At 30.2% G+C, this 72,089-nt stretch overlaps 7 protein-coding genes across 8 annotated transcripts; 2 read left to right on the top strand and 5 right to left on the bottom strand.

Moving 5' to 3' along the window:
• Positions 1-16,651: 16,651 nt before the first annotated feature.
• LOC123297749 lies at positions 16,652-19,867 on the bottom strand. Its single transcript, XM_044879511.1, has 4 exons — positions 19,708-19,867; positions 17,903-18,394; positions 17,086-17,213; positions 16,652-16,825 (listed from the first exon to the last, which is right to left on the bottom strand). The coding sequence occupies exons 1-4, from the start codon at positions 19,802-19,804 to the stop codon at positions 16,652-16,654; spliced, it is 891 nt and encodes a 296-aa protein (XP_044735446.1). The 5' UTR covers positions 19,805-19,867.
• Positions 19,868-34,159: 14,292 nt separating this feature from the next.
• On the bottom strand, positions 34,160-47,776 carry LOC123297692 (ankyrin repeat domain-containing protein 50). Of its 2 annotated transcripts, none has more exons than XM_044879445.1 (15): positions 47,749-47,776; positions 43,413-45,139; positions 41,839-42,900; positions 40,723-40,880; positions 40,566-40,660; positions 40,056-40,246; positions 39,292-39,390; positions 39,033-39,216; positions 38,139-38,322; positions 37,124-37,340; positions 36,725-37,051; positions 36,305-36,555; positions 35,477-35,633; positions 35,187-35,397; positions 34,160-34,410 (listed from the first exon to the last, which is right to left on the bottom strand). In XM_044879445.1, exons 2-15 carry the CDS (start codon positions 44,998-45,000, stop codon positions 34,224-34,226), a joined length of 4,911 nt encoding a protein of 1,636 aa, XP_044735380.1. In that variant the 5' UTR covers positions 45,001-45,139; positions 47,749-47,776; the 3' UTR covers positions 34,160-34,223. The 2 variants fall into 2 exon arrangements, with proteins under 2 accessions (XP_044735380.1, XP_044735383.1); XM_044879448.1 differs by having other exon boundaries at positions 35,573-35,633.
• Positions 47,777-48,827: 1,051 nt separating this feature from the next.
• On the top strand, positions 48,828-50,940 carry LOC123297359 (dipeptidase 1-like). The gene is made up of 2 exons (XM_044878990.1): positions 48,828-49,648; positions 50,352-50,940. Exons 1-2 carry the CDS (start codon positions 48,859-48,861, stop codon positions 50,810-50,812), a joined length of 1,251 nt encoding a protein of 416 aa, XP_044734925.1. The 5' UTR covers positions 48,828-48,858; the 3' UTR covers positions 50,813-50,940.
• Positions 50,941-51,874: 934 nt separating this feature from the next.
• On the bottom strand, positions 51,875-53,927 carry LOC123297358 (p21-activated protein kinase-interacting protein 1-like). The gene is made up of 3 exons (XM_044878989.1): positions 53,748-53,927; positions 53,405-53,674; positions 51,875-52,722 (listed from the first exon to the last, which is right to left on the bottom strand). The coding sequence occupies exons 1-3, from the start codon at positions 53,835-53,837 to the stop codon at positions 51,898-51,900; spliced, it is 1,185 nt and encodes a 394-aa protein (XP_044734924.1). The 5' UTR covers positions 53,838-53,927; the 3' UTR covers positions 51,875-51,897.
• A 631-nt stretch (positions 53,928-54,558) lies between these two features.
• Positions 54,559-61,037, top strand: LOC123298154 (vacuolar protein sorting-associated protein 8 homolog). Its single transcript, XM_044880071.1, has 6 exons — positions 54,559-54,717; positions 54,782-55,006; positions 55,757-56,093; positions 56,724-57,567; positions 58,126-59,579; positions 59,741-61,037. The coding sequence occupies exons 1-6, from the start codon at positions 54,667-54,669 to the stop codon at positions 59,896-59,898; spliced, it is 3,069 nt and encodes a 1,022-aa protein (XP_044736006.1). The 5' UTR covers positions 54,559-54,666; the 3' UTR covers positions 59,899-61,037.
• A 2,463-nt stretch (positions 61,038-63,500) lies between these two features.
• Positions 63,501-65,349, bottom strand: LOC123298351 (zinc finger protein OZF-like). Its single transcript, XM_044880333.1, has 2 exons — positions 64,762-65,349; positions 63,501-64,227 (listed from the first exon to the last, which is right to left on the bottom strand). Exons 1-2 carry the CDS (start codon positions 65,336-65,338, stop codon positions 63,509-63,511), a joined length of 1,296 nt encoding a protein of 431 aa, XP_044736268.1. The 5' UTR covers positions 65,339-65,349; the 3' UTR covers positions 63,501-63,508.
• Positions 65,350-65,860: 511 nt separating this feature from the next.
• Positions 65,861-69,769, bottom strand: LOC123297747 (regulator of MON1-CCZ1 complex). Its single transcript, XM_044879508.1, has 5 exons — positions 69,591-69,769; positions 69,037-69,514; positions 67,570-67,938; positions 66,016-66,766; positions 65,861-65,894 (listed from the first exon to the last, which is right to left on the bottom strand). The coding sequence occupies exons 1-5, from the start codon at positions 69,690-69,692 to the stop codon at positions 65,861-65,863; spliced, it is 1,734 nt and encodes a 577-aa protein (XP_044735443.1). The 5' UTR covers positions 69,693-69,769.
• Positions 69,770-72,089: the final 2,320 nt, after the last annotated feature.

Genomic DNA, 72,089 nt, shown 5'->3' with positions numbered 1-72,089 from the left:
ACTTGTTTTGAGTTAATTCCAAAATTACGCAATCGAATGGCCAAAATAATAATTTTTATCTTAAAGTCGACCTTAATTTTAATAAATTTAAAAAAATAATTTTTTGATTACGCGAAAATGTATTGGATCTTTGTTCTTTATTTTAGCTACAAGTTTTGGTCTCGAAAAAATTAACGACCATCTGGGTAGGAAACTTTTTTGTATTTTTTGCTTCGTAAACCATAAACAATTGATTACACTTGATTTCAACCTGGTGAATTAATCTGGTCAGTCAACTCGTTTTTTTAGAGATTTTTATGTCTTACAGCTATTATAGGAAAGACCAAAAAAAAGAAAGATACAAAGAAAAGCATAAGAAACAAGAGTGAGAAGAAGTTTAATCATCCATTTTTTCACACTAATTTTCAAACACCCTGTTTCTATATAATTGTATTAGTAAAGATGTGTTAAGAGTGTAATAATATTATATTGATAATTCTACGTAGAAAATGAAATTGAGGCAGAACAAGGCAAAGTGGTGCTGAAGTGCATGCAGAGTATATGGTATATTTATATAATTATAGATATTTATATGATGAAATTTTATATTACATCGACTAGGGTTGACTGGAATGGTTAATACAAATTTCAAAAATTAATAATACAAATATTTGAAAATACAAATAACTATATTAGTAATTAATTACAAATACTAGTTTTGTGGTACGCTACCTTGCAGGTTTAGTATTATTAGTTTCTTTTAATTGTTCTTTTTTCATATTTGCTCATTCGATATTTTTTGTATTTCAGTGCGCTGATAATTTTAAGTTTAATTTGTTCTTTTTTTTTTTGCACGATACTATTTGCATATCTGTCTTTTGATATTTCTGAAAATTTAATGTATTAATTTAAGAAGTCAAATACTTGTTTTATTGTTTACAGAATTATATATTATAGCTACTTTAAGTCTATTCTTTATGAATTAATTGTAGTATTAGCTTAAAAAGACATACTTCTGATTTAGTAGTCAACCCAATATGTGTGTACATTATCCACAATTTGTTTGACCAGGATATTTACTTACTTTTAATTATCTCTTTTATGTTTAACTCTTGATAACAACTCATTTTTTTTAATCAAAAAAGATACATTTTGGACAAAAAAATACAAATTGACAGATTGTAAAATATTTTTGCATATTCTCAAAATTCATGTCAAGCTGAATCGGTTAAAAAAGTTTTAGTTTTCTTGGTAACCTACATGTTGGATTTTGGAGTCGTTTTTATTTGTTGCCCTTTTTTTGGTTTAAAGAACATAGTTCCAAAGACTTGTATAGAATATAAAATCGCTCAAAAATATCCCTTTTCTTCTAGAAGAATATACATGCTAGAAGAGTGTAGATTTCTGTATTTAACTTTGTGGGTTGGGGTAGGGATAAAAAAACTCTATAATTCGACAAATCACCTTCAAAAACACTATATCCTTATCAAATGTATGCAAAAAATTAAAAATTGTTTAATTATATTTACAAAATTTAGTAAATGACCATTGAGACTTACTATCGAGAAATAACAATATCTATCATAGAAGAAAATTTTACCAAAAGCCATAAAACCATAAGGAGTTACAGACTTTTTAATACAAATCTATCTCTTACATAAATGAAGGGTATAAAAATGAACAGGCATCCCTCAAATATGGGTAGTTTTATATCTAGTTAAAGTATTATATGCATAGTAATATTATATGGTAAAATTGTGTTTGTGTGTGGGGGTGCCAAAGGGAGAATGTATGTTCTTGAACGATACTAATTGCTTTATATGAGAAAACGATTTCTATACGCTTTCTCTATTTATGTATAGAAATTCTCGTTAATATATTACATATATATCATATATCGGGTGTCACAAAAGTGAAGTATATTGTTTTAGTAAACCATAAAAGTTACGATAGAAAACTAAGAGAAAAAATAAATAGGGAAGTCAAGGATTGGCAGGGTAACTCTTAAAAAATTAACCAAAATCCGGTAATTTATTGTTCAAATTCTTCAATATACCTATAGTTTCTTCTCGAAAGATCGAATTTTGCCTGTGGGATTCTGTATAATTTTTTGCCCTTGTGATATAGTCTACATATTATATACAGTGTGTCGCATTTAAGATGAAGACACCCCCTACTTATGTTATTTATAGGTATATGGATTTGAATGTTTGCACATTCGTACAAGGTGATGGGCCACATTTTTTAAGATACTTGACCGAAATATGAACTTTAAACTCAGCCTACTACAAATTGACAACTAGGGCCGGTCGATTCTTAATATTTTGCTTCGCGTTAAAGATATTGAAAAAAAATTATTAGAAAAAGTAGCTAAGAATATTTTTTTATACCCATATAAGAAAACGGAATCGCTAAATGTATTCTTATCATTTAAGGGAGTTGCCGAACCTTTCCAACCGATTTGGCAATCGAACACTATCTATTTTAAATCAAAACTATGATAGGCCTGTTTAAATTAATAAAATTGTATTAAAAAAGTGTATGATCTGGTGATCAGATGGATAAAGATCCACCTTATACCATCTCTTAGATCAATATTAGGAATTTTTTGTGCAAAATTATTTTTAATCGCATGTCATTAGAAATGCCATAGTAACTGTGAATATATGGTATTGTTTTATTCAACAGGTTTCATTGAGTTCTATTTCATAAAACACACAAATTTTGCGTCAGTATATCTCTTAGATTTGTAGCACTCTGTAATTTATTTAAATATACCGATTGTTATTAAATATGTTTTGTTATATGTGAGTTATTGTTTTGTTCAAATAATAATAATTATTATTATATTAAAACATTAATTATTTAATTGAGTGTATATATATATAGGAGAAATTTATGTTTTGACAGACATATATGTACATATATACAAATACTATAATATTCATATAAATATAAACATAGAAACAAATACATTAATGGTATTATATTGTATAATATTTACCAAATAAAATATTTTGTAAATTTTATTGATAGTATAGGATATAATATAAAATAAGTCGAAAAAAAATTATACAATTCATGAGCAAAGGGATTTTTCTCGGACAAAACTTAAAAACTTTTTATAGTTTTCAATACCAACGTTATAATCACTATTTGACAAAATACGGCGCAAAACGAAAGTCAATTTAAAACTCACCATATTATTTCTCAAGCGTGTTTTCATTCCAGAAAATTTTTTAAATAAACAATTGTCTAACTTGTTGAAAACTTAACTTTATAAGAAAAACAAGTAAAAACAAACAATTGACTGAGTTAATTGTTGAAACACCATGCCTAGACAGTGTTGATGATTCTATCACATTACACACATATTCATAACTGATGTTCTCATAATTACACACTATATGCGCCCTCAAGGGTAAACAGTGATATTTAACAAAAATGTTTAAAACAAAAGTTGGTAATTTTTTTATAAGGAATATTTTTTACATTTAAACTTTTGTTCTATCTCTAACGGTTTCCAAGATGGGTCCTACGGACTCAAGATCCAATTGTCCTATGTTGCTCATTTACGAACTCGACCTCACTTTTTACGTCCTAAGCTCGCTATAAAAATTTCAGCTTGATACCTTTTTTCGTTTTTGAGTAATCGTGATGACAGACGGACAGTCAGACGACAGACGACAGACAGACAACCGGAAATGTACTAATTAGGTGATTTTATGAACACCTATACCAAAATTTTTTGCTTAGCATCAATATTTTTAAGCGTTACAAACTTGGGACTAAACTTAGTATACCTTGCATATTACATATATGCATGGTATAAAACTTAGTATACCTACTATACCTTGTAAAAAACTGGAAGTAAAAATAGTTAAGGTGTTGTCGAAGGCATGAGAATTCTATCTGATATGTATTATTCGTTATTCAATTTTTAGTCACGACATCTCGGACTACTATTACATTGTAAGGTATTTAAAATTTTAAAATGAATAAACACTGTCATAACAATAATATTACTCTCATAAATGATCGTTTTTACTTTATTGAATTTTCCTCTTTAGACATATTAATTAAACTCTCTATTTTCATTAATGAAATAAAAAATTAATTTGTTTCAGTCATTAATCAACAAAATTTTACTGCTTGAATGATTTATTTATTTTTTAATACCTATGTAATTGAGAGATTAATTAATTATTTAGTTATATATGTTTTTATAACAAAAACAATAGATATATTCATAAATAATAAATATTTAAATTATACTGTACGATACGCATCTTTATCATCATCCCGGAAACTTGTAGATTTAGTTGTCACTCCAGACACGACATAACGCTTCAATCAACTGACCAGTTTTTTTAAAATACTCAATGTCAAATTCTAAAAAAAATTTAACTTTTATATTTTTAAGTTTTTAATTTTTTTAAGTTTTACTGTTTTAGAACATGTTTTGGTATCATATTATTCGTCGTCATATGATTTTATGGATGAACATATAATACTATGGATTACATTGTTAATCTGTTTTAGGTAAAAAAAAATATTTATTTAAAAGTAACTAATCTTATTCAATCACTACCACGCAAATCGGTGATTTTATTATAATAAATATCAATTAATTTACATTACATAAGTACACTATACACACAGCGATAAGATCTTTCAGCATTAAGAATAATAAATAAATGACAACCTACAAACATAAAATGTTAAGGGGAGAATTTGATAAAATCTGTTTTGTTTGTAAGAGGAATCATTAGTATAAAAAAAACTTTATGATTTGTAAGCCTTTTCATCCTCACAGTTTTCAGATGAAAATACACGGTGATACTTAAAACGTCATATTTTCCTTTTGAATTGCTATTTTTTATGGTCTTCTGAGGTAGTTGAGATGTTTAGCGGCTTCGACCTTTAATATAAACCTGTAAGGCGATACCTGAATGGTAGATAGTTTAATATCTAAAAAATTATAAAGTAAGTTAACAAACAACAACAAAGAGAATGTAGCTCATGGACAAAGAACGGTAGCCAAGGCTATGTTACAGAAGTCTTCAGTACCGGTCCAACACTACCGAGACTATTCCAACCAAGCTCGGGATTTCAAAGCTACACATACATTATAGTTATATAGCCCATAGCTCGAAAATTACCCGTGAAAACTTTTGTTCAGCACGATTCTATGAACATTTTAGGGGCGGTTTAAAAAAGTTTCACAGAAAGCCGTTTTCCTAGTCATACAGGTACTATAAATGAAATATTTGTGTAGCTTTGATCGTCCGTAACTCGAAAACAACTGTATTCTAAGGAGCATTTCAATCACAATGTATTCATTATCAGTATAAATTAGCGTAATAATTTTCCTGAAAGATATCGGGATAATAATTATGATTAGGTAATTCGTAGTGGTAATGACTAACTTTTAGACAAAGTACGCAAAATAAATTTATAAAAAATTGACCTGGACATTGGAGCGAATATAAAAATTAATTCTAAATTTTGATAAAGCACTATCTGAAGAGGAGCCAGATTTAATATTAGGAAACAAATCACTAATACATTTCTTTTTATCGAGTTTTAAGAGAATTTCCAACCCCCAAATCTATCAAAACTCTAAAATAACCGTAGATTTGACAAAAGGTAAAAACAATAACCTTATCGTGTAATAGTTGATGTGACAATGCCAAAAAATACAAATGGCACTGCTCCTAAGTTAGAAGAATCCTGCCAAAAGCTAAGTGTTGCGATTAACAATGTAACTGTCAGCATTTTATTCGTGTTTTTCGACCTGCAACTCAATAGTTTACACAGTGTGATTATCTCAAAAGTTTCCCCCCTTAATAACTCTTGACCTAATGTGATTATTGTTTTGAGTGAAAAAACGTCGATTAAGGCATCGACGAGAAAGACTTATTGGGGTGGATACAATTGAAATGATCACACTATATGACTACCTAAACAGTTTCTACGATAACATTTACCCTACACTATTTATGCACATCCTGTAAATATGTACAGAAAATAATACAACAATATAATCAAACAAATGTGTCGCCAGCACTCATGTAAGTTCATACATATCGTTTATTGGTTTAAGACTATTGTTGCCTTCGTTTATTTTATTCTTTTATCCATATCTGGCTTACTACATATAAATGATCGAGCATCATTTAAGAGCACAGCAATTACACACATCATACGGTTTATATCTTGCTCTAATCGTATCGTTAAATTTCTCTATCAAATTCATTATTATTACTACTTACATACAAGAAAACAGATTGACAACGACCGATCTTTGTTTTGTAAATACATAGAAAAATATTTATTTATTCTACCAAGTTTACTCAAATGTGTACACAGGCGAATTTAATTTGTTATTCATTTCATTAAGATTCTTAACGTAGACGTGGCTAGAGACGACTGATCATACGATTGTTGTTCCAGCGACTGGAAATACATACAAGCAGTGTTTAACTATGCATTATCATTGCACGAGTATCCGAACTTTAAAATTAAATAAGACAAGTTATTTATCAGATATCTTTGAAATTACTATACTTCATGCGATATATATATAATACCAGCCTAAAAATAAGCGCAAACTTTTAATGGGGAATCCTTTATACACAAAGATATACAGTGCATTTGGTTAAGTGAGACCTGGATAAGTGAGAAACCTCCATAATTGGAACTCATGTAGAGGTCCCAACACTTTGGTACTGAAATACCTGTGTTAGTGGGACGAAATAAACCTCTATATCTGGAATTCGTTCTTTCAATTTTATCGAGATAGTTACCTCTATAACCGAGACAGCAAGTGAATTTTATATGTATTACTTTCTCTGTATCTGAGAACTGAGATAACATCGTTTTGTTTGTTTGGACTAACATGGGTCAAGCAACTTCATAACAAATGCATCCCGATAAGATGACCGATGATTAAAGACAAGGCACAAGATTTCACGTGAAAGCTCAGTATTCATAATTTTTGTAGCAGCAATAGTTGGTTAGAAGGGTTTAAAAAAAGAAGCGGTATAGTTTTCAAAACAATTTGTGGAGAAAGGAACGCTGTTAACAAATGTAGCCAATGGATTGAATACGATATTTTATTTAATAATCATAGTCCTATAACTGAAATAACTTGTATTCTGACCTCTATTAATGAAATCCTCTGTAAATGAGACAGATATTTATTTATACAGGGTAAGTGGAATACCTCTATAAGTGAGACCAATTTGCAGGTTCCTTGATGGCTCACTTATCCAGATTTCATTGTACAAGGTTTAGTTTGTCTGAGGGGTTCACGAGACCAGTGTTTTAAGACTGCACACTTAATGAATGCGGAATACTAACATTTGACAGTAATTTCGCTTTATTAAAAAATTTTTTATTTATGTCGTTTAGTGCTTAGAAAACAAAGTGCCTTACCGTGCCTTTTTGAAACACTGGTCTCGTGTATTTCTAACACGGTTAATTTTCTAGCTGTGTTTTTTACTTAATAATCAGCCTTTATACAATGTAAGTAGTGGAAAATTTTGTAGATAGATAAAGAAATCAAAATGAATAGCAAGCATATACAGACTAACAACGTCACGGTTCTACTACATTTACGTACATTATAGTTAGAAAAAGACACTCTCATATACAAATATATTATATGGTTGTTGTTAAATAAAAGGAACCAAGAATAAAAATATATAGTTATGGAGGAGGGAATCAGGAAGAGGAATTTTTGAAAAAAGGACACATACGTTTCTGCATTTGACACTTATATGTTTTATTGAATATTGTGTTCCATTGCTTCAAAGCGAAGTGTGTGGTGCTGTGAATGTCGCCTAATAATACCCTATATATACATATATATATATAAATGCATACTTCTGTTTGTATACCGTATTATAATTCAAATAGAGCTAAATTTTAGACGAAATTATTCACACAAAAACATTTAATTGCATTGATAATTATATGTTTTTAAAGAGAAAAAAAAATTAATTTAAAAAATCAAAAAACCCGACTGAGTAAAAAGTAAACCAAACATCATAAAAAATGAACTGAAAAGAAAAAAACAAGTCCAGCAGTTTACATAGCGACTTTAACAGTCGGGACCCGTTTAGGAAGATTTGAGCCGGTATAGACTTTAATGGGTCCCGACTGTTAAAGTCTCTATGCAAAAATACGTGAACTTAATCAACTACACCTGGATCTAAAGTAGTTCCTTGAAATTTATGTGCAGTAAAGAGAAATCGATTGACGTTAGAATATTCAAAATCGGATCACACGTGTGATCTTAATTGCACCATATAGAAACACATATACATTCTTTTTCACAATATGACGTCTGGTGGTCGCCATATGGAATTTTCATGACTGCCATATCTTCAGTAGCACTCACAAAGTTGAAACAAATCGATTGACGTCAAAATCATCAAAAGCGGACCACGCGTTTAGTCTCTAGTGGGCCACATAGGAACACACATTTTCACAATATGGTGTGTGGTGGTCGCCACATTGAATTTTCTAGACTGCAATATTTTCAGTAGCACTCCCAAGGTTAAGACAAATCGATTGACGTCTAAATCATCAAAATCGGCCCACGCGTTTGGTCTCTAGTGAGCCAGGAACACACATATACAGCTGATAAATACATTACCACTCCTTTGCGTTGCTCAATCGGGTAAAAATATATGAAAAACTGCGAAAAATTAGACCAAGTTAAACTAATATATTCACTTTATGCTCATGGAATATTTTTTGAAAAGGATTAATCAATAAACAATTGAGGTAAGTGGTCGACATACGATACTCTTATCGGATGGAGGTGAACTTAGACTCATTGTTTTATCTTTCATTTGCCGCTTGTTTAATCTTGATATAAGTTTAATTCTGAGTCAAGATATTCAATTTATTTATTTGTCGTTTATTTTCTAAGCGATGGAAGGGGGGTTCAAAATAAACATTTTTTAGCAAGACCTTATGCAGTTTTTAGTTCTTGCTAATATTTATGCTCATTCGGAGTGGGAAGTTCAAAAAATGGCACAGACAGTCGCAAATCACTTATAAACATATTAGTTAATTTGTTTAAACAATTGCAAAATACGTGAGATAACATATTCTATGACCAAAAACAATATTTTGACCTAAATAAAATATTTATATGACCTTTTGTTCAGCAGAAAAAAAATCAGAAAGAAATAGTTAATTTTTAACCCTTAATTTGTTTATAACAACTTAACGGTCAAAGATAAAAGGACGCAACTAGTCCCAAACAACTCGTAGTATCTATATATTAAATTAACACACTGTAAACAACATACATATTTTATGGTGTTTTTCAAAGCTTTCTTTTTCAACTTGACTGTGCTTTACTTTGGTTTATATTATTATATTTATTTGCTAAAAATATTCAGCAGTGACATCTATATGCTAAAGAGGGAATATTTAAATATATTATTTTTATTCTTTGTGAATATATATATATATATATTTTATGTAGTTTTATCGTTTTCAAATATTTATCTTTTAAATAAAATTGAATGAAATATTTCGAAAAATATTTTAAGAAAATGCATTTGAAATTTCACAAAGATTGTAAAATACTTATTTTTATTTACTTTATAATCTTTAAAACGAACTTTTAGATATGCAGAAAAATTTCTATAACGATCATTGCCATGGATTGAAAAAGATCTAAAAACAAGGTCATTTTTGAACATTTCTGTTCAGCTCCTGTGTTATATCTTTTATCTAATTTTATTTTACCGTAAAACGAATACACATTGTAGTAGTGACGGTCATATATTGTGTCTCATTTTTGTGTTTTCATCTTATTCTTAGTAAATAAATTTGGTGTACCAAATTCTTAGTTTTTTATTGGCTTTATATGTAAAACATCGGTGCGACAGACCTTTCTGCCACGATAAGAGCTGTCACACCAAATTTCCCTGAAAATAGATAATATTTGCAATAAAATGGTTTCTTACAAATTAATTTCCATGAAAGTGCAAAATACTTTATAAAAATTTATAAAAAATATTTCTGCCAGGATAAATCTTGGCACACCCAGTCCATATTGTGACATTGAGATATCTATCGTTAAATAGCATTGATTCATATGCGAAATTTTGAAATCCGTGTAAGTTCAGTTTTACTGTTACGGACTCCCCGCTTATTAGGGTTTGTAGTTGTTGTCCATAAAAAAATTAGGTGAATGTTGTAGGTAGCCCTCACCAAATGAACAAAACGTCGAAAAGCTCTTTTTGGAAATTTTAAATGCTTTCCAGCCCTTCGTTAGAGTTCGTCGTTTAGCTAATTCAATATATGTTTATGCCTGTTATCAAAATAGGGAAACGTAAAATTACAAATTTATGTAAACACTCAAAAAGTGGTTTCCTGAGCATTAAAATGATAATAGAATATTCTCTAATACTAATCTAATATAATAATTTTAAAATTCAAATCAAAATAATTTTGCTTTATAATTGTAAATAAATGAATTTTCTTTTATTATTTTCACAAAAATGAATTTATTAGAATAATTTTAAAAAAATATTTTGTGAAATTCTATTACAACGAAAAGTTAATTGAAGAATTAAAATTCATAAAAACCACATCAAAAAATATAAAATGATTATAAAGATGTCTTGATAACAAAAGCAACTAAGTAGGTACTATTTATTTATAGGGAGTTTGTTTATTCGGTGTACTTTTTAGTAGGGTTAATACTATAGTTTATTTGGAACAACTTTGACCACCTTTATTGAAGAAATTGACTTTTATCTAGCATCTAAGGAGTTAGTGACAGTGACCCTTTTAAAAGGTTCCACATCATAACATGGTTGAAAATGTATGGCATCAAATCTTGCATGCTTTTTCCAGGAACGTAGAACTTTTTGTAAGTCGATTCTTAATAATAAAATAATTCACTTACTTGGTATTGTTTATCCGACTGTTTATTTATTTATTTATAATAATCCATAGTTCATATGTTTAGCAATATTTACCTATGAAACTCATAAAACGAGGCTACAAAATTTGGACAATGGCACACCAAAGAGGATACGTTTTAGGCAAGGATGAAATAATTGAAGAAAAATTTGCAAATTATCATTTGGGGGAACGTGTTGTTCTTCATTTATCCGAAAGTGAATGGAATAAAAATAGAATATTCTATTTTGACAACTATTTTACCTCCGTGCACTTTTGGAAAAATTAAAAATAAAGCAAACTTTAACTTGTGGAACAATTCGACAAGGACGACTAAATCTTCCGATTCCTAAAATCGATGAAAAAAAAATGAAAAAAGGAGAGTACAAATATCGGGTTTCGAATAATGGTATATCATATTTTGAATGATAGGATAACAAAATAGTTCGCTTAGCTTCTAGCTTCCATGGAACTGAATCAACAACAGTTTTAAGAAAACAGAGATGGAACAAAAAAAGATGTTTCTTGCCCAAAAGTAGTGAAAGACTATTGCAAGTTTAGGGGGATGGGGGGTGGTCCGCTTAACTGTGTTGATCGTTGAAATCCAAAAATTGATGGCATCGTTTATTTTTTGATTATTGGAAATTTGTTTGGCAAATTCTTATATACTTTACTATACCAGTAATGATGAACAAACGACCCTTCTGGAAATAAGTAAATTTCAGCTTCCAAAGAGAAAATCAAGAAGCTTAGGCAGTCCAAATAATATCAACCAACTCCTAAGAAAGAAACGAAGATAATTGCAGCGTACCTGATGACATTCGTCGATGCATCTTGGTAATCATTGGCTCGTATATACGAAAAACAGAGGACGTTGTGAATTTTGCAGCGCTAAAGGTTTGCAATCACGACCCCATTCTATTTGCTGTAGTTGCAAAACTTATTTGTGTAGTAACGATACGAAAAATTGCTTCAACGAATATCATGGCATTCGCATGTAATATTTAATATATATTTAATATATATATAATTTTTTTGTGATTTGAATGTGATATCAGAAAAGAAAATAATAGAGTTTGATTTTGTTGTCGTTGCAGTTTTAGTTTTTGAACTTTAGATCGAATGAACTCCGGTTCAATCGATCAAAATTGTAGTAAATTAACTATAGTATAATCTTCAAAAAAGAATAAGGAATACGTACATGGATTTAAAAAACTGCCTGTATATATACATACAATCGTAAACAAATGAAAATGTCAGTAATATTAAAAACAGGGGGAAAGTATTAAAAATTTTTGTTTCTTAAAAACTCATTAAATTATAAAGTTAATTAAGACTGACAACAACCACTTGGGGTAAAGAATTATAACAAAATATGCTTATCAAGTTTAATTAAAGAAAAATAAATATTTAAAAAAAAGTACTAAACGAACTGGACGTTTAAACATCATATAATACTATTTCCTTCTGGCAACATTTTTCTTCATCCACTTTTCTTTAAGAATATTAATATTCATTTTTTATATGTATATAAGAAAATAATTTATACATTTTTTTTATTAAAATTATACTTTCTTGTCTAAACAGGGTAGGGCATAAAAACCAAATGGTTTTTAATCGGATACGCACTTGGCCATTAAGAAAGAGAGGGATATCCTAGTTGTTGAAAAAAATCGTCACCCTCAAACATCATAGCCGGTTATAGAGCTTCGGAAACACCAATGTTTAAACGCTCACTTGCTTTAGAAAAGTCATCAATTTCATCGGCTATCATCACTCCAATAACGCCTGAACAAATTAGGCCGTTTCCGAAGGCGCAAGCTAGGAAACCGTCTAATAGAGAAAAGAAACCTGACAAATGTCGTATCGCAATCGACAGCCCTGAAAAAGCTGAAATCCAACCTTCGAAAGGGATATTTTCTGAATAGAAAATTCCCATAATTGCCGCAGGTTCTGCGTTTTTCCCCAATTTTTTTCTTTTACATATCTATAATCACTATAGTGCTATAAATTCAACCAAAACAGTTCAATATGGCTTTCAAAAACAAAAATATACATGATTATTTTCACATAACAAACAGGCAGGCATTGTTAGCTCTTACATACAATTAATTATTTATAGACGACTAAAGATTTATGATATTGCACAAGGACGATTAAAAAAATATATATATATTTAAATAAAAACGCGTGTAATCTTATTTCATTTGTGTTAATAATATTTAATAATAATAAAAAACACAAACACACAGAATTTATTTAACAAGCCGCGTGGGTATGACCTTTGGGGACCATATCAATAATTTTCTTTAAAAAAATAAACTTCTTTTTAAAATTATTATTTACTAGCTGTGAACTACCCGCTTTGCTGGGCAACATCCCCACTTGCACCCCTCCCTCCACATTTCCTTGCGTGGGATAACATTTTTGTAATGTACACGTCATGCTCTTTTATTTGATACCCCACTTAGGTATATTTGTAAATATTCGATAATTCCTTCCCTCTTTCTCGCTTCACCTTTCTACCCTCCGAAGGATAAAAGTAGATAAAAACAATAGATCTTTGAAGCTGCTTTGAAGCTTGTATATCGTGTCAATATTTGAGCTTAATCGATGCACAACTTTTTTAGTTTTTGAAGCATATCCCTTTCAACCCCTGTTTCAACCCCTTACTCTACTATAATATGGATGTATTATACATAAAAACCTTCCTATTGAATCACTCTATCTATTAAAAAAAACCGCATCAAAATCCGTTGCGTAGTTTCAAAGATTTAAGCGTACATAGGGACAAAGGGACAGAAAAAGCGACTTTGTTTTATAATATGTAGTGATAAACCGCAATAATTAGACAGCTGTTTAGACAAATTGTGTATTTCCGTAGCCGCTCTTACAAATATTAAAAGGTCTGTCAAGTGGCAGGCAGTTTACGATTACGTTCCTGAAAGCCTCCATACTTTTTTTCTTTTACTAAAGAATTATATACATTTTACTAAAGTATAGTCCGGGAGCGGACTAAAAATCACTTGACTCATCGGTAACGGGTTCAAATTTTGTAATAAAGCGGCAATCAAATCATAAAAACAATGGGCTATGGCAATCCTATCAAACCGGTGGCAAAAATTAAAAGAGAGGCAATTTTTAACACAAAATTGGGATACCAACTTGACTCATAAGGTAACCGGGTAATTTTTACGTGAAGTTATAGCTTCCAATTTACCTTTTCAAGAAATAATAGGTTGCCAGGTTAACTTAACCAATTAAACCAATTTATTCTTAGTAGACAAAAGCAAAAGCCTATTCATTCTAAGCATTTTTTGACTCTTCACAATTTTCACCAAACCTCACCGATTTCGATATATAAGTCTTTGAAAAAAAAAAGTATGAGTTTCCGAAGAAAATTCGTTATTGACGAAAATAAAGATTATTTTGTGGTTCTGGTCAAAAAATTGATTCAAAAACTATATGGTCTTATAATTTGGACCATTCTTAACACTTTTTGACTCTTGACATTTTTTACTTACACCCTCGTCGAAAATACTAGATACCTTTTAATTATTCCCGGAGAAAAATTCTCTCGCGATCTCGCGATAAAATTTTGCCAAAGACACCCACACATACACATAAATTCAAGGTTATTTTTGCAAAATTTACGATTTTGTATTTCGAGATTAAAAAAATAACTTATTATTGGAAAGTGAACAAACTGAATCTGAAGAGATGACGTTGAAAGTGAATAATGTTTTATAGTAGGGTGGTTAGACACACATTTGCACCCATTCCCTACAATAATAAATACACCCTCTCATACTATCATTAAATATACCTTCTCTTTCTATTTATGTATATGTATATAGCATATTGCCTAGTACCATCTGTGGGTGACAGGTTAGCCAACGGCCGGGAATGTGGTGTCAAAATATCAAGTTTGAAAAATCACCCCAAAGGCATTTTGATACAACACAACATATATATTAATACGGGGGTAGTAGGGGGCAGTGAATATTATAGCTTAACGCGTGTGATGGTGGTTGTATAGCGAACGTTGTGATTGTATTATATAGTATATGCGCTACATTTAATAAAAAGGGAATTTCTATTTGTATATATTTCCATCCATACACTCACACACACTTAGCACTTGTCAATTGCATTATGTAACCATTATATGTAATTATAATTTCATACTTGCAAATTTAAAAAAAAAAAAATTGCTGTCAAACACTCATATCACCTCCATCTATATATTTTATAAAGCATATCAAAACAATTTTGTTAAAAAATAATTTTTAATTTACGAGATTTTATTATACCATAAATTACATACTATTTCTTCCCTTTGAGATTTAATTCGTTTTAAACGCTCATGTCACCGCCACGGGTTAAAAAATGTAAATCATACTTTCAACATTCAGCTGATTTTTTCATTGAATAAGAAGACTAAAGATGCCTACTTTATTATACATCTCAATGTGCTTTCGATAGTTTTCCTACTTTTTTATATTATAAACTTTGTAGTTTGTTTTGTTATATAAATTTTTTGCATATAATTTTTTCAAACAAATTTAGGGCCTTAAATTTTTTTATTTACAGTTTTTTAATTTTTAGGTTTAATGTTTTTATATACATTTGTGAAATTTTATTTCCTGACTACAATTTGGAAATTTATAAATGTTTGATATAATTCTTTAACAAAATTTGAGTTGGAAAAATTGTAACATTACTTCTTTTATATGTGTATGGTATAAGCGTATGGTTTAAAAGAATTTAAACAAGCATTTCTTAGTTATAGTTCTTTCTATGATCGCTAGACAGAGTATTTCTTAATATTAAAATTCAATGAGCAGCCCGTTATAGCGTTTTTTTAAAACCTACCAGTATGTCAAAATTACGTTCTTTAACATGTTTCATTAATCAATCAATTTTTTGATAGCGAAATGAACAAAACGCAAAATTGCTTACTACTATGTACATAGAGGTATAAATTAAATAATAACAAAAAAACTGTATCATGAATTACTTGAGTTTGATCTGCGTATCATTTTAATTGTTTCTTTTTTTAAATTTTATTTTATTTATTCTATTTTATGCATTCAATCCCTAGGTGCTAGTTCACAAGTGCCTTTTTTAGAAATTCAATTCGCTTTCTTAGAAAATACTGACCATGGTGTCATTCGATGCATAATTACATCCAAATACTTTTTAAAAAATTTGGTGCCACGCAAAAAACAAAATTGCAAATCATAAACAATTATGTTATAAGAGAAGTAAATGATTAACAAATAATGATGTGGGTGGCCTCAGTGATAAGGCGTATGTTAGAAAAACGGAGGTTAAACCCCATTATTATTATTATATATTATTATTATTATGGCTAAACGGCTTGATTTTAACAAAAATTTTTTTCAGGAATAGATGTAGGGTTATTGTTTGTACATTTTAAAATTATTTTTGTAATATATAGAATGGCCGGAAACGAAGAATGTATCCAAGTTGTATTTTTTTTTGAAGCAACAACCTGCGTTTTTCGTTTTGTGTCGTTTTTCAAAACAAAGAGCTTTGTATAGAATTGGCATCAAATACGCATATTTATAAACACACGTATATAATTATTACACTCTCTTTTTAATAATTCAATATAACTATTTGTTTTAGATTAAAGATAAATAAATAAATAAAAATGAATTTAATTTTATTAAGCACAAAGTCTAAATAATTTGATCCACTTTTCACTTCACATTTCCATCTCACCAAGAATAGGCAATGCTAAAATCACAAACTTGTTGCGTTGGCTATCTTTTGGTAAAGAATTGGTAGGAAATTTGGGTATCCATGTAGGGCAGGATTTCTCTTCAGGAAACCTACTGCTAGGCTCCTGACAACAAGAACTACTTAAATTCTGGGTTACCTAAAAATATAAGTATAATTAATTTTAAAGTGTTCTTTTCAATTCGGGTTGACTTTTATATAATCTTGAAGGTCAATGTCGAATAGAGATTAAAATGTCGAATTCAAGATCTCTTTGAGATGCTCCATTTTAATTGCAGAATCACGGTTTACCCCATATTAGGTATTACGGCAAATAAAAATACCTTCACCCAACCCTACCATATAACGTATCTCTTAACGTTATTAATAAAAGAAAATGTAAAATAGTCTGGAACTTACATTACATTTACTTCTTGGAGGACAATTTTCAGGTGGGCCTTTAAGAGTACTTGAAAATTCAGGACATGTTTTTTTACTTGTGTACAAATATTGAAATGGTTTTTGTTGGCATGGTGATGGTTTTTTGTCTGAAATTAGTAAAGAGAGAAATTGTAATTTATTTTCAAGTTGTTATAAATGGAAAAAGGTTGCAACCAATTCCTCGATCACGTCCTACCCAATATTTTTGTAATCAACAATATATTAATAATTTTTTGCTCTCTTCTACACTATTTTTCACAACAATGATATTTTGCGATAATTTATACAGCAAACCTATAACTGAGGCAATTGCCAAATATAGGAATGTGAAAAAACGTAATCCCCGACATTTAGTCCAGACTCCGGAGCCCGAATTACTCTTAGGTCTATCACTATCATAGAATAATATAACCTAAATCACAATTACATCAATGAATAACGTCATCTGTGCGTGCGTCTACGACGCGTTCGTGCTTTGCACCTTGATGACGGAGCAAGAACCATAAACTACATTAAACGATCTATTGAAGAAAACCGTGGACCTGAGCATTGTCTACCATCAAGATCTTCGGCCGCTGATGATGTGATAAATAATAATTACATTTGGAAAAGCCACAACCAACGTTTGATGGAGACCATGATAGACAAAGTCACAGCCGAACATCCGAATTAGATTCGTACATAGCTTCGCCTCTAATAGCGTTAAAAAAAAGACGCTTTAGAAGCCTGGAGAAGCTATGAGAGAAACTGATGTTTTCTTTCCTGTGTCTCAAAGGGCGGAACTTGTATTACTTACTCAATGGAAACGATTCATTTCTTGATATATGAGCACTTTTCAATGTACAACATCCTGTAGATGCTTTTTGATTTGTTTTAGATGAACAAGGGTCATTGTTGAGGAATTTGAATATGTTCGATGTGGTTGGCGATTGATTATTTGGAATTGAACAGGTAGATGTTGCTTTGTTCATAGTTGAATTGGCCGTAGGACAAAATGTAATCGTTGATACAGTTGATGTTTTTTTGTCACAAAAGTTCGATTTGGAACACTGATTCGATTTCGATTCATCATCTTCCATGAGCGTTTTGAAACGACTACAACGTTGACAAGTTCTACCATTTCTTGAGCATACAGACCTACAATTGCAAACTTCACATCGTTTTTGTAGTGGTTCTTTTGGTTTTATACAAGCTGGTGGAAATTCATGAAAGCTATAACAATCTCGACACAGTAATTGACCATTATGGAAAGCAACCGAACAATCACTTAACTGTTTATTACAACGATCTAAAAAATTATTATAAAAAATATGTACACAATCCAAAAGATAATCGTAGTGTACTCGTCTTAATAATACTAATTTAATTTGTATTTATTAGTGAAAAAAATCAAGCACTTGATGTCTTGCAATTTGGTTAAGGTCGTGTAATTTAATTTTGGCAAGAGCTAAGAACTTCTTACAATTTTTACAAACTTAAAACTGTGTTTGCATAGCAAAAAAAACTTTTTCACGTATCTTAAATGCACGTCATCCTCGCATATACCCCACCCTCCACATAGTTCATATATAATACAGGAGATTCCTCAAAAATAAAGCTTTAGAAAAGCAGACTGGCAGAGATTAAAATTCTAAACATAACATTCCTTTTTAGCTTTTGAATTCCATATACCATTATCAGATAGGCTTCGTTGACTATCGTTTATTTTTTCTACCACGTAAAAAACGGCTAGTAGCCGATTTTTTAAGGCGTCTTAAATTGCTTTGACTATTGGATGGAAGGTTGCGAGTTATAGTCCAGGCAGCGGCAGTGTGAACAAATAAGTTGATGGGGCAGTAAGTTGATCACACTGTCGTCGCCTAGATAAGAACGAAGTAACCGATACCACCCACATCATAAGCTTAATTGTATATTCGGATGTAGTTTAAGAAATGAATAAAGATTAGAAATAATAATGTGGGCGGCCTCTGTTATATACATTGCCTGAGAAACGGAGGTTTAACCCCATTATTATAATTAATATCACGTAAAATTTCTTCATATAACGCTAAATTCGTTGCTAGCTTTAAGAACCAGGAAAAAAACTTCAACAGAACTTCAATACACTAGCATATAAAAGATTTAATTTCAATTCAAAAATTTCTATATTACTTAATCGAAAAATTTTTAAAATAACAAAACATAATTAACTAGAGTAACGAGACCCTATTTCGTCAAGGGTACCAAAAAGTGCAAAGAACATATATACACATCCAAAAAATTTAATTGCCTATACCCATGCACATGCTGCTCCCTTAGTTATATTAAGGTGATCTTTTGTTATCTTTTGAAAAATCGATTTGTTTTATTGCATGTAACGATAAAGGTGAAAAGTTGCTATATGATCCGGGGATAGCCGACTAGCTGTTTTGGTGACAGAGAATCTCTTGTTCTATAGAACAGATTTTGAAAATATTTGAAGGGTTCGATGTCTCCTTCGTGTCAATTTACTACAATTATTAATTGACTTATTAAAATTCTTTTTTTTTCTCCCTTCAGAAAATGTAAAAATTAACGGGTTTTGAATTACATAATCTTTGCTAAAGAATGAAAATTACTTACTACAACTAAAACAATGACGATGCCATATTCTACCCAGAGCATATTTTCGGTTAAACGAAAATACATGACTATTACATCTTGAACATAATTCAATCATGTTAATAATTTTTGACTTTTTGTTTTTGCATTTTTTTGCTACTTTTTTATTGAACTTAATGTAATTTTGGAATACTTAAAATTTTGTAAATATTGTAAACGTCATTTAAAATTTGGACAGTATGCGTAGAAATTTTCTACGCACTCTTGGTCGATAACAATTTATCCGTCAAGGTACAAAATTTTTAAGATGTAAATATAAAAATCAGCAAGTTTTATTTCTAGTAAAAGATTCGAAGTCGATCTTCATCCGCCTGTTTATCGAATGAAAGTGATATTTTTTAACATTTTATATTGCATAAAAAATAACTTAAATTCGGTAAACAGATGAATGAAGGTCGATCCTAATTCGGATCTATCTTAAACTATTCTATACAAACAGAGATTATATCGTGTATGAAGTAAACATCTTGGAAGTACATTGAAAAAAGCCCCTTGAGTACCTTTTTGACAAAATAGGAGCAGTATATCCTTGAGACAACAGGTGGAAATTTTCAAAACTGTCTCACAATTGTTGGCCTCTATGCAAAACTCTTACGTCTCTAGTAATAACGGCAACATATGTGTTGTTTTCACAAGATTTTGTAAAAAACAAATTTCTTTTAGAAGAATCAAAAAAGATGAGCAAAGAAGATGAAAATTTAAATATGCTTTGGCCGGACGTTTTAAGAAAAATGGAACAGACACAAAAAAAACGAACATAAGAACCTAAGCTAAAAAGAAAAACAGTAAAGCTAATGCAGCTGATGAAATTGTTTATGACAGAACAGGAAAATAAAAGAGGCTCGAAAGGTTTTGGTATGTTATGGAAAGAAAGAAGTGCGGTTTATAGGAGATAGTGGCTGCACTTACCACCTGATCAACGAAACAACAGGTCACCTATTTATAAATTCAAAGTAAATAAGTGAAAAAATTAATGAGGCAAAGAAAGGTGAAGTTTAGAAGCTTACAAAGAAAGAGATATTGAGCTATTGGCAGAAGATGGTAAGCAAGTTACAAAAAAATTTAGTAACTAGCATTAGTGTGTAAAGATCTTTACGTAAATCTGTTTTCCGTCAAGAAAATTGAAGATAATGGCATGAAAGTGCTTTTTAAAAATAAGAAAGTAGTGAAATAAGGCGCAGGGTTATTTGGTGGCTACGTCCAATTTTTTCTTCCACACGTAAAAACGATTCTTTTTCGTTGTACAACCTTATCATTCCATCCGTTAATGCTGTAAATCTCGAATCAGAATATCTTTCAACTGTAATTTTGTATGCAGAAAATGGCACGCAGAATTTTAAGTTTTACGAAAAAAGACTGCAAATTTTACGCAATATGTACCCAGAAATAAATAACCGTATTGACTGCCGAGAAGACATTTCAAGGCTGTTTGAGGGGCTTATGCTTGGCCATGAGTCATAAATGAAAAAAACCATTGCTCAGATTGCGGGTTATTTGAAGTAAGGCGAATGTCAATTTTAAATGTGAATGCCAAATTAGTTTGGAATTATGGCTTCGATAGTTTAGAAAGAAGTATCTTAAATGAAATAAAAAAACAAGTTTTTATTGTAAAAACTGTCAAGCACGACGAATGGGGGGATGAACAGTAACGCTTTCCTCTTATTTATGTTTGGACGTAAATCATTTTTACGAAAAATCTATTTTTTTTTCTCAAAATAACAAACAGCCGTTACTGAAAAGTAATTTGAGCGATATCTCTAAAAAATTAAATTTAGTGAATAAAACATATATTTTATCTGGGGTAATTGAGTTCAGTCCGTCCATAATACCTAACGGTTTGGGGCATTATATTGCATATACCCATTCAATAAATTCAATAAATGATAGATGGGTACAAATCAATGGTTTGGAACCATCGCCAAGGATTTTACGAACTCAATTACCCAGTGTTAGAATAGCTATACTCTTATATGTTTTAGTTTAAATAGAATTCCTTAAAATATATATATATATTTTTTAAGGAATTCTATTCAAATAAAAATATTTCAATATAACATTAACGAGATTTCTTACAATTCAACATGCCTCCAGGTACGCCTCCAGATTAGGCCAGTTTTATTATCTGAAAGATTAAACGGGCAAAATTATTTGAATTTTTTACAGAATGAACTGCCAGCCTTAATTCAAAACAGCAATTTAAGTGCAGAAGTTAGGCAAAGAATAATTTTTATGCATGACGGAGCTCCTGCTCATTTTACAGGAATTATCAGAGATCATTTAAATGCAGTGTATGGAGATGATTGGATTGGAATAGGTGGGTCCATTACATGGCCACCGAGATCCTCAGACCTCAATCCCTGCGACATCTTTTTAAGGGGATATATCAAAAACTTATTTACAGAATGAACTGCCAGCGTTAATTCAAAACAGCAATTTAAGTGCAGAAGTTAGACAAAGAATAATTTTTATGCATGATGGAGCACCTGCTCATTTTACAGGAATTATCAGAGATCATTTAAATGCAGTGTATGGAGATGATTGGATTGGAAGAGGTGGGCCCATTACATGGCCACCGAGATCCTCAGACCTCAATCCCTGCGGCATCTTTTTAGGGGGATATATCAAAAACTTATTTACAGAATGAACTGCCAGCGTTAATTCAAAACAGCAATTTAAGTGCAGAAGTTAGACAAAGAATAATTTTTATGCATGATGGAGCACCTGCTCATTTTACAGGAATTATCAGAGATCATTTAAATGCAGTGTATGGAGATGATTGGATTGGAAGAGGTGGGCCCATTACATGGCCACCGAGATCCTCAGACCTCAATCCCTGCGGCATCTTTTTAGGGGGATATATCAAAAACTTATTTACAGAATGAACTGCCAGCGTTAATTCAAAACAGCAATTTAAGTGCAGAAGTTAGACAAAGAATAATTTTTATGCATGACGGAGCTCCTGCTTATTTTACAGGAATTGTCAGAGATCATTTAAATGCAGTGTATCGAGATGATTGGATTGGAAGAGATGGGCCCATTACATGGCCACCGAGATCCTCAGACCTCAATCCCTGCGGCATCTTTTTAGGGGGATATATCAAAAACTTAATGTACCCAGGAGGAAATAACCATTATGAAGACGAAGTAGAAGCTCGAATTCGTGCAGCTTTTACAACAATTACTCCGGAAATGATCAGCAGAACGATCAGAAACATCTAAAGAGGGCTCAAGCATGTGTAGATGTAAATGGGCTACATTTTGAAGGAATTTTTCAAATTTTAATGAAGAAATTACATCGCATTCTAGACTGTCTTCAGCTTTGTGTAAAATGGAAATAGCCACTTCTGGGGAAAATTTAACATTGCAACTTGATGATATTCCTCGTAAACGAAAGCTAAAATATGCGGTAAGAAAGTTACTTTATTAAAGAAACAGGCAAAAAGTGAAAAGCTTGTCACAGACTAAAAGGCGCAATAAAAAAACCACTAATGATTTAAAAAGTGTTTTGGAATCACTTAAAGAAAAACAATTAATGCCCGGAGAAGATTTAATTACATTAAGTAATATTTCCAGCGATTTAAAGGTAAAAGATTTGATTTCGAGACAAATAGAAAAACGGTTACGTCCGGGTATTAAACAGAAATATACTCCAGCACTTGAAACTTTTGCTCTAACTCTGCTTTACTATTCATCTAAAGCATACGAGTATGTCAGGCAGATTTTTAACACTTGTTTACCACATGTTAAATCATTTTAAAAAATGGTACCAAACAATAGATGGTAATCCAGGTTTCACCACAGAAGCATTAAGGGCCTTAAAATTAAAGCAAGTAAACACAAACTACCCTATTTATGCTGCATTAATGGTAGATGAAATGTCCATAAGAAAACATGTACAATGGGACGAGACACGGATACGTCGATTTTGGAAACAAAGCCGGTGGAGATGCTGAAACAGTTGCTCATGATGCGCTAGTGTTTCTGTTAAATTCCATTAATGGAAGCTGAATTTGAATCATTTCCTGTGTTTTTCTCATATCCTTAATTTAGGTGTACAAGATACTTTCAAATTCTTACGTTTCAGTAAAAAGGATAGAGAGAAACTCGCAACTCGAAATGCAGCTCCTACAGATGGTAAATTCGAGTATGACGATGATTCTGACTGAAGATGAATTACAATTCGATGAAGTAATTTCTTTATTGGATAAAGTAAGACTCTTATGTAAAAAAATAACATTTTCAGCTGTCTTGGATTGCCGAACAAGATGGATAGTTTCATCTTGTAATATTCGTTGAAAGCGCTACAGAACTTGAGAACGCGGCCAGAGAATTAGCATTAGAAAGCCATCAAGTGGACTCAACACAATGAAAACTAAGATTCTAACCAATGGAGAACGCAATACATTGTTGTAGTGTACGAAAAAATTAAATATGTGACAGAATACATTTATTTAGGACAATTTGTGTCTTTTGAAAATAGTATCGTAAAAGAAATACAACAAAAGATAACTCTAGCGAAATGGCGAGAAATAATAGAGTGAATTTAAAAAATATAAAGAAACGAATCTACGAAGCAAAAGAAAGCCGAGCATATGTTTGTCAGACTTGGTCAGTAAGAAAATTGGACGAAGAAAGAATGGCTATATGAAAAAATTTGTAACAGTGACATTAGAAGCAAAACAAGAATAAAAGTTTTAAGGAAAATAATTCGATTACTCAAATGGCACTTAAGTGAACAACTGAACAAATGGCATTAAAAGTATCATAATTTAATAAAAATCGTTTTCTTCGCAATCTCTTTCAATTTCATAATTTTTTAATGATCCTTCGAAAAATGTTGAAATTGTTCTCTTATGTTGCGAATATTGCAATGAAGTATTTGCCCAGCTTTTTTGTTAAGACTTAATTTCATTTCATTTATTTTAGTAATTAATCATTTTTTGTATGCTGGATCTCGCAGTTGGGCCGTGTATCTGAATTATTAAAATTTTTTTCTATTTGAGTTTTATATTTTATTCAGGGTACGAACATCTTACTTTTCATCAATAATTTAATAAATCTTCCTAATTTTTGCTAAAACAACCAATTTTTATTTTATAGAGCATTTTCAAAGTCAGCGTATTTGTTTTTTGATTACAAAAGCTCTATTGCTATATTAACAACTAAACTGTTTCTACTACTACTACGGGGCTTGACAACCCTTACAGGGTTTTTCTCCACTCAACAATTTTTCACCATTTCGCTTGATCGAGGGGCTTTTGCTTGTAGTTTATTATTCTCAGCTTTTAATTTTTCTTAGGGGCTCTGTTATCGCCCATTGGTAACACAGGTCCAAACCATCTTAATATATTTGATTTGATGATCGCGATTCGATTTTAACGCTAAGATGTCAGCGCCACAAGTAAACAAATCAAAACCATACTTGCAACAACTGAGTTTTTCATTGAACCAAATGACAAAAGATACTTTATTATATATTTTAAGGTGCTGTACTCTTTTGTATGTGCGTATTGTTTACAAGATTGTAAACAAACATTTCCGTTAAATATTATGCATCTATGGGTGTTGCAAACTATAGTTCTTTTTTCTATCGCCAGATAGATTCTTTTTAGTATTAAAATCCAATAATGTTCGATTCAACAACTATCACCATCCTTAACGGGCCCAAAATTAATTATTTTACACCTGCGTCTCTAAGCATATGCCACTAAGGACCTGTTTGAACTATTGAACCATTCTTAATAGCTCGATTTGAAAAAGAAAATTTTGTACTGACTACTCTACTATTCGCCAATACATTTCCTTTCTCTTATCTTGCCATTGATAAAAGCCGCAGATGGCTAGAATCAATTTTTGGTTCTATGGTTGTATGATACCGTCCCGTCATTCATCTTCATTTAAATATTAAGTTTCCTAGTTTGTAAATTAATTAGTTATCTCCACAATAATTAATCACTGGAAGCCACAAATCGTAATCTTTTTAAATAATTAAATATGTATTTATTCTTGAATCTCTTTCGATTTCTTCAAATTTACCAGTATCTTTATTTTTCATGATGGCTTTTGAGTTTCCTAGTTTGGAAATTTGTTAGCTACCTCAACAATAATCAATCACTTTGGAGGCCACAAATCGCAATCTTTTTTAATTAAATCTGTATTTATTTATTCCTGCTGAATCTATTTTCATTTCTTCAAATTTATCAGTATCTTTTTTTTTCATGATGTATTGAGAGATTATTATTATTTGATGTGTAATTTATTTCTTGAGGTCGTAGCTGATTAAGATGTCAATATGTCTTGTATTTTTGTATTCTTAAAATTGTGTTTCTGGATTTAAGGTTCGGTTTCTCCATTATTCTTGATTGAACAATTTCGATACATATTTTTCTGTTTTTTCCAATCACGGAACTAACTTCGCAAGCAATGTTTTAGTAGCACTACATTGGCATATTTTAAAAATCTGCATTTTCTCATCTTCATTTTCTTTTCGAAATTTTTTCATATTCTGGAAGTTGTTTTATATTATCAAGTACTTCTAATATTGGAACATTTGAGACTCTACCTTAAGGGTGGTGTGGAAACGAGTTTTCACACGACTCTTACATTTCGAGTTTCTCTTGCATTGGAACACAGAAATGTGGCGAGAAAAGTGAACACAACTTGGTTAATGTCTTGTCCACTAGTTTCAAAAAAAAATTCAATTCATATCGGATAAAATTTGGCTGTGTTATCAATAAAATTAATTTTTTGAACTTACGTCATCAAAATTCAAAAAATTTTTTTTGCTCCATCACATCGAAAATTATATCCAAGTGTGAGAAACCAAGTATGGAATCCTACTAAATTTGGGTCAAACTTCCATTTCACTTTAGATTTCAAGAAAGTGGAGACCTTGATAGTTCATGGCGCGTTTTATCTTAAAATCTTTAAATAATAATTTCCCGGCAGATTCATCGTTATAAGTATATTTGGAATACCCATTAAATTTTCTGTAAAAAAAAAACTGTTGGCGCCGAAAAAAATACCAATTTAAGTTTTAAGACTCTTTCAGTTAAGGCCTCAAAATTTCCAGTCGTAAAACATTTTTCCATTTTGTTCCGAAAATTTTATTAAAATACTTCTGAGAATTGGTCCATGTAGATTGACGAGAGTGAAACCGCAACACCAGGTAATAAATAATAATTCGAGTTAGCATTGAATTTATTAAAATAAAATATAAAAAAATATTATGAGATCAGTAAATTCAATTGAAATAGAAAAAAAAAAACAATACAATAGTTTTATTACTTTTAAGTTGGTTGGTAACACAAATTTTTAATGAAACTTCTTAAATTGTAATTTAACGAGATATTAGAAAGAAATATTACAATAAAATACATAAATTTGTTTCTCTCAGAATATTTTTCATTGAAAAAAGAGTATCATTTTTTTTTATTCATTACTTCTTGTTCTAAAAATTCATGAAAATATTCCAAAAGAAATGAAAACATAAATATATATAAAAATGCATAAAAATAAAATTTAAAAAAATTCTCTATAATAATATTTGTCTCTAAAAAATATATATTATTATATTCTTAACTATTACATTATTATGTGTGTGAATGTTGTTTTTATGTAGTTTGTTCGATACATAAACACTAAAAAAAACTTAGGCCATTTAAATAAATATCAGTTAATATTTTCATTACTAGTAGTTTTCTTTTAATTATTAAAAATAAAAATAAAATGTTTTCCAATATCCTTCAACACATTTCCTTCTTTCTCAGTATTACTGTAGTCCCATCTGTTTAATAAAGTTTAACTAACTTCACTTCACAGACCTTTGTACGGATATTCTCCTAATCATTAAAATTAGATTTCTAAAATGTAAATCGGCGAGTGTTCTGTTTCCATATTTTTATAATACGAATAAAAAATGAGAAGCATAACACAATAGCGTTAGACTCAGAATAAATTTGATGAGTAACGTTTTAAAGTGTCCAGTATTTAATATTTCTTTTGAATTTTAAAATTACACAGAGACACTTTTGAACGACTTTTCGACTAAAATTTTATAGTTGCTACTACTGAGAAGTAATAATTTTATCTGATTCATAAAGCGCTGCATTGTAAAAGCTGACAACAAATGTGAAAAGTCGTCAAAAGTATAAAAAATGGTAATTTTTAGGTTTTTTTATATTCAACACTGACATCTTTCTTAAAAAAAACAAACTTTTATATATTTTTAAATCCGTATAAAATTAAATCAGCATATTTAATTTGTGGGCGAATAATTTAATTTAAAAAAAATTAAAGGAGTGTCGAATTAGATTGGGAAACAATTTTTTTTTCTTCAATTTATGCATGAAAGAAATTGATTAAATCAATATAGTCGGGTAAAGGAAGAGCACTGAAGTTTGAAAATTTGAACAGCAGGACGGATTTGAATGCGATTTTCTGCATTCGATTCGTTACAGCGCCAGGAAATTGAGTGACCTAAATTGATTTGAAAATCGAAAATCGTGTTCAGCGATCCCAAAAAGCCTCGAGTAACAAGTTTGGAATCATTTTCATTACTATTAACCGAATTATGAATTTAGTATTTACGTCAATTTAAAATGCAATTATAAAATACATATTATTTATGCAAATTGTATATTTTTAATTACTTAAAAATCAATTAAGGTCACAAAATTTCCTGACGCTGTAACGAATCGAATACGGAAAACCGCATTCAAATTCGTCTTGCTGTTCAAATTTTTCGAATTTTGACTGTTGTTAATGTTTTGTTTCCGCGACTAATAATAACCTTTCGAAGCATAATTGACCTACGTGCTCATATTATCTATATTACACTTTGTTTATAATAGCAAGTGCACGTATAATAATTTATGCATTCAACAAATGATTGTACAAAAATATGATTGGTTTTAGATTTTATTATTGTTATAATGTTACTTTTATTAAAACAGTAAAGAAAATATGTGTGTTATCATGCATTTTTTAAATTATTTGGTTTAGGCAAAAAATCAGTCGTTTTAATTTTTAATTAATCAAAAAACAGGATAATGTTTGGTAATTTTTCTTTTTATTTAATGTGTAGGCACAAATTCGCTGATCAAAAAATATACACAGGCATCGTTTGTCTTTTAATTATAATATAAGTACATATTTTTTTAAACGAGTAACATATTTTTTTGCTATAAACTACTTCAAAAAATTCCTACTGTATCTGAATCGACACCTACTTATCGAATATATGACTACCAACGCTACAAAAATGTTATTATGATTAATAAATGCTTAAACTTTTATGACAATTATATTTTAAAAGTGAGATTTATGGAAATGAAGCGCTCTCTTTACATGAACAAAAAATTAAAACTTTAGTAAGTTATGATTAACAGTCGGGTTCAATAAATTAAATTTATTTGTTATGGATAATACAGTGTGGTCATTTCAAACGTATCCACCCGTAATTATCTCTAAAATCTGAACATATCTTTTTAAGACAAATGAAAAAATTGTGCGTTTACACATGAACAAAGAATATAAATATATTTTCTTTACTGTATTTATTAAATTGAATTAGTCTTTTTCCTTTGAAGATTAAAAAATATCCGCTAGATGGCAGCACCAGGGAAGGGCAATTTTTTTTTTACTTATGACAACAATGTTAAACATACTTTGTGAAAATGAAATTAACGGAAGATGATATGCATGGAGCAAAATTGAAATATGTAAAAATTTAAGATCACCATGCTCGGGGCTTAAAACGATGGCTTGCATGTCGTGGTTTACCTGTTTCAGGTAATAATAATGCACTCATAGAGAGGTGTGTTGTCGTTGATAGTTCGTTTTATTTGTTGGGAAATTTTTATATTTCATGTACATATTACGTTTAATTTTACAGCTACTTTATAAAGATCTAATTTTTTTTACTTACGTACGAAAATGTTTGGTTAAATTTCTTGTGTAAGTTTCTCCTTAGTACATATTTATTTAATTTTTTACAAGGCAAGTTTTCGAAGTATTACTACAAACAATTCAAACAAAAAAACTTGCTTTTGAAATATTAAATAAATGCGTACTAAGAAGAAACCTACCCAAATAATTTATACCAATCATTTTCGTACTTTAGTAAAAAAAATTTGACCTTTATTAAGTAGCTGTAAACTTTAACGTTATATGTATACACATGAAATATAAAAATTTCACAACAAATAAAACGAACTATCAACGACAACTCACCCCTCTACGAGTGCATTTTTATTACCTGAAACAGGTAAACCACGACATGCAAGCCATCCTTTTAAGTCCCGAACATGGTGATCTTAAATTTTTACAAATTTCAATTTTGCTCCAGGCACAGCATCTTCCGTTAATTTCATATTCACAAAGTATGTTTAACATTATTGTCATAAGGAAATCAAAATACATGTACCTCCCCTATTCCTGTCATCTAGCGGATATTTTCTTAATCTTCAGATGAAATAGGCTAATTGAGAAGTGCATAGAGGATAAATAAACAGATAAATAAAAATGAAAATAAATACTTGATAACTTCTAGATTAAAAATACTGTTCAGTAGCTTAAATTATATCTCCACTATATAGTGTTTTTTTCTTATTTATATTTAAATTTAATGATTCAACACTTTTTTTATTACTTTTTGAAAAATAATTTATATTGCTCTTTTTTATTTGTTTTATTTATTTATTTTGTGTTAAAATAAAATTGTATTTTCTCACACAATTATAGTGGAGAGTCAAGGAAATTTTATGAGGCCATATTTTGTTTTTCATATATCATTTATACAATGAAAACCTGAGGTTTTTTTCTTATAAGATATTAAAACCAATTTTAATATGCTTATAAAAGTAGATTATATAATTTAGAATGTTCATACATGTAAATTTTAATACTATTTTTTCAATTTTAATACTAATAGTCATTTTCTTCACTTCTGGCTAGTTGAAAACTGAATCGATCTCAATTTAAAGATCGATATGAACTTTGAAAAATCTCAACAACAAAAAATAGAAACATTTTAAAATCCCTTATAATTCTTAAGGATGCTGGGGAAATTTTTTCTGAATGAATGTTTGAATAGAGTACTTTCGGTAGTGAAAAATAAATAATGAAATTTGATGTCAAATGGGCAAAAATAATATGCATTAATTATTAATATGTTGATGGCTTTCATATTAATTGTGGGTTATGTTACCATTAACTTTATACGTCCAAAAAATGGCTGTCAACGTTTTTTTGCGAGAATAAAAAAGGTTTAAAATTTAATTTTATGGCAAGAAAGCGTGTTTATTTTGCCGAAATTTATTTTTTGCGACTTTTTATTAGGAAAATCAACATTGTGAAATACTTTTTCAAACATAGAATACCCTATTGAGATCAATTCAGTTCTCAGTTACCTAGAAATAAAGAAAACGCTATTAGTAACTAAAACACATTAAAAAATTTTTCACAATCTTCTTAGATATTTCCCCCAGATATTTACCCAAGGGATAAGATTTCTGAAAATTATTTCGATATTTTAGATCACTTTAAAGTTGGAAATTTATTGAATAATTTAAATTACTAAAGAAATTTTCTGGATACTTTCATTTTAGATAATCCGAGATATGGTGCTTACCACCGGACACCTTTATTCGGAAGACCTCCAGGAGATCGTTTACTGGAGCAGTACCATATCAAATTTTTAAAATCGGGGCAACGGAGTCTTAAAATATAAGAAATGTCCTATATGTATACGTTTTTTATATTTATGTAAAATAAATGGTCTTCCTAAAAAAAACTCCTGTTTTTTGCGCTCTTAACAAAAAAAGATAAGGAGACTGGTCTGTTTTAGTGATGACTCATTGCTTAAAGTTTAAAAAAATTTCGTTGAAATATGGGTATACGAAACTTCAATCTTCCATTTCATGATATAGTACAATGTATTTCTCAATTTCTAGGTAAAAAGAACTCAAAAACCAAAATATGAAGACACTCTAAATTATATAATTTATAAATGATAATATTTATCTTAATTATTAATAACACTGAAATAAATGTACAAATTGACATTTTTTATTTATTTTAACATTCTCATACTTTTTTTAAATATTCTTTTTACTCAGTCGAATAAACTCACATGTTTATTGTGTTGTTTTTTTTAAGGTTATACAACCACCATATTGTTCAACTACAAAATTAGGATGATTCAGGGAATTTAGGAGCATCTTATACATATTTTTTGTTTAATAATAATTACATATTATTAGTAAAGTGTATGTAGTTTTTACACATAAAAAATAAAAATTTTTATTTTTGAAAATAAAACCTAATTACAAATTGTGTATTAATATTGCATTGATAGTACTTAATAATACTTTAGTTTTAATTTTGATTTTAAAATAGTTGAAAAGAAATTTTGAATTCTTCTTACGTATTTGGTACTCATTTTTTTTTACATAAATAGTTCAAAATCAGAGACCCAACATTGCTGTATATTTATTTATCTTATTAATTGAACACAATGGACTTTTATTCTTATTAAAGCAATTTTAATTATTATAAATTAATTAGCATGATGCTTTTGAAAAATAATTAATAACATTAATTATAGTTATAATTATTTTTATTAAATATAATTAACGTAGTACGAGTGCCAAGACAATTTTAGACTTAGGATTGAAATTATTTGTACGTTATTTTCAATTTTGTTATAACTTGATGAATATAGATGAAAAATAAGAATACAATTTTTCGATATCTGCCTTGATTTTCGAAATATCGAAAGCTTAATAGTTAAACAAAATTTTCAATTTTCGACATTTTTTAAATTACTCCAGATATCGATTGTCGATAGTGAATTTAAAATTGACGGCAGATATTGTTGTTTATACATCCTTAATTAATCCAACCCAATGGATTTGTTTTTGTTTTCAATAATTTATTAAGGTTTTATCTTTAATCTAAATAGGTTTCTTTTTAATTTCCATTAGTTTGGAGAAATATATGAAAACATATAATCCATCTACCGTTTTACCATAAGACCAATTTTAAATATGCCTACTTTTGATATCAATTTAAAAAAATCCAGCCTTTTATCCAAAATTGCCCTGGCGCTCGTACATTCTTAATTGTTCTGAAAGTACTATCCAAATTATTGTTAAATGCAACTGACTTTATTTGATTAATCAAACGTCGATTAATATTAGAAACTGTAGATCTTAATTATATCTTCTCACGGTTTAATTTCTGAATATAGCCCAATACATCCTACTGTGATGTACAAAAATTGCGTATACGTTAAATAAATACTTTCTTTTTTAAATTATCACAATCATAAATAAAAAATAAATAAATTTCTCTCCCATAAAAAAAAGCGTATTTGGCTAAGAAAAAAATAAAATAAAAAAAACAAGCAAACAAATCAACACAAATTATATCACACATACCAAAAGAAATAGAAAAATTCCTTTACATATTTTTTATTGGGTCTCTGCAAATACACTGCTCAAAATCATCTAAAAATAAGATTTTCACACCTTCGTGCAGAAAGTGTCAACTTTCGTCCAGCTGTGCAAAACGAAGTTGATGCTTTCTGCCTCCCTCGGGGAGAAAAATGGTATTCACACTACGGAAGCAAGTATTCTTTACTTTAGCTCCCTAGATGGGTAATATACTACTTTTGTTCATTTTTCATAATCTTACCTTTCGAAACAGATGTTATCATCCTTAATAGATATTCTTATCGTGTTGCAATATTGTACTGACAATTATACGAATATCCATTTGGAAATTAATAATGCAAAATAAAAAATGCAAATAGTATTTTTTTTTTAAATAATACTTTTTTGGTGTAAATCAAATACCAATGTATCGTATAAACCAATTTTTCAAATTTAGTACAAAAGCCTATTGAGATGATCATTTCGAAAATCACTTTAGGTGAAGAACTCTCACTACACGGGCAGAAAAGTGAAGTTTGTTTTTGAAAATCTTTTTAAGTATACAAAATATGAACGTTTAAAACTCCTCATTAAACTCAAAGAGGAAGATGCTTTAAAAATGACGTTGTTGAGTATCGCTGTAGTGATTAATTATAAAACTCTATTTTACAAGAAAGAGAGAAGCAACAATCTTTCAAGGCTTGTAACTTCTTCGTTTTTTAATCAGTTTTCAAATTTCGTATCAAGTATTGATATAAAGTCTACTTTTATATTTTTATGGGTAATGTGGCAAATTCGTCATCATCCATGATTTTCTTATTAAATTATTGTTACTTTTCAAAAGACAACTTTGAACAATATATTTGTAAATCAGATAAAATTTTTTAAAATAAAACGAAATTAAAATAAATAAAAATAAAAAAATTTTGTTATCAAAACTGTAACTTAATAAACTAACTAAATGAATATAGATTGTTACTCACATATTTAAAGGTTGACTAGGATTTGTATTCAATTAAAAATTAATTATATTTAAATATTTCACAAAGGTGTTTCCTTACGCCATTGAAAACTATGTGTTTTTGTTGCTGGATTTGATGATGTCGTACTTTTTCGTAAATTTGCTGCTGCTGAATCAAAACCATTACGTACACCAGCAACTAAACGCATTGCGGGATTTGTTACAATACCATTTCGTCTAGGTTTTGAATTGCTGCTACTCCCACCACTAATTGAAAAAAATATTGCTTCTTAAAAACGTTTTGAATAAATTATTAATTATTAGTTAATTATTTTATTATTTATTCAATATGAAATAAAATAATTCGAAGAAGCTTTCAAAAATCAAATCACGAGCAATATGAGTCACGAGTATAGTGAGAGGAATATGCAAAGAAATTTTTTCCCGATGGGAGCGCTTGTATTTGTTCCACTATTAGACAATTTTGACAAAAGTGGAATCTTTTAATTTTACTACTTTACGAAAAAAGATGCTCAGATATGCTCAGATCACTTGAAAAATTTGTAAAACAGTTTCAAAATTATATATTTATACCTTTTTTTTTTTACTACAGTAGGGTTTCAATAATCCGACGCTATTAAAATCTAGGGGAAATCAGATTATTCGAATTTTCGAATTACTCGATACATAAAATAGCATTTCATGTACTAATTTCATAGTAGGTTGGGGTGCACATACGGAAGGTGCCGATCTATTGAACTTTTTTCCATCACTGTATATACCCGATGTAAATTTTTCTCGTTTAACAAATTCAAAAAAAATATGCTGTGACAAATGGACGACCGAACACAAAAATGATCCTGTTAAGCGCCTATTATACAATTGAATTCATTTATCTTTTGTCAAGCAACTGAAATTTGGCATACGACTTTATGGTTCCGTTTTTAAACTTAAGAGTTCCGTTTTGCATCAATTATCGTAACCCTCCTAAATAATGCTAACTAAATATAGACTAACTCATGTTTAAATGTAAAAAAACTTACCTAATGTTATTACTGCCACTATCTTGTGCTGGTGATAACGAATTTTTAATATTTCTATTGCCAACACCTAAATTTGAATTTCCTAATATTATACGCATATGAGTATCACGTGCAAAATGTGTATCAGCCGATGATGATGTTATATTACTCTTATGTTGTGATGATAATTGATACATGTTCACAAGACCACTACTACCACCCCCACTTCCACCTATTAAACATACACAAATTGGAAAAATATAATATATTTGATAATCATTAGTTTATTGATCTTACTACACAAAATTTACCAAAATTTGAGGTAATATCCTCAATATTAGGGCTTAAAGGTGGAGATGCATAAATAGGACTTTGTGGTTCCGATTGTAAAGGGGATAATAACTTACTCGCTGGACGATTTTTACTAGCCCGGCTGCATTGCTGTAGTTGTTGTGTGAATGATAATGGCTGTAAAAAATAAGAAAAAAAATTTCATTAGAATTACACATTCTATCTATACTAATATTATAAATATGAAAATGTGCTTGTTTCTATATTAGCTGTGTGATAAATCAATGTCTTCTTTGAAAGAGATTTAGCAAATATGAAAAAATAACAGCAGCTAAAAAGAAAGAAAACCATCGAATTTAGAACCGCAATAGTTCATTTGAGAACTTGTACTATCTAGTTTTGGAATCTATTGCTAAAAAATTGCATCACCCCTTGCCGGTTCGCACGGAGAGTTGAAATGGTGAGAAATGTTACACCTAATTTTATTTGAAGTTTAGAAGCGTAAAAATTATTTTACAATAAATTTGTTAAAACCAATCGAAAGTTTGTTTAATTTTTCTTTAAAAATGAGATATTTGGACCAAGATTAGCTTTCCCAGCAAAATTGACATTCCGGGATGTAAAATCCTGTATCCTCTGAAATAATCAGCGCACTAAAATTTTTCTCATACCATTCGAAAACCTAAACATCCTTTCTTCTAAACCTTGCATACTGTTTTGTAAAACATTTTACCACTATTCCACTCTTCGTTTTTAAAACTTTTCGACTTTTAATGTTATTAGAAAAGGTTTATTACGATTAATTAACTTTCAACTATTTAGTCGCAAAAAGAAGATAGTTAACTTACTTGTTGAACAGGTGTTGAATTTGCTTCCCTAATATTTTTATCACCGCCATGCCTACTACTATGACTTGATCCTGTCAAATTACTGCTACTTTTACTATTACTGCTATGATTTCCTAATGAAACACAAGATCTTCGTTGTTGTCCGCTTACATTTGTTCCGCTGACACCACCAACACCAGTATTACATTCCGAAACACCCCATTCAACTGGATATAAAACTGCACATGAAGGTTTTGTTTCAGCAGTTGAACCTGAAAAAATTATTTTATAGAATTTTAGTAATTTGCTAATTTAAACCAAGAAATTGCAGCTGCAGCAATTTGCAGGGCGTCAGATTCAGAATGTTCAGATCCGACCCTTTCTTGGTCTAGGTGGTCTTTTTGTTAAACCCTTGACATCAAGTATCAGAGAATTATTTACCCGAAGTTACACTTGTATTCGAACCACTATTTCCAACACCAGTCGTAGAAGTTGTTGTATGATGACTTGCAGATGGGGTTAACGGAGTTGATAAAGATATACCCGTAGAAGCACTACCGCCAACGCCACCAACACCAGAAGATGGTATTACACCACCTATATTTGTTTTGCTAGCATACTCTTGCAATAATCTTACAACACCTAAATGACCAGATTTATGAGCTACTCTTAAAGCATTTCGTCCACAAACATCAGATACAGTTGGATCAGCCCCATGTTGTAATAACGCTAGAACGCATTGTTCATGTCCCTGTTGGCCTGATATACCTAAATTAAAATTGAATATTAAATATACTTTTATTTTGAAAGAGTAGTCACAATTAAAAATTTGATACGTACCTAAAGCTGTTGCTCCTTGATTACATGCATGATCAGGTGTTGCACCATGCTCTAATAATAATCTCACAATGTCAGCATGTCCTTGCCAACTAGCTGAATGTAAGGCAGATCGTTGTTCAGCATCGCAAGCATTGACATCGGCGCCACCAGTAGTTAATAAAAGTGATACCATATCATAATGACCTTGCCAACAGCTTACATGTAATGGTGTTCGTCCCTGTTTTTAAGTTACGTTAATTTTTACATTAATTAATGAAATTTACAAAATACAACAAATTTTTCGGGTACGGAACCCTAAACTCGCACTTGAAACATATCTAAGAACACTCTTCATTAAATTATCTTTCAAACGAAACAAAAAAAAATCAAAATCGGTTCATTCGTTTAGGTATGCCTACGATGCCACAGACAGACACACACAAACATAGCGGTCAAACTTATAACACGCATTTTTTTTGGTTCGAGGCTTAATTAATAAAATCATTAATTAATAGTAGGCCAATCAGATTAAACATTTAAATCCACATTTTCGACCTCGGCAAACGACTGGGTCATACCGAAAAATAAAAAATAAACCTCGAAAATTTTGACCTTACTTCAGTTTTTGTCGATTTTGACCTGGGAAGACTGGTTTTTCATCAAAAGTTTTGGTATTCATTTTTCAAAAAAGTTTTTTAAAGAAGGCTAATTTGGAACAACTTGAGACGTAGACAGTTTTTATAAGACCGATAGTTTCGGAGAGCTTTTCTAAGTTTGTCTATTTTCTCAAGTTACTCGATATTTCGCAAAATTTCATCTTGAAAACCGTTAGAGATAGAAGAAAAGTTTAAAAGTAAAAGTAAATGTTTCTTATAAAAAACAAACAACTTTTGTTTAAACATTTTTTTGTAGACATCACTGTTTACCCGTGAAAGCGCAAACTAGGACAAAACTTTGGTATCTCTTTTCTCCAAAACTAAGATCCATTTTCTTTAAAATCTAGTTTCTCGTTTGATTATACTATACTAGATCATACCTCTGAATCTCTGGACTCAACATCTGCTTGGCCATGTTCGATTAGATATCGTGCCATTGGTAGACGATTATCAAGCGCTAACACATACAATGTACTTCGCCCATCCGCATCTTTAAAATTAACATCTGCTCCATGCGCTATTAATAATCGTACGACGTCATAATGTCCTTCTAAAGCTGCTAACCTAAAATATATTATAAATCATAATTAATCATTTTAAAGAATCGTACATTATCGGGTTTGAGTAGCCATTTCTATTCAAATGAATAGCAAAACCCATCTTTTGTTGTTAATTATTCTGTTAAGGCTGTTCTATACACTTTTTTGATTGGTGTGAAACTTTATAATTTTTTAAAGAATCTTCTTGGTGGAAAACAAATTTATAAAGAAAAGCGTTTTTCCAGTAATATGGTTAAAGTAACAATGAATTTCAAGCACTGCGATTTTACTCTTTACTCTATCGATTTGAAATTTGGAATGTTATAGTTATTAATATTCTACCTACCCTGGGTACTTTTATTTTTCGAAAATCTTGTTAATTTTTTCAATTTTTATAGTTCACACACATTTACTTTTTCTTATTCCACTGTACCTTGTGAACAATGAAAATTGGGAAAATTAACAGGATTTTCGAAAAATGAAAAAGTACCCAGTGTAGGTAGATCCTTATAAATTTATTTTCCTCCAGTAAATATTTCATTGGATTCTTAAAAAAATTATAGTTACATTAGTTTCACTTCAATCAAAGAATGATTTCACGCCAATCAAAAATGTATACAGAACAGTCTTAAGGGCCAAGATAAGCATTTTTTTACAAACCAAATTGATTAGAGAAAAAAACAAATGCCTATGTATTTCTCTATATGTAATATATAAAAAGCTATAAAAATATACCTTAAAGCTGTTTTCCCATCGTGAGAATGTTGATTTGGATTTGCTCCATATTGCACTAAAAATAATTCAACTAAATCGGTATGGCCTTCTTGCGCTGCAAGCATTAGTGCACATTTCCCATCATTATCAATTTCATCAATTTTGGCACCAGCCTCTAACAATGCTTCACAAACATCTTTATGGCCTAAAAAATTTTAAAAATATATTTAAATATGTTTATTAATATTTATTATTATTAGTTGCAATTCAATACATTTACCTTCAAAAGATGCGTAATGTAATGGAGTCCATCCAGCATTATCTCTATGCTGTTCATCAAGACCTCGATCTAAAAGTTGTCGCACAACTTCTATACAGCCTTTAAATTAAAATAACAATTATTTTTAATTTATCTCGAATAAAATCAGGACAAAAATTATAACTTCTAAACTACTGGAATTTAAGACCTTACATGAATGGTTTTTTAAGTAATGGCAATGAGTTTTTAAACATCTTTTTAAGTTTATAGTTTTAATTTTTGTTCGTTTTTGTAAACCCTAATCAGGCTGGTGATTGAAATGATCATTTAAAATTCCCTGACTGTACCATGACGATAGCAAAAATTCCCTGACCATTTTAGAGATATCATAATTCGAAATTTTCCTATTCGAAAAATACCAAAATTTCTCTTTACCTTGTTTTCTGATAGAAAAATATACACTAACGTAAAACATGATTTGCCAAATCTCATGTTTCGTTATTCATTCTACCGCACTTCCTCTTTTTTTACTCAATCTACTGCTTTTAGAAGGATTTTAAAAATTATCACAATAATTTAAGATTTTTTTTTTCAAAATTTCTTTTGTGTCATTAATAATTTTAAATGACTAGATTTTAATTAGATATTAATTTAAATGAAATTTATTAACTGAACAATCTCCACGATAAGCAACAAAAATAAAGGCGCTAAATAAAAATAAATAAATAAATAAAACTTTTTTTTTTCTGTTTTTTAAAACAAAACTTCAATAATTAATGAATTACCTTGAGCAGCAGCCATACTTAAAACAGTTCGACCTGCTGGTTCAATTGTATCAACACAGCATCCCCAAAACAATAGAAGACCTACAACAGAAGCATGACCCATACTTGCAGCAGCCCATAAAGGGGTTCGACCAGTACTGTCTGCATGATCAACATCAGCTTCATACTCCAATAATAATTCACAAACATCTCTATAAAAACATAAACAAAATTTGCTACAGTCATTAAAATAAAGGCTCGAAAAGTCGCTTAGAAATGTGGCTTCGAAAAATGTGGAATATTTTTTGTAGAAATCTAGCCTAAAATAGAGCAGCGATTCCAGGAAGTGTTGAATATGGCATTCTTTCGAGCCCTTGGTGAATTAGTGACAAAATTTGTACACATTTATTTTAATTAAGTCGAAATTTTCTACTACGTTGCTCTATTTTTAAGAGAAAAAACATCGGAATTTTGCCATAAATACTAGAGGTGAATCCCTGTAGCCAAGTAACGCTTATATTATTTACTTACTTATGCCCTTCAAAAGATGCTACTAATAATGGAGTCATTCCATCTTTATCCTGATGATCAACTTCTGCTCCTCTTTCTAATAACACACTCACAACCTGTAATCAAGTATTAACAAAATTATTTATAAATACGTTACGACTAGGAATAAATATCTTACTTTAGCGTAGCCGTGATTTGAAGGTACACACAATGCTGCAACAGATAAGGCTGTTCGTCCATCCATATCAGCATGATCAATTGATGCGCCAGAATCTAACAGATGTTCAACAATTTCAGAATGGCCCATGTATGCTGCTGCAATTAAAGCCGTTCTCCCTAAACAAAAATAAGTGCAATTTTGGACAATTAAGTCATAAATATAAACTTGTGAATTTAAATCGTAGTTTTTTTCGTTAATCAGACGTCAAATTTCATAAAAAGTGGCAGACATTTTGAATTGGTCAAGAAAAAATATTGAAAACAAAAACTTTTGTTTGCGAGACTTTTTTCAAATTTTAAATAGAGAAACGGGGTGATGACTAGCGTGTATTTATTTTGATATTAGGTAATATGTTTGTATAATTTTAACATTTTGCATATTAGTAAGATATGTGGAAAAATGCACTGGAGTGGTAATTGGACCAACACACAATTTCTGACTTAAGAATGTATTAGCACCAAGGCAATTTTAAATAAAAATTGTGATTTTTTTTATATGAAGTTGGACTAAATCTAAATCAATTCTGAAAATTTTAGGGGGAATTGTCCAATTATTTAAATAAATAAATGACTTCAGATTTCAGAAGTAGGCATATTTAGCATTGGTTTTATGGAAAAACGATAGATGGATGATATGTTTTCATAGATGTCTCCAAAACTAGTTGGTGGAAATTTAAAAAAATAAAAAAAATATTCGTCTTATATTGTCAAGCTATAACATAATTCACCATCAAAATTGAATATATATATATTTTTTTAATTATAACGGTAGAATTTTTATAAATTTCCATCGACTAATTTTGGAGAAATCTATGAAAACATTTCACCCATCTACCGTTTTACCATAAAACCGATGTTAAATATACATACTTTTGAAGTCATTTATTTATTTAAATAATTGGACGACGACCCCCCCCCTCGCCTAAATTTTTCAGAATTGATTTACTTACTCCAACTTCATATAAAAAAAATCAAGCCTTTTATCCAAAATTGCCCTGGTGCTCGTACATCCTTAATATTAAAATAAGTACACTTCTTAAAACATACATAAATTAATTCATCAAAATTATTTTACCTTCTAAATCCGTTTTGTTAACATCTGCTCCATGTTGTATCAATAATTTAACAATTTCTTCATGACCTGACCAGGCAGCTGCTCTTAATGCAGTTCTATGATCTGCATCAATACAATCAACGGAGCAACCATGTTTAAGTAAAGCTTCAACTACTTCTACGTGACCACCCCATGCTGCAGCACGTAATGCCGTCCATCCATCAGCATCAGCATGATTAACATCCGCTCCTGCAGTTAATAAAATTTGTACAACCTCTGTATGTCCATGACTTGCAGCGACATTTAATGCTGTCTGTCCATGACCACTTTCTGACGCCTCTAAATTTACTGGTTCTGTGCTAGCCTGTAGCGCTAATGCTAATAAAGCTGCATTTCCTTCGGCCGCCAAACAATGTAACAATGTTTTACCCGTACAATCATGTTGACTTAACGATATTCCATTACCGGATATTAACTCATAAAATGGATCAACAGGACTTTGTTCCGATTGTGATGTAGAATGTGATACTTGACTTGAACATCGTTGTAGATCGTCATCATCGGTATGTGTTTCAATCTCTTGATATTTAGCTCCAGCATTTAATAGTAATTTAATTACTTTTGGATCACGAGGCAGGTGGCATTCAAAATTAAAATCTTGATCTGTTGTATCTTCAAATAAGCACGTATCCACTTCAGCGCCACTAGTGATTAACCATAGTAACATTAGAGTATGTAAATCATCAACATTTTTTATAACACTATTCAATTGACAAATATCCACTTTTTGTTTGGGTGGTAATGGTGGTTTGGCTGTATTTGTGCTTGGTAAAGAATCATTAAAATTAATTTTCACTGTGGATGATATTTCATCGTTATTTTTACAAAGTTGTTGATCCGTTTGTATTGTGTTCTCTTCAAGTTTACCATTTACTTCGTTACGTAATTCAGTTATATTTACATATTGTACATTAGCATTACGTACAGCAGACTCATTCCATGGTGACTTTTGATTTAAATAATATTCGACTTTTGTTAGATGAAATGCAAATATGTGTATATCACTTTTTGATAATTTTTTACCTGTAACAAAATGGAAATGTCATGATTAATGTGTCTTTAGTTATTTCAGTAGTAGTAACTATTTAATGAACTCTATATAAGATCAATGTAATAACTTATGATCGAAATCATTTTTTATTTTAAGTTATTATTTATGAAATACTACTCTTGTAGTTTTATTCAAATTTGGAGGTTGCACCTCGCGCAATATTCAAGTGGTGAAGAAAGTAACTTGCTTCAATAAAAAGACCCTGAAAATCTTTAGTTAAGCTTCTAAACAAAACATGTCCGAAATAATTTAAATTTTACGAAATAATTCCGTTGAATGTCTATTGGGTACTGCTATCTCCCACCAAAAAGATAGTTCCGGAGCAAATTTTTATGCAACTTAATTTTGATTTTTGTTTTTGATTACATTACGAACCCATTCCCCATGGTCACGAAGTGTGTACATAAAAAAAGTTGGATTCCAAATAGGAGAACTGAACTATATCATTTTTTTCACAATTATAATATTAGTATAGATTACATACCATTTAAATAGAAGAACATCGTTAACATGATGTGGCCTTCATAAATATTACACAAATATTTTTGTGTACAATGTTTAATATCTAGGAGCCATTCAGCAAACGAATGATGAAAAAAACTAATAAAACCTTTCTTCGATATATTTAAAATTTTCCGTGTTAAATGAAATCGTTTATTAAAATCTTCCATAGTCATGTTCCATTGTTGTGTTCTAACAATATCGTACAATAAATCTTTTGTAATTGGACATTTTGCAGCTAATATTACATTTAATAATGGTTTTACTTTAAAAAATTGTTTACGATTAAATAAACGTTGACACAACCATAAATATAAACCATTTAATGTTCCCGGTATTTCTTTGATTTCACGTAATATTATAAAATTTTCTGAAACACCATCTAATACTTTTTCTAAGTAAAGAAAACAACCATTACTTTTAATATGTAATTGATTTAACATTTCGGCCGTATCGCGACTAATATGTTGTCGTAATGAATTCTCTTGATCTAAACGTGCTAAAATATACTGTTGTACATCACGTACAACTTGCGATTTACGTAAATCATCTAAACTTAATTTACGAAATCCTGTAAACATTTTCGATATACTTTTACTTTGTTTTCGTGCTGTGCACACTAACAGTAACCATTGTGGAAACAAATGATGATGATTTGATAATAATTCGGCAATTGTTCGTGAAGTTTTACAACGATCTTTTGTTCTTTGTTTCGTTAACGTTGAGTTTGTATCAGTAAAAGCAACTTCATCGATTGAATCAATTATGAAAAATAAGCACTGTTTTGGTGGGTCGATTTCGAGTAATGGAAATAAAAGTGCTCGTTTTAAACAATCATCAGGATTCTTTTCGATATTATCTGGATTTAAAGCTTGATGTATTTCATCGTCGTTTAATAGTTTTTCATAATATGCATCTGCAACTAAGGTACGTGGACTGATGGGTCGTGCTGGTATCATAGGTTGAATTTGACTTGAAGATCCAATTGGACTATTTTCACCCGATATCGAACGTTTTAATAATTTACGACCCGTCATTTGATCATCGTTTAAATCATTTAAGTTTAACGATGCTAAATCATTACTGCATTGGGATGTTGAAGGCTCGTCAGTAATATTTAAACATTTTCGTTCAGTATTTTCCTCAGTTATATCATCATGAATTTTATTTGGACCGACAAATGATGATGCTTCAAAACTTGTACATTTAACAAGTTTCTCACGACGCCGAATACTTTTTTGTTTTAAGCCTTCTGTACTATAACTCAATATTTGTCCAACTAAATTTCGTAAAAATTCACTTAATAATAAACTATGTTCATTTTGACCGACTAAGAAATGATAGCCTAATAATCGGCGATTCAGGGCACGTTGTTGTCGACCACTTGGACCTTGTGTTGGCCATACTAGTTCAGCACAAAATGTTGTTTTGCCTGAACCAGGACCTCCAAGGATTAATGCTCCACATGCTTTTGATATTGGTCGTTGATCCAGACAATGGGATAGTTTTTGAAATGCCCATTCTCGACAGAAAAACTTTTTCTTTTCTTGTACAAGTGCCATCGTGTCCATAGTAAAATTTTGATTTTTTACTATTGTTCGAAATTAACTCTCATCGTTATGATTTCGAAATCGTATCAATATTTGAATATTTCTGTCCATTGTTTTATTACAGTAAGAACTTTAATAAGTAACTCAGTACTTATTCGGCCTATAAATTAAAAAAAATATATATTTGATTAAATAAATTTTGTTTGATAGCAAACATTTCTTTCATAGAACTACAACAAAATTTTAGTTTAAATTTTTAAGCCATTTTACAAAATATTTATAGGGGATTTAAAATTTTATGAGCTTTTTTTCCGTGGGTGTGTCAAAGATAATTCGTATATTTCCAGGAAATAAAGAAAAAATCTGTATTTATTAACGTGGTGAAACAATAATCTTTGTATTTTTCTAAAATTATACAATTTTGTGTTATTATAGTTAAACATACTAAATTTTTCCAGATGCATCAATTTCATACGATTCTTCAAAGACGTAATTGTACAGTTTATGGAAGAAATACAATATGTCTCATTAGCTCTTAGCCACCGTTTAATACCTTCTAAGATAAGTTAGACACAGAAAAATAATACAAAGGAATTGTGTTTAAAGGAGAACACATTAACAAGTGCTTGATTTTGACTTGAATTATCCTCTTATTAAAAAGTTAAACCGTGTTCGTAAATGATATGAATATATAATTAATAAGAAAGTGATAAGAAACTAGAGACTAGGAGATAGAATGGATTTTGCTAGAAAGGATATTTTTAGTTTCATTTTTATTAGATTTTAGAGGAATCTTTAGGTAAATCGAGGTTGACTTTTGAATGACTGACAAAATTTCATCCTAACGTGCCAATTGGCATGACGATTTGCAAATAGGAAGAGGGTGTATATTTTACATTTTACACTGACGCTTATCAGCTTCATACTTATCTATTATATATAAATTAATGCGGAAGTCCTACGATTGTAGATATTGAAATAATATAATTTTAATTTTTGAGTATGCTCAAGTTAGAACAGATAGAGCAAGAGGGACATGCAAGTTTTACTATCGAACAGGTACGTGAATTTTCTGTTGCGGAAAATAAAGATTTAAGGTTACTCTAACAAATGTCGAAACATCCGCCAGGCAACCGGGGAACGTAGGCCTGAGTGGAAAGCCAAACATGTAAACAAAATTTTTTTTACAGCGAACAGGTATGTGGCTGATGTTTTGTCAGAATGTTAACAGAGATGCTAAAAAGAGTTTGCCAAAACATCAGCCAGGTAACCGAGGACCGTAAGTCTGTGTGGAAAGCCAGTCATGTAAACAAAAATTTTTTTTTGCAACGAACAGGTACGTAGCTGATGTTTTATCATAATGTTAAAAACAGTTTGCCATAACATCAGACTTACGGTCTCCGGCTACCTGGCTGATTCCGTACTCGAAACAACTAAAAAATAGGCGATGATCTTCTAAATATATTTAATTTGAAGAAGGCTCTAGTAAAAAAAGTAATTTAATGGAGAGTGTTCATAGATATGTTTCAAGTGCGAGTTTAGGATTCCGTACCAGAAAAATTTGTCAGGTGTTTCTTAAATTTTGTAAATTTCACATAATAAAAATGAACAGCAAGGCTTGGTACTCTCAATAGTCAAAGAATAAAAAAAGAGCACAGAAAATGAATGTGCCGAAGATATTACTTCTTCATTATCTGATCGGAAAACATTCAGAAAAGACAGTACATCTGGTAATTATAGACAGACCTGTGTTTGAACTCTGCTCCAAGCAACCATTGCGAACAATCGCAATACCCGAAATTAGGGTCAAATGATAAATCGGAACAGTGGAGTCCTGCACCATTAACAAGTGGGGTCACAGTCTCCAACATGTTCACTATACACGCATGACCTGTGCTTGTCTTACAATGCCACAGTCTGCAGCTCCTAAGTCGGTAAGCATCTATAATTATTAAGTGAATCGGCGGCCGATTAATACCCGATTAACTATTAATGTTGAATTTTGTGAAAATTTTCCTAGTAAAGCGATAATTTTAAAAAAATATACGATATTGCAATTTTTGTTGTCTTAACCTGTATGAAAAATTGAATCTTAAGGTCAAAGCTTCTACAAAGTCAACATATATAATCCAGTGGCCAAGATACCCAATGAAGAATCATAGAATCGCCCTTAATCTTTCTATTTTTAAACAATAACTGCAAATAAAAATACCCTATTTTTTATTTTTTTTAAATAAAAATGTAGCTAATAAGTCGTATTAAAAAACACGTACTAAATCATTTCAAATGAGGAAAAACTTAATTTCGTCAATTGGTTTTAAAATAATAGTTTTGCAAATAAAGAAAATTTAATATTAATTCATATCAAAAAAGTTTTTAGTTAAAAATTATTTTTACATGAAAAATATTAGAAAAAATTCTGTAACTAATTTGAAAATTAAACATAATTTTAGTACAACAAAAATTGAAAAACACTTGTTACTATAAAAAAAAATTGAATCATGTCTTCAATAATAAATTAATTAAGTTATCTTGTTAAGAATATTTAACTCAGACAATAATTAACATTAAACTAAATAATTACATTAATTAATATATATATTAAAATTTGTAAAAATATAAAATGCAATCTAAATAACTTTCCACTTAAAGATATCAAAACTATTAAAAATTTTCCAGACAAACATATTTTTAAATTAAATATAATGCCTTTAATTTTCAGTGAAAAAATACATGGTGCATCTTAAAATAAGTAATATAAATATTTACTTTTTAAGTTTTAAACTATCGATAAACACTTATATACACTATTTTTTAAATTGAATCAACATCTTAAAAATAATTTATCAAACAAAAAAACATTATTCAAATACACATTAACAGTTTAATTTTACTCGAAAAATAAAAAATAACATTTTTGACAATATTTGACATTACTCCAATTTTTTAGTTTTCTCAACATGGTACATGACGCAAAATAAGCAGCACTAACTAGAGTAGAGCAGTATACACATCGATTCACATACGGTTCGTGATTGAGACCGCCTTGTTCAGATGTTACATCACTTATGTAATAAGTTCAACCCAGATTTTTATGCCAATATTAATTTATTTCGTGTACCAAAATTAAATTAATATTTTATGTGAAAATATTGTGTATTCTACTATGTTTAAAAAAGTATTTCAAAATGTTGATTTTCCTAATAAAAAGCCACAAAAAAGTATATTACGGCAAATAAACAATCTTATCATAAAAATTAAATTAAATTTTAAACCTTTTTTACTCTCGCAAAAACGCTGATAGTCATTTTCATGGAGGTTATAAAGAAGGAGAACGATCGCTCTTACTAAAGCATTAGCGCACCTGTCCCTGAAAATTTGTAGAATTTATAGTTCATTTTTCAAAACTCATCTTGACAACTTTTATCGTTTTCCAGGGAATAGTTGGAATGAACGCACTTAATAAACATCCTACTATTTTATAACATTGTAGATTAGGAGTATGGATCGATAACTGCTATCTTTATAAATTATAGCCTATTTGTTATTCTGCTCTATGAGCTATATTATTGTAAAGTTTCATTCAAATCTATTCAGCAGTTTTTGCATGAGAGCTTATCAAACGAACAAAGTCACTTTCGCTTTTATAATATATAAGAATAGCGATAGGGATACAAAGTTGGATGCTTAACGTAAACATTTTTCCAAAATTTAAAACTGAAATTTTATTCAATATGTACTACATAATTATCCGGTTACGAGAAGTATTACTTAATAATAAACAGAATCGACGAACTGATAATAAAATCGACGCTGTATTTAATAAAGACGCCTGATTATAAAGTATATGTACACAACGCCCAACATAAACAATTGTGAATGCAACAATGTAGTGAAAAAAATATTAAAAACAAGAAAAGTAAAAAGAAAACCAATTTTAAAATGGCAAACGAACGATTTGATTATTTAGATGCCGTTGAAGGGAATACAATGTTTGAATTAACAGAAATAACACAAAAGTATACACTGGAAGAAACAACAAAATTACCAAATGGTAACGCAATAATACATCGTGATCGTTTAAATGATAAATTACCTGATCCACCATCGCGCGTTGAGAATTCAGGACGCAAACGTCTTTTAACAATGTTATTCATTTTATTAATATTTGGTTTAATGTCAGGACTAGCGGTACCGTTAGGTTTACAATTACGCTCTTCATCTTTGTTAGAAGCGCGTTTAGCATTTGTACGACGTATTTTATTTGAAGCACCTTTAATTCAAGGCGCTGGAGGTAATGCAAGTTCACTTGCAGCCGCTCGATTAGCAACGGTTACTGTACCATGTGGGGCACAATATTTAGATGCTGTACAATTAGTTTTAGAAGAATTAGATGTCGTACAACGAGCCGACGAGCAAGTTCTTTTGTCTAGTAGTGAATTAATACCAGGAGAACCCGCTGTATTTTTAGGTGTATTGGGTGGACATGCAATAGGTGATAGTTTAGGTGTTTTACGTAGTTTACATTCGTTAGGCGTTCGATTTTTAGCACCCATGTATGGTTGTAATACAGCTTGGGCTAACGGGCAAATTGCACCGAGTTTAAGTGAATTTGGTGAATTTATGATACGGGAAATGAATCGACTTGGAATAATTATTGACTTAACAGGTAAATATTTGTTTTACTTTTTCGGATACAGAACCCTAAACTCGCACTTTATACATATCTAAGAACATTCTCAATTAAATTACCTTTTTCCTTAAAGCCGTCTCCAATCTGAACCGATTTTAAGGATCATCGCCCATTTTTTAATTGTTCCGTGTTACTCCCTATTAAATTACCTTTCAAACGAAACAAACAAAATCCAAATCGTTTAATCCGTTTAAGCGCTACGATGCCACAGGCACACACACATAGCGGTCAAACTTATAACACCCCTTTTTTTGGTTCGGGGATTAAAAATACAAAAAATACGTACCTCTAGTTCTTTTTGAATAAAATGTCCATTCTGAGAAACTTTTCTCCGATATGATTTTTGCTATCAATTACGGTCTAAACTATTCGGTTTAAAAAAAAATATTTGCTTTTTTTTTACTTTCTAATTTAAAACGTTCATCTCGTTCGTCATGAAAACTTAGAACGAATTCGATGCCAGTATAAGATGTGTGCCTTTGAAACTAAAATTTTTGGTTTGAAGCATTTGTCTCGATTAAATTTATATATCGAGTTTCAAGCATATGTCAACTTAAAAAAGAAGACACTCTGTATACATGGTATAACAAGTGAAGATAACAACTAATTGAATTGCTTAAATATCGAGTATTTATAAAACGCCTTACATCTTTTTAAAAAACCATCTATTATGTTTTAGGTGCTGATGAACAGACAGCTTTAGACATTTTGGAAACATCGAACACACCAGTAATTTTCAGTGAAGCAGGTGTTGCTGCCTTATGTAATAGTTCAATCAGTGTATCAGATTTGGTATTATCCCGTTTGGCAAGTAACGGTGGTGTAGTTTTAATAGCTTTGGAACAATGTGGTGAAACCGATGTCGATAAAATTATTGCACACATTGATCGTATCCGTGCAATATCAGGGCTAGCACATGTGGGATTAGCTGCTGGTGGGGATCCTGCAATGTTATTGGCTGAATTAGTACGAGATCGCCATTGGGGTACAGCTGCCGTTAAACAATTAGTCGGCGGTAACATGTTACGTGTAATGTTAGAAGTGGAAGCACATGCTAAACCGTATTCAACACCTTATGAAGATTGGGTGCCGTTAGATGAATTGGATGGGAATACATATTGCAGATATCCAGGAATATAATATGAAATTTTAAGTTTAAATTTTGGATATCTTCTTCCTCACTAAAATATTTATGTGGAATATTATAGAAACTCTCAGCATTCCACTGTTTACAAAATTTGTTAAAGACTTAGACCGAAATAATTATAATACAGTGTTTTCACGGATAGAAGTTTTAAATATGACTACATACTTTTCAGAATAAGCAAAATTTTTTTATAAAGAATGACATTTTTTCTTTAAATGCAAAATAAGAAAATTTACAAGTATAGTTACCTCTATCCGTGGACACGGTATATGGATCAGATTTTATAACCGATTGTTAAGAAGAAGAATGAGATAGTATATTTAAAAAATGAGTAATAGTAATAAGTCGACGTGATAAAGAAAATTTATAAGTTGTAAAAAGTTTATCAATTAAAAATTTGATCAATGAATAAATAACATTCAGTTAATTTAAAATAAATTACTTTCAATTTTGCACGAAATGTTAATAAAATATTTTAATAATAATAATCGTAACTAAAAGCAAATGTAGATGATATTTACACTACAGAGAGTTATGCTTAATTTACCAATAAACTGCTGGTAAATTACCGGAAAATTAACCAAATAAATTTTTAATACATTTAGAATATCTCATACCATTAAGTACATGGCCTGAACGTCAAACGATTTAAAGTGTGCTAACATCTAACTTGACAATATAAGACCAAAAGTAAGAATAAAATTTTTCAATATCTGGAGTAATTTTCAAAATATTGAAAATTTTGTTTAATTATTTAGCTTTCAATATTTCGAAAATCAAGGCAGATATCAAAAAATTGTATTCTTATTTTTCGTCTACATTCATCAAGTTAAAACAAAATTAATCATCGTAGTTGAAAATAAGGTACAAATAATTTCAACCCTAAATCTAAAATTTCCTTGTTGCTCGTACTATCTTAACAACTATAAAAAGGACAATTCGCGTTTGGTAAAAACGAAAATATACGCTAAATTAGTTTTTTTCTCGAACATTTTTTTTAACGGAAATATGAAATAACATTGAATGGTAATTTATTATAAACTAATAATAAAACAATATTTTCAAAAAAAATTACAACCTAAGTTTCATTTTTCTTCCGTTTTCCTTTTCTCACTTTCTCCTTAATTTTATGATCCGTTTGTATTTTTTGTTTCTTCAAATGTTTAGTTTTCTTCTTCTTCACCTTTTGGTCTTCATTATTGTCACTATCGTCATGTTCTTCAACAATATATGCAATGGATTTTCGTTTCTTTGATGTATTACCATCGTCGTCAATATCACTAATTGTTTCTTCATTTTCAACTACTTCTGCCACATTTTCCGTTTTAAGTTCATCTTTAGCAAACGTAATTGGTTTAACAATTGTCATACATGTGATACGACAACCGGCATTTGTGTCACATTTTTTAATTAATTTATTCTTCCGCCATTTCCATACAATAATTTTACCAGAACTATCAGCTGTTATTATCCACTTTGAATTAAAACTACTAATACATTTAATTCGAACTGTATGCGTTAAATCTTCAACAATTACATTTAATGATCTATCAAGTATAACAATCGAACCGTTTTCATGGCCTACAATAATATGATCACCAATCCATTGTACCGAAGAAATTAATAATTTTCGTTCAGTTTTCATTAAACAACCACCTTGATCAATGCTCCATAGTTCTAAATGTTTTTGAGAAAATATCACAAAAGTTTTTTCATCAGAACTCCATGCTACTGTATCTGCACTACGCATATGCGGTTGTAAACGTACAACGTAAGCTTGACGTCCTTTAATTAGATTCCAGGTACGTAGTGTTATGTCGTTACCAAGTGTTAATGCTAATTTCCCGCTAGGATGCACGGCTATGAATTTTACAGGGGTACCTCCATGTGCTTTTGGCCAAACCTACAATTGCAATAATTATTTTAAATAGACAAATTAATGCCAATAAATTATCCTATCGATGTATGTCTAGTATGTCCGATTTGGATGCGTACTTGATGAGAAAACTTGAAAAAATGAGCGAAAAGAGTCGTTTTTAAATTGCACTTTTTAAGGCCCGATTTCGGCATCAAAAATTTAAAAATTACCTTTGCTGCTAAAATATCATAATAGAAGCAGTCTAGACGAAAAAATTAAGACCCGAAAAACCCCTCTACTGTAATCCTTCGATCAAGAGGATAGTTTTTAAGAAAAGTGCCTTTTTTGTCAAAAAAATGCGATATTTTTAAAATTTTTTTTTTACTTTTGCGATTTTTTTAGGCTTACTTACTTAGCCATTGATTAGCCATAAACATAAAACTCTATGTTTCTTGGCTTGTTTTCTTCTGTAACAACTTATTTTTTGTTTTCTGATAACAATTTTGTCATCCGTTTCGCAGATTAATTGGATTAAAATGAGGATTTCCTTTTTAGATTTTTAAGTTGATCCCTGACAAAACAACTTCTAACTCTTTAAATCCAAGATGAGGGATATCATCTTGGAATGAGACGATTACTCTAAATGAGTAAAACTATTTATGAGAACTTCAGTTACATCCAAATATAGGCGAATCTAATAAAAATTTACTTGCTTTAAAAAGCTCACCTTTTCGACTTGCCAATTACCACAACGTACAGCAGCTAAAACTCCATCATCAGAAGCAGTGATTAAATGAGTTCCATCAGGAGTAAATACAACAGAATTTACAGTTCCATTATGATGAGTTAAAACAGATTGCTCACGTCTTTTAAGCATATCGTATATAATAGCTCGATCATCCGAAGCACCAGTGGCTGCATATCGACCTTCTGATGAAATTGTTCGAACACTTCCACTATGATCATGTGTTGCAAAACTTTGCACCAAACTACACTTCTATCCATAGACAAATAAAATTTTAAGTTTCATGAGTTAATTTTAAAAATTGAAATAAATTATTTAAACTTACTTTGTCTTTGTAACAAAATTTATAGCCTAATGTAAATTCTTCATAAGTTCCAAGTATTATTTCAAAACTTGATGCTTTTTCTTCTGGCATTTTTCTTTTAATTACAAATCGTATTTTTTAAATAAACTTTTTCACATGTATATTAGCACATAACCTAAAATATCAACTACTAACGTGACGGTGGAAAGGGTGCTTTCTAGTCGGTTTTAGGTTTTACCGATATATTCTCTGGTTTTAGGGTTCTAGTCTGGGCCAAGATAATAAAAAAGACGGATATTCTAACGAATACCCATCTTAAAATGAGATCGTTCATCCTTAACGAATAAAGTCTGTGGGAAGGAAATCGTCACTTTTTACTGCCAAATATCAGCCTCCGACATGAAAGGCGAAAAGCTTACAGGAAGAGAAATATTGTTTGAGTTAAGGACAATTAGACATCTCTTGGAGCTCGGTGCGCTCGCATACAGCTCTACTTCATTAATAGCTATACTATGGTTGATGTCAATTAGCCCGCCCGCTAAAAACAAACTTAACATTCATCCCCTGGATAAGTAAATGACCTTTGGTCTGATTGGAGTAATCGTCTCGCTAAGCATAAACTTTACTTCCATTTCTTGATCAATTAGAAGGCCTTCGGCCCGGCTGGAGCTTTCGGAACACATTGTTTCTTGGAGTCGCAAATAATTTAAGTATAATTTAACATTGCATTATAAATTTCTCTAGAACGCAACCTATAACTCTTTGCAAATGTGAAAATAATGAAACTCCCTATGAAAGAGAGTGGCGTTTTATTTGACAATTAAATGTCATTTTTGTCAATAAACAAGATGTGGACAAACATTTCATGTAGTCTTTAACACTAATATTTAAGATAAAATTAACATTATTATTTATAAATTTCGAAAAAAATTGTTTGAAAATGGAATCATGCGATAGCTCTGTATATGAGTACGATTTGGATGAGAATGAGGTTAGATTTGATTATCGGCTTAATGCAACTATTGTATTATGTTAATGAATTTTGTTTTAATTAGTTGGATAATTTTGAATATTCAATACCTCCACCAGAAGGTTCACCACCATCATTAGATAGCGTTTTGCGAGAATTAACTGATGACGAAGAAACTCCAGAAAAATTGTTTTTAAAAGCCCCTTCAACAACATCCAGCAGTTCAACGAAGAATGGAAATTCTGTGGAAAACTCTCTATTACACCATGTAGTTTTGCAAGGAATTACATCACAGTTATTTTCAGCAAATGTGAGATTCATTAAAAGTACTTTACAGAATCCGTTTAGTAAAAGGCTCTCAATCAAATTTAGTAAAAGATAGTTTTGATCAACAGAAGTGTCAATGGATCCAAACTTTCAAAATGAACAGTTTTTAAGATATTTGGAATGAAAGTTATTAAGAAATTTGTATATGAACTAGAATTGAGTATTTCCAAGCTCCATGAGCTCCTGCCGTTGGTCACTCCTCGATCAAAAGTTATGAGGTGTTGAAATTTTATGAAAATAATCGTTTGATATTCCATTTTATTCATCTAATATGAATATGTAGAATGGGCATAAATAATCACGTCAATTTTTAAAATTTTGGAGTATTATTTATGTATTTCTTAATGTGTATGTTAGAAGACTAATACAGTCTTCTAACGCGACTTACTAAAAAAGTCAACCCTTACTAATACAAACAAACCAAGGTAGAGTTGCTCTACCACAACTTGACTTTCTGAAGTCAGCCCGCGTTGACAAAGTGATATTCATATAAAATTTGATAATTTAAAACTATCATAATTCGAACAGTTTTGATCTCGAGGCAACTCCTCAATCATTTGGCACCATTTCCATGGATGTACCGAGAGGAGGTTGGAAACAAACTTTCAGTACACCCAATAAAAATATAGACTTCTTTCTAATTGGTTCTTTTATTAACGAAACGGGATGCAAGTTGATTTTCACACCCTTTCCAATGTCAATAACACGATAAATTATCGATACAATTTTTTAGGAAAGAATTGGTGCCGGTTTACCTACTTCTTTAGCTGCAAGTGCAGCTGGTATCGTGTGTATTGGAACTGCACACGGAATTGTGCTTGCTTTTGATTCTGCTCAAGCATTACGATGGTGTAGCCGAAAACCAGATTATGGAGCATTATCTGCTCTATGTTTGAATACTGATGCAACTAGATTACTTGCTGGCTACGAACGAGGACATATCGATATGTTTGATGCGCAATCTGGAGATCCATTACGTTCAATACCCGATGCACATGCACCATACACAGCAGTATTACATTTAAGATTTGCTGATTGGCCAAATTTGGCATTCTGTGCTGATTCTGCAGGTAAATATAAAATTTCGTCCGCAAATTGTTTACAAATGCATTTTTATTTTCTATTTTTATATTACAAGTAAAATTTACAAAATAAAAAAAAACCGACAAATGTTTCGGATACGGAACCCTAAACTCGCACTTGAAACATAGCTTAGAACACTCTCTATTAAATTACCTTTCAAACGAAATAAAAAATCAAAATCGGTTCATTCGTTTAGGCGCTACGATGCCACAGACAGACAGACACACATAGAGGTTAAACTTATAAACCCTTTTTTGGTTTGGGGGTTAAAAATAGTTTTTACCCACACGCTTCAAATATATAAGTTGTCTATTTTAACTTGGCGTTTGCAAAAACTGTATGAAAGAAATTTGAACAAATTCTCAATGAGTTCGTGTTTAAATGAAAAACACTTCTTGGAAAAATGGGCCAATTAGCCTTTTCTGAAGATTTAAAAAAATCCGCTAGATTGCAACGAAAAGCTTTCACGTTATACGTAAACAGGGCGCGCTCTCTTTTATGTCGTTATCAAAACATTGAATAACTTTGAAATTTTTCAACCGATTAAGAGATTTTTTAAATATTTTCTGTAATTTATGTATTAAGAATATAAATATTTACTGATATTTTTGTTCTAGGATGTGTGTTTTCGTTAAAATTTGGTCGTCGATTAGGAATTCGTTCGTGGGAGTCCAAATGTTTATTTTCTGGTGCTAGAGGAGAAGTATGCGCTTTAGAACCGTTAGTTAATTGCGATACCGAACTTAGACCTCACGTTTTACTTGCAATGGCCACATTATCTAAAATAATAGTTGTATCAGTTCGTCCTCGTTTACGTATCGTTTTCACTTATTTATTAACAGGAAGTACGGCATATCTACCATTAATTGCATGGCAACCTCTAGGTCCAATATTAGCGTTTGCACGTGGCGTTGATCTATATTTATATCGTCTTGGTACAAACGCTGGCGCAATAAGAGCTTTACCATTGCGTCGTAAAACTTTTCCAAAGCCATTAAGGGCAGTGCATTTTTTAAGTGCTCGTGTATTATCTTGTTTAGATTCTGATGAAAATATGAGAATATTAGACACTCGTACCTTGGTATTACGCGAAAGTACCGATTTATCTAGTGTGGGTTTAGTATACGCTTCAGCACATTTTAAAGCTTTAGCTACTGGTGGATGTGTAAGTCCTGCTTTAGCTAGAGCTGGAGAATATGCTTGTTATGGTAGTTTATCGGCGTGTGGACGACGATTGCTTGTTTTGGGCGTACGTGGGCTACATGCAATTAGTGTTAGGACAGCGAGCGAACGTTTAAAATATTTACGAGATGCGGGTAAATGGCCAGATGTATTAAAATTAGCATCGATTTCGGGCAGTCGTGATTTTACAATACAACTTATTAAGGAATATTTATTACAAAATATGACTAGAGATGGACTTGCAGCTGCTGTACAGTGTTGTATAACTTTAAATGACGAGTAAGTATTAAATTACTGTCCGAAAGTGGCAGTGACTATGAAATAGTATAAATAAGAGAAGTTTAACAATTATTAGAAGTTAAACAAGTGAAATTTACAAAATTTTAAAAACCCCTGGGAAATTTTCGGGTACGGAACCCTACACTCGCACTTGAAACGTATCTAAGAACGAGAATGAAGTGGCGTTTTTGTTTAATGCTGTGATGTCATTTTTTTTGTTTAATGGCTAAAACAAAAGCTATAACAATCAAAATAAAATTTGTTTCCAAATATTTATCTATTTTCTTTAATAACTTTGTTATTTTTGATTTTACGACTAAAAGTGGGACAAAGGTTGCGACCCCGCAAACATGGGACTCGCACATTTAGTCTCAAGAATTAATTGTATTGTTACGTAATGTACTTTTGAGATCTATAAAAAAATATGACCTAAAGGGGTTTAGTGTTTGTTGAAAATACCCAGTACTAGTAAAGTATCTCCTTCTCTTATTCATACAAAAAAAAAGAGATTGCTAAAGGAGTGAAAAATTGGTTATTATTAAATATACTTATTTATAGAAATTTATTATGTGGTGAAGTTTGGGAAAGATCATCAGAAAACGCAACATATGAAACTTGGTACTTTAGTATAATTGAAGAGCATATAACAGCTGGGCGAATCACAAATTTAGCACCGATTGTCGCTCAAGCTTTAGTGGCATTCCATGAAAAAAATAACACTTTAGTACAATTAGAGAATTTATTACCGTCATTAAATGTAGCATGTTTAGATCTTCATCAATTATTGTCTGCGTGCCGGACTTACGGTTTATACACAATTACATTATGGTTAAATTCTACTGCCCTACATGATTATGCTGGACCATTAACGGAGCTATTACCATCAATTGAAGGGGGTAATGAACGTCTGGGTAATGCTTTATTAGTTTATGTATCATGTTGTTTAGCTGGTCGGGCGTATCCACGAGGAGAATTGCCTACCGATTGTGCTATTCGAGCAAAGTCGGAGGTATTATGTTATCTATTAGCGAAACCATGCAGACTATTGTGTGCATTATTAAAACATGATGCTCATGCGTGTGTAAGCGTGTTTGAATTGGCATTTGTTGAACCAGATTTTTCTGGTGAACTTGGTCAATGTCGTCGTCAAAATGTAGTTAAATTACTATTAGAAATAGCTGAACCAGGTGATCAACGGAACGCTGTGTTAGGTTTAATATGTCGCGGTATTTTAGCCAACACATTACAAAAGAATGACGAACTCTTAAATGCAATACAATCATGGCTAAGTGAACCAAATGGAAGTCCACAAAAAGAACAACTTTGGCTCGATCTATTAACATCGAATGCTTTGTCACATTTAAGCAATGATGAGATTATTGATATTGCAAACAAAGCGAAATGTTTTCGTGTCAAAGAATTGATATTAGAACGTACTCAAGATTATAATCAAATAATGGAATGTTATTTAAGTGATGATCATCGTAAAAAAGAAATATTTAATTATATGCGAAGACATTCACAATCACCACATCGTGAAATTCGTACACAATTATTAGATCGTTTCGAAGATTTATTGGATATTGATAAAAATGAAACGTTACGCATTGTAGCGGAATTATTTCCAGAATTAGTTGTACCGTTGAGTGAGAAATTGGTATATCAAACAGACATTTTATTGCAATTATTGTGGGTAGCTGTTAAAACTGGAGCACCAGTATCGGTACATTTAGCATCCATTGCTCAAGAAGCTGGTGATTATGAATTAGCTGCTAGACTTTTAGAATCATCTGGTGATTTAGCTGGAGCATTGAATTTATTGTTAAGTGGTGGGGCAGCACCCGAAGCGGCAGCATTATGTGCACGTGCACCAGAACCAGCTAGTTTATTAGGAACAGTTTCAGATCCAAAATTATTGAGTCGATTATTAAAAGCAACATTAACTGATTGTGCTTATGAAACCTTATTGTATGAAACGACTTGTAAATTAATCAGCTTGGATTTACATAAAAGTAAGTATTAATTTACATTCACCCCTCTCTTGGATAATTCCTGCTTACGGGCCAGCTAGTTCTGATTACGCACTACATATACCGCTTAAAAACACCCGCAACCCTTTTTCTTCGCTCCAAAAAATTAATATTACAATCTGAATTATTATAAATTTTTGTAGGTCTATCCAACGAATTAAAACAAGCTAAACGGGGTAAATATGTAGCATCAGGTGTAACTGGATGTTTATATCACAAAACGAATGATTGTATAAATAATGTACCTTCCAAACAATCTTCAATATCACAAAAAGAAGAATCGGATTTAAGTATATTTTAAATAGGCAATTTTTAAAATTGTGTTTAACAAACACAAAATGTTTTACCCTTAACGATAGTTTTCTTTTCTAAACATAAATGTGTTTGTTAATCGCAACTTTAATTATTAGACTCTACTTATCAAAATAGAATAATATTTAAAAACATCGTCATTAAGTTGAAAAAGTCATCATCGTCATGAAAAAGAAATCTGATAATGTGTGTCAAATTTTTTCAGGATAAAAAGTATTTACGTATGTAACAGTGGATGTAGATTCTTTGAAATTATGGAGGGTAGAGATAAGAAGAACCATCTCTGTAAATAAAATCTTAGTGTATCAAAAAGTGTTCGTCGTAAAGCATTAAATGAGGATGGCGCTATTGTAGCTAAAGTGTACATTTTAAAAGAAGTCCTCAAAATAATAATAGTAGGATAGAGGACAAAACAAGTTATTAGAGAAGGATAGAGAAGTTCACATCAAACACCCTTTTGCTACACAAGCACCATTCTAGCCACTTTATTTAATGAACCAAAATTGTAGGTTTTTTTACGAGGAACAATTTTCTAATATAAATTTTTTTCTATCACGTATCAGTTAAAAATTAAGCTGGGTATACACGTAACGGTATACCTGTGCCGATTTTGGACCACTTGAAAGTTAACATTCGTCACGTTATTGTCGAGATTCCTTTATTTTTAATAATATGCTATCAAATGCAATTATAACTCCTGCGAACCATTTTTTTGTTTTTATGTCTTTCATTAGGGTCATGGATACCTATACTAAAACTTATTTCAAAATGCAGGATTTCATTATATCTCCGAAATTTTCGAACACATATCTACAAAATTTTCAAACAAGAATAAGCACCGATCAGGATTTCATGTATTTTGTAAGACATGCAATTTCAAAGATGGCGACTGTTAAATATATTCTGTAATACAACAAAAACAATAATTGCAGAAATACTACAATAAACGAAGCTTAAAATGAGTATTATTTTGAAAATATTTGACTAATTCGAGATTTTTTTGGTACTTCATGTAAAAGTGCGAGCTGATCACGGGAAAATGTTAAACAAATTCTAAACATGTCAAAATATTTTCAAAACTCCGTTATAGTATAGAAAGGGAATATTTCGTTAAATAAGCTTTTTTGATTAACATATATCATTACATTTTCGGAAAAGTGGAAAAATACAGTTTTTGTATAAAATTTAGCTATTTATGCTATATTTTGTTCGGAAAATTAATGGAAATAAATTGTTTTCTAATTAAAATATTTTTAAATAATTAATTTAAAGAAAATAATAAAATAGAATAATGTTTCATTTCTGTTAAATTTTTATTTGGAATTATATTATTTTAGGGAAACAACTTTAGGTTTAAAAAAATGATCGTGTTTTTATCAAAAAATATAAAGTCTGGCATCACCACTCCTAGATTGCGGAGAAAATAAAGAAAAACGTTTTACATATGGTAATTTTTCCGTTTTTATGTAAAAGCTAATAGTTCAATACATGGAAAATGCGATTTTTAGGCACTTTTAATCATTGTGTTGTTAAAAGATGCTTATTCAATGAGGCATTTTTCGCTAAAATGTATCAAAAAATCTCACATTCATCGAAATTTCCCAACGCATTTGTTTCGTTTATTGAATTAAAATGGATCTAGTCTATATTTAAACTATTTATATTATAAATGTATAATAAAAACATTCCTGTCGTTTATGCAATTAATGATTTAAATATTATAAATATTATTTAATTTTCTATCTAATAAAATATTGTTGAAATAAAAAAAAAGTTTTATATTAGTTGTGTGATTCAAATAGATTTATAGTAATTTCAAGATGTAGTAAAAATTTTTTTCTCCCTTCCGGGCGGAAAGTATCAACTTTCGTCCTGCTAAACGAATCTGCCGATTTCCGCCTTCGTCGAGTAGAAAAATAGTATACACACCACAGGGGCAAGTAAAGAATTCTCAGATCTCATGTGACTAACATGAGATCTGAGACATTCTTTACTTTGCCTCCTAGATACGTAAAATACTATTTACTATTTGAATTAAATTTTTATACAACTTTTTTTTATGTAAAAAAAATATAGGTCTAGTTTACATCGCAAAAATTTATGTTAAATAAAATACGAACCAAAGATTTTATATTATGTTCTTGACGATAAGCACTAATTAGAAGAACAATTATCCCCTGTACCCTTATATTTTAGATGTTTGCCTAATCTATCATAATGAGCTTGACCAAACTTTAAAGAAATTATTATTATTCATTATTGGGAAAATCAATTATGACGTCAAAATGTCAATGTGGAAGTCACAATAATGACAACTAAGTACTTTAATTCATTTGAGCACGTTTGTTGCAAATTACTATGGTTTTTTAATATCCATCTATTTATTCATCGCCTGCTGAAAATTTCCGATATAAACTAGACCATTATAATACAAATAAGATTTAAAACGGTTTAAATGTGTATCTTTTCTCTGTACATGATTATATGTGTAATGAAATTTAAAAAAATCATTAATTAATGTTATATGACATATTATATAGTTATTTATAAGATTATATTAATTGTTATTACAATTTTATTTATATTTCACTTTTTGAAATTATGAAAATTATTAAATACATTTTGTTATTAATTTGAATTTATCAATATTATATTTACTGACCGAAATTAAAATAATACATGGATGTATCATTTTAATTTTCCTATTGATAATTGGGAGGTGCAACACGCCAACTAGCAATAACAAATCGTACTAATTAAGACAAGAAGTCCGATTTCGGTAGTTCCGGTTTAAATTACCAGATGGCAACACTTGTGTTTACCATTTTTAATGGCCAATCAAAACAATCAAATTCAAATCAGATAAATCCTACCAACTGGCGTCAAAAATTCGTACTAAGTAACTAAGTAAAACATCAAATAGACCGCTTTTTAAGTAATTTCAATTTAGACCACCAGTTTACTTACCATTTATTAATATCCATGTTATTTTAATATCTGTCAAATATATCGTCCTATCTGCCGTTTTACATTAAGGTGGGCGGGGGGTTGTAGAGGGTCCGTAGAGGCTGAAAATGGTTGAATTCAAAGGAGTAGAAGAAAGGTTTTATTGAGAAAATTAATTGCAACAAAATTTTCGTAACATTAAAAATATTTATTTAAAAAGTTTTAACAAATTGATAATAATTTTTGCACAAATTATAAACAAATTAAATTTTTTTAAATATATTTTTTCACTCAACTTCCCATATCACAATATTTCTATTATCTAACCCTGATACAATCAGCTTTCATACTTGCTTCTAGAATTAAAATTAAGTATAAAAATATTATTTTAGTACGATTAAAAAATAATGGTATCTCGAATATATCACAAACAATGTGTATGAGATCTCTTAAAATGATTTCAATTAATTACAAAAATTTTTTGCAAATACGTCAAAAGTGAGTAGGAATGATTTTAAAGAATATATTGATGTCTACATTTTTTATTTAAAACTTTTTTTCATATCTTCCTATGTTTTCGAAATATTTTCAAAAAAGTGACTTCACCACATGCTTAAGATGATGGTAGTTTAAATCTTCATTTTATTGGACTATTATTGACTGATAGTTTTACAATACTGTAAATCTAAAATATCAGGTAATTTAAATAGTATAGAAGAAACATCTGTGGATTCTGTTGATTTTGGTGTATGCTTTCTTGATTCATGCGTTTGTAGATGAATTTTTTGTGTAAATGTTTTATCACAAAAATTACATTTAAATGGTCGAATACCATTATGTATTCGAATATGTATTTTTAAATTTTCTTTTCTAGGAAATTGTTGTGCACATATATTGCATGTAAATAATTTATCACTTGTATGTTGTATTACATGCTTCTTTAAATCTTTTCGACGTATAAAACCTTCTGCACATACATCACACTTATATGGTAACACATCGAAATGGATTCGTGTATGTATTTTTAAATGATATTTATCACTAAACATTTCATCACATGATTTACATTGAAATGGTTTCTCTCCCGTGTGTATACGCTCGTGTACACGTAAATCTGGACGTGTTGCATATGTTTTAACACAGTATGAACATTGAAATGGTCTCTCACCACTATGAATACGTTCGTGTACTTTTAATGTTGAATATGCACGAAAACATTTCGAACATTTAATACATTTGTAAGGTTTTTCTCCGGTGTGTATAAAACTGTGTGATCGTAATTGATGTTTACTTTTAAATGAACGATTACATATTGGACATTCGTATGGTTTTTCACCGGTGTGTGTTCGACAGTGTACTTTTAAATCTTCACCTGAAACAAAAATTGAAATTTTAAATAAGTTTAGTCCCAAGTTTGTAACGCTTAAAAATAATGATGCTAGGAAAAAAATTTTGTCCTAGGTGTTCATAAAATCACCTAATTAGTCCATTTCCGGTTGTCCGTCCGTCTGTGGACACGATAACTCGAAAACGAAAAAAGATATCGAGCTGAAATTTTTACAGCGTACTCATAACGTAAAAAGTGAGGTCAAGTTCGTAAATGAGCATCATAGGTCAATTGGGTCTTGGGTCCGTAGGACCCATCTTGTAAACCGTTAGAGATAGAATAAAAGTTTAAATGTAAAAAATGTTCCTTATCAAAAATTAAACAACTTTTGTTTGAAACATTTTTTCGTAAACATCACTGGTTACCCGTGAGGGCGCCAATTAGGCGGAAATTTTATAATATGTACTATACTTGATTATCAGTTATGTATGTGTCACATGTTTGTATGTGTAATGTGTAATGCATAGTATTTCAACAATTAACTCAGTCAATTGATTGTTTTCACTTTTTTTTACCTACCTTTTGAATAGGCTTTATCACAAAATTCACATTTATACGGTTTTTCACCAGTATGAGATCGTTCATGTTTTTGTAAATTTTCTTTACGTAAAAATGTATGATCACAAACATTGCATTTGTACGATTTATTTGACGCACCATTATGTATCTCTTCATGCCGTTTAAGTACATGCTTTTGTACGAATGCATGACCACAAACCTCACACATATACGGTCGTTCGCCAGTATGTCTACGTTCATGTACATTCAATTGATATTTGTACGCGAATGATTTACCACATGTGGGACATATAAAGGAGCCAGTTTTCTTTTTAGGGTATAATTTTTTTATTTTCTTTTTAACCGTATCTTTTGGAAGAATTTGTGAGGAAAGTGGATTATCAGAATTATGATTACAGTTTGGTTCATTTTTCATTTCTTGTTTGAGTGTATCGACACTTGCGTCTATAATACGATTCATTTGTAAAATAGTCTCGTTTTTAGAATTAGAATTCTCTTCTTTTACGTTTAATTCAACATGTAAAAATTCTTCCAAATTCATCAAATCTTGTTTAACCTCCTTAGCGGTGTTTGTCATTTTTTTCAACATATAATTCTTAACCCACTTGTTTTAATATTTTATAATTTAACATTAATATGTCATACATTAATATATTAATATTATATTTTTTAATATAAGTTAGTTTTGATTTTGCCACGTAAATATACATCAGTGTTTATTTTTTTTTTTAATTAGTTGTCAATTTTTTAACTCTAAACTAATGGTGGTTTTCCAATATTATTTGCAGTGTCACACAGTAAAGCACAGTGTGTTTGAGTTGAAAATATTCAACGCGTTTTGTTCCGGTTCTTTTTTGTATCGGACTGTTTTCAATAAAGTAAAGACATATCTTATATCTTCTATCCTTGTCAAAAGGTGCTGCTTGAAAAAGATAAAATATATTTAACTTTCTTAGGTTGAATAGTTTTTTGACAACTATCCGAAACAAAAGCAAATCGATGAAAAGGTCTATTACAACCATTTTCTTTAATTACTAATAATTGTTAACCGTTAATTAAAACAATTTCAATTTAAAGATCGGTTAATTAAGTTCTGGATTTAAAGTCGTGTATCTTCTAAAATAATCATCGCACTGAAAATTGTTTCATATCAATCGTGTTAATTCTGCTTGGAAAGCGAACATCTTGGTCTAAAAAAAATTTACTAAAAATCTATTTTATATATTATACATTTATTAATTTGTATTAGTCGGAAACATTTTTGAATAAATTTTATCAAATAGTAGTCGATGATCTTGTGGAATATTTGATCGATGATTACGATATAAGGCATGAAATAAAGTAGGATCTTGTTTCGCAGCATCTAAAAGTTTTCTTGGTGGTGGTGGGGGTGATAGATGAGCAGCAGCTAGTACAGCATCTTGTCCAAACAAGACTTCATGGATTTCTGAAACTGCCCCCAATCTTGCTAACATATCTAAAGCTAACTGGGTCGATCCTTCATGAACATTTCCTAGTGAGAGCAATAAACACGCTAATGGTTTACTATCAGCTACAGCACCGTGTCTAATCAGCTGATGTAAATCAGACATTTTTCCACGTCGGACTAAGGTTGTAACTAATAGCCGACTTAATTGATGTTGAGGTTGTTGTTTACGACGCGCTAATGCACGAATATAGGCAACTAAAAGTGATGGTTCAGGTTCTAAGCCAGATAATACGTTTTTGTAAATATCATCTTGTTCAAGTGGTATGCAACCAGGTTCGAGTGATGCGGCAATTTCAAGTGCTTTGGCCGCTTTTGGATTATTTTCGGAAATAACATTGTGTAATACACGTAATAATACACCTTTGCCACCCCATCGTCGACGTAACACTTGTACACATGTTTCGATATCGGATATATGTGATGCTAATGATTCTAATCGTAATTCAATATACCAAAGGCATCCCAATTTTGCATCAATTATAATATTTGGTTGAAATACAGTCCAACTTGGTGTATCTGTAAAAAATTCCAAAAAACATATTCTAAGTTAAGGATTTACGATCACTGTAGCTTCAAAAAGATTGAGGCCTGATTTTTTGCTTATACGTAGTGTCTACACATTATTGTTTTATTAAATTAAAATTAAAAGTCGTTACTTTTAATCTGTATATCACGTGACTTAAAACACGAGCCGCCATGATGTGACATCATAAAAACAAATATAATATGCATTAATTACCTAAATTTGTTGATGGCATTTATAGTAATTGTAAGTTATGTTACCATGAACTTTATTTGTACATATAATAATTACATACACGACTGTTGTTTTTACCAATATTACGTCACCAAAATGGCTGACATCGTTTTTTCGAGAGTAAAAAAGATTTAAAATTTACTTTAATTTGTATGATAAGAAAGATTGTTTATTTTGCTGAAATATACTTTTTTGTAGCTTTTCATTGGGAAAATCAACATTTTGAAGTACTTTTTCAAACATAGTAATATCCTATTTAAAGTGTTCATCTATCGATTACCAGGTATGGAATATAGCGAGGTTTTCATTGTGTTTGAAATCTTAGGTCAAATTTAATGTCTGCGTAAGACGTGCGTCTATTCACTCAACATTTTTCGGTTGAAGAATTTTTATCGATAAAAGTTATTTGTCAAGTTTCAAGCATATATCAACTTAAAAATGATCCTGTATATTATTTGAATTATAAATCGTTATGTACAGTGCATAATTTTTAATCAATGACTCTTTTTCGAATCATTTTCCATGTTAAAAAAATAATAAATATAACAAAAATTTCACTTACATAGTTCGCACACATATGTTTTATCAGGTAATTCTAATTCGAAGGGACTAAAGGATTTTGGCGTTGCAATCGGTAAATGATGTCCTTCACCATCACCAGGCAATGAAATGTCAAACAATGAAGATGTTTTAGATGCTTGATGATGTACAATAATTAAATCATCTAACACATTAATTAAAAATTTTCCAGAATAGCCCAAACGTAAAAAATGTGATATTTTCATAGGTGATCCAGAATCTGGTGATTGATATACTAATACTTCTGCACAATTATTTCCACCTAATCCATGGCAAAGTAATATTACAGCTGGTGAACCTCTTAATAGTGCTAATGTCACATCACGATCAGCAGCACTACGGCCTGTCCCGACTGAAACAATTATATTTGTTTTAAGTTAAATCCAACATTGTGTTGCATGGGTAGAAATAAAACATACAACTAACTCTCCGATTTTTTTCGGGCGAATATATTAATTCCCTGTATTGAAAGAAAAAGGTAATTTTTTGTTTCCAGGAGAAGGACTCAACATAAATCAAATGAAAAAAGCCTTTCGATCAAGCTCTCTAAAAGTTTGGATATAATACTAGACAAAAGTATCAATAGATTCGAAGTTTTAATACCAAGAGTTTTTGTAATATTAAGAGACAAATGTGAAAACATAGACAACAGTACATGCCTACGCGATCGTATATCTAGGGTAAAATTCACTTAAAGCGAAAAATAACTTATCACCCACCCACCTTGGGCTGGAAGGTTCAAAAACTTCTCATAAATGGTTTTTTTTTTCAAATATCTGCTGTTGTTCATATATTGGTTAATAAAAAGGTTGATCTTTAATTTTACGCATAGTTTTCACCTTTATCTTCTACCATTTTTTCGGAATGAATGGCCAAAATGAGCTGAATGTAAGAACGTTAAAAATAATTCTCGATTTTAGACTGGTATCCCAGGCTCATATAATTAAGATTTTTCGGACCAAGTTCAGCAATTTGAAAAAATAGCTTTTGCTTCGATCAGACATTTGCTTCATTATTTTTAACAATTTTTATAAAAAAGTGAACATTTTTCTTCAGATTTTCGCTTATAACTCCGCTTAAAATCGTAAAGAACTCAAATTAAGCTTAAATTGTTGCGAAATAAGCTACAACATACAATTTTTATAACCTGCATATATTAAATATATCAAGGTAAACTAATTTTAGTCCCAAGTTTGAAACGCTTAGAAATATTGATGCTACAAACAAAATTTTGGTATGGGTTCACAAAATCAACTAATTAGTCCATTTCTGTTTGTCCACCCGTCTGTTATCACGATAACTCAAAAACGAAAAGAGATATTATGCTCAAGGCGTATAGAGTGAGTTTGAGTTCGTTAATGAGCAACATAGCTCCAGACAATACAGTTAACTTTACAATGACCGTAAAAAAAATTTATTTTACCCTCATTAAATATATTAATTTACTAACGTTCAATTTTAGCCAACTTCGTAGCCGTTCCAGATTTAAAACTAATTGGTTGCAGTTGAGTTCCTTGACCTGATGACAAAATAGCTAAATTACAATCAGCATTCCATTTAAACCAATCAGCCGTAGCTGTAATAGCTTTTAAAGCTTTTACAGATCGTCGTTCATGTAAAACTTGAAAGGGTTCTACACCATTATCCGTAATAAAAGCTACATAACTTGGGCCTGTCCAAATGAATCCTAGCATTTTACTACCCTTTCGACAACTTTGTGAATATTCTGCACTTAACGATCCATCACCATTATAATTAGCAAATTCAACGGATGTTTGTGAACGTTGTACGGCCAAAATATGACGGTCTGGTGAAAATTTTATTGATATTATTGGTGCATGGTCTTCCAGGCGAAAATTTAAATTTGTATCTGGGTCAGGACCTTTGACTGATACACCCATAACGCCACCCGAACGTACAACAAAGATCTAAAATAATTAAGTTTGTAGCTATGTAAAAAAAAATATCAATGATTGGGGTTTACAAATTTTATTCGTATTTAACCTGTTTATTCGCTTCGTCAAAAAATACATTATTGAATTTGTTTAGCAAAGCTTCAAATCTAATAGGATTTTTGGATAATTCCAAATACGATTCTGTTGGCATATCTATTTTTTAACTTGTAAATTTGATTTGTACATATGTACTAATTCAATCTTTTTAAACAGCTGATCGTATGTCTGATAAATGTCAAATACTAAACTGTCAAATTCAGACTAAAGCATGAAGCATATATGCAGGAGAACGATCGCTATAGAAAATATTGTCCCCGAAATATGGATAAAATAAGTGAGGCGCTATCAATACGTAGTGTCAATAAAAGCGGGCTGTTGTGCGCTAATTTCAAATGATATATCAATTTGTACATTATGCTAACAACAACAGCTAACTTCACAGATACTACTTCTTGATGACAGCGCGGCTGGTGGCTTAAAAATGAACTATAAATTCTACAAATTTTTAGGGACAGGTACGCTAATGCTTTAGTACATAGCGATCTTTCTCCTGTTCTATAACCTTCATGGAATTTTAAAAGCTTCTGCTTTGAAGATTATCGACAAAATAATAATTTTTTCTCTGAACTTTTAAAAGAATTATCTTATTTTAGGTTTACAAAACCTATGTTTTTATTAAACTATTTAAACTGATGTTTAATTATGTTATTTATTTTTATCAATATTAATATTTATAATGTAAAGTATTAAGTTAATTATAAGATTACATATAAGCCGATTAGCTGAGAGAGTATAGCACTTGACTATGAAGCTAAAACACGCTAAAGTTCGTATCCTGGTGGGATTAACATTTTTACTATTAGATTAAATAAAATTTTTCTGAAAATCGTTATATATTTTAAATTTTGTTTTATTTTTAAAATTTTCTATCCTAATTTTTATTTTAGAACAAAATTATCAATTAATTAATTATTCAGTAAAGGTAAGTAAGTAGTAAGTTAATTATGTGGTATCACATAAGCTGGGTGGCTGTGTGGGTATATCACTTCCGTCTGAAACAAAGGTACGCCGGTTCGTATCCTGGTGTGGTTAAATTTTTACATTAAAATAATTGAATTTTTCCTGTTGTTTAAATTTTCCACTCTTTTTATAGTTAAACCCGCCCTCTTGTCATAAATCATGTTAATTATACGTATGTCATAAATCACTATTATTTCAGGGGGTGGGAACTTAAATAATCATAAATATTCTTTAAAATCATAAATCATTTTTGAATAGGAAAATATGTAACAAGGTTTATCTCACTCATATTCTCCTATTACAAAATATTAAAATTGTAGTACTAAAATTAAAAAATAGCTTGGGTACGCTAAAATTTGATACTTTTTAATAGGAGAACATGTCCCATAGTTGATCTCACTCATATTCTCCTATTACAAAATATCAAATTTTGTAGTTCTAAAATAAAAAAAATGCTTGGTTACGTTAAAATTTGATACTTTTTAATAAGAGAACATGTCCTATAGTTTATCTCACTCATATTCTCCTATTACAAAATTTTAAAAAAATACGTATTTTGCTTGCCTTTTTGTTGTGCATGCTAAAATTTATTCTTGTTAAATGAAATTTTATAAGATTTTGTAATAGGAGAACATGTTATTTCTTAAAAACAAAAAAATTAATTATGTTAGTAAAATTGATTTCTCCGGCATAATAATTGCTTAATTAATTAAAAATTAATCGGGACAATGCCGGATACGAACCGAGGGACTGTGTAACCCAAGACTAGTGTTCTACCCACTATTCTAACTTTGACATGTTTTAATTATCAATAATGTAATACACATACCTTTTACTCACCTATTTTAAGTAAACTTGTTTTCTTAAACTTAGTTTTTATTTTCTTTTACTAACCTTTTTTATTAAAATTATCCATTCCGTATTTCTTTTTACTTATCTTTTATCAATAAACTTACCTATAAATGAATAATTGTAGTAATATTTTGTTAAAAATGTAGGTTCTGTTTGATATTCCTGAAATCGATGTAAAGGATAAAAGATAAAGGTAGGTATAATATTGAATATTAATAATTAAACCAGAAATATTGATAAAAACGTTATTTTATTATTATATATATTTGTACATATTTCATCAAAAATAAATATGAATGAATAAAAATTGCATTTTTATACAGTATAAAATCAATTTTCCGGATTGCGTTTTCATTTTTTCTAAATTAATATAAATAAATAAAAATCTTTATAAATTTTAAATTTTGTTTTTATTTTTTAAATTATCTATCCTATTTTTTATTTCAGAAAAATTATCAATTTTGTTATCACACAATTACAATCACAAAATTATCAAAATTATAAATAATTTAGTAAAGGTAAGTATAGATAATTATAAAATAACATATAATCCAGTTAGCTGTGTGGATATAGCACTTGCCTATGAAGCCAGAGTAACCTGGTTCGTATCCTGGTGTAGATAATATATTTACTTTTAAATAATTGAATTTTTCCTGTTGTTTAAATTTTCCACTCT

The sequence above is a fragment of the Chrysoperla carnea genome, chromosome 4 (genome assembly GCF_905475395.1).
Source record: "Chrysoperla carnea chromosome 4, inChrCarn1.1, whole genome shotgun sequence".
In the NCBI taxonomy this organism is placed as follows: Eukaryota; Metazoa; Arthropoda; class Insecta; order Neuroptera; family Chrysopidae; genus Chrysoperla; species Chrysoperla carnea.
The sequence above is the reverse complement of the archived record's forward strand: the minus strand, read 5'-3'. Positions and strand labels throughout refer to the sequence as shown.

Coding starts and splice junctions, on each gene's coding strand:
- LOC123297749 (XM_044879511.1), bottom strand. CDS start 19,804: ATGATTGAATTATGTTCAAGATGTAATAGTCATGTATTTTCGTTTAAC. Junction 17,214..17,902: donor AAATGAATCGTTTCCATTGA/GTAAGTAATACA, acceptor TACTAATTTCAG/ACAAAAAACCATCACCATGC. Junction 16,826..17,085: donor CTCCAAGAAGTAAATGTAAT/GTAAGTTCCAGA, acceptor TTATATTTTTAG/GTAACCCAGAATTTAAGTAG.
- LOC123297692 (XM_044879445.1), bottom strand. CDS start 45,000: ATGGACACGATGGCACTTGTACAAGAAAAGAAAAAGTTTTTCTGTCGA. Junction 42,901..43,412: donor GATGTTCTTCTATTTAAATG/GTATGTAATCTA, acceptor ATTTTGTTACAG/GTAAAAAATTATCAAAAAGT. Junction 39,391..40,055: donor AAGTATGGCTGCTGCTCAAG/GTAATTCATTAA, acceptor TTTAATTTAAAG/GCTGTATAGAAGTTGTGCGA.
- LOC123297359 (XM_044878990.1), top strand. CDS start 48,859: ATGCAACAATGTAGTGAAAAAAATATTAAAAACAAGAAAAGTAAAAAG. Junction 49,649..50,351: donor AATAATTATTGACTTAACAG/GTAAATATTTGT, acceptor ATTATGTTTTAG/GTGCTGATGAACAGACAGCT.
- LOC123297358 (XM_044878989.1), bottom strand. CDS start 53,837: ATGCCAGAAGAAAAAGCATCAAGTTTTGAAATAATACTTGGAACTTAT. Junction 53,675..53,747: donor AATTTTGTTACAAAGACAAA/GTAAGTTTAAAT, acceptor GTCTATGGATAG/AAGTGTAGTTTGGTGCAAAG. Junction 52,723..53,404: donor GTAATTGGCAAGTCGAAAAG/GTGAGCTTTTTA, acceptor TTGCAATTGTAG/GTTTGGCCAAAAGCACATGG.
- LOC123298154 (XM_044880071.1), top strand. CDS start 54,667: ATGGAATCATGCGATAGCTCTGTATATGAGTACGATTTGGATGAGAAT. Junction 54,718..54,781: donor ACGATTTGGATGAGAATGAG/GTTAGATTTGAT, acceptor TGTTTTAATTAG/TTGGATAATTTTGAATATTC. Junction 55,007..55,756: donor CACAGTTATTTTCAGCAAAT/GTGAGATTCATT, acceptor ACAATTTTTTAG/GAAAGAATTGGTGCCGGTTT.
- LOC123298351 (XM_044880333.1), bottom strand. CDS start 65,338: ATGACAAACACCGCTAAGGAGGTTAAACAAGATTTGATGAATTTGGAA. Junction 64,228..64,761: donor TGATAAAGCCTATTCAAAAG/GTAGGTAAAAAA, acceptor TTTTTGTTTCAG/GTGAAGATTTAAAAGTACAC.
- LOC123297747 (XM_044879508.1), bottom strand. CDS start 69,692: ATGCCAACAGAATCGTATTTGGAATTATCCAAAAATCCTATTAGATTT. Junction 69,515..69,590: donor TTGACGAAGCGAATAAACAG/GTTAAATACGAA, acceptor TAATTATTTTAG/ATCTTTGTTGTACGTTCGGG. Junction 66,767..67,569: donor AACATATGTGTGCGAACTAT/GTAAGTGAAATT, acceptor AATTTTTTACAG/ATACACCAAGTTGGACTGTA.